The sequence below is a fragment of the Lampetra fluviatilis genome, chromosome 17 (assembly GCF_964198595.1).
Source record: "Lampetra fluviatilis chromosome 17, kcLamFluv1.1, whole genome shotgun sequence".
In the NCBI taxonomy this organism is placed as follows: Eukaryota; Metazoa; Chordata; class Hyperoartia; order Petromyzontiformes; family Petromyzontidae; genus Lampetra; species Lampetra fluviatilis.
The window spans coordinates 2,210,642-2,282,730 of NC_136291.1; the positions used below are offsets into that span (position 1 = coordinate 2,210,642).

At 51.7% G+C, this 72,089-nt stretch overlaps 1 protein-coding gene across 2 annotated transcripts; it reads left to right on the plus strand.

Moving 5' to 3' along the window:
• The first annotated feature begins 5,676 nt into the window (after positions 1-5,676).
• LOC144936822 (cerebellin-1-like) lies at positions 5,677-34,893 on the plus strand. Of its 2 annotated transcripts, XM_078863986.1 has the most exons (5): positions 5,677-5,727; positions 6,710-6,886; positions 18,256-19,521; positions 32,196-32,315; positions 34,408-34,893. In XM_078863986.1, exons 3-5 carry the CDS (start codon positions 19,183-19,185, stop codon positions 34,603-34,605), a joined length of 657 nt encoding a protein of 218 aa, XP_078720112.1. In that variant the 5' UTR covers positions 5,677-5,727; positions 6,710-6,886; positions 18,256-19,182; the 3' UTR covers positions 34,606-34,893. The 2 variants fall into 2 exon arrangements, with proteins under 2 accessions (XP_078720112.1, XP_078720111.1); XM_078863985.1 differs by lacking the exon at positions 5,677-5,727 and having other exon boundaries at positions 6,664-6,886.
• Positions 34,894-72,089: the final 37,196 nt, after the last annotated feature.

The following is a 72,089-nucleotide window of genomic DNA, read 5'->3' on the forward strand; positions in this document are numbered from 1 at the left end:
TCAGACCATGGTCGTTTGCGTGTACTTTGTGTGGTTAATACAGTACTTGATGCCTTGGACATTTTATCAATTTGGTGTTTTCACATCTCAAAACCTCCCAGTTGTATTGCCAGAAAGGGTACAACATAGTCTGCTTGTTCATACCCCCCCCCCCCTATTATTATTAATGCATTGCGTAAAAACAACTTGGGATGCTGCCACGGCGGTGCTAAGGTCAGCTAAGGTCATCTCAGGTCATCTCAGGTCAGCACACCGGCCTTTGCAGGTGCCCCTCGCTTAGCAACACTTTGCCCCAGCAGTCTGTTGGAGGCTAAGGGTAAAACGTATTCTTATTGTTCCATAAGCTGTTGCTTTTTGTTGTTGGTTGTTGTTGTTGTTGTCGTTTTCAGATTCGCGACTTCGAGCGAATGACTCGGAGGGTGGGTGTGGAGATGGGGGATGTCTGGGGAGGAGGTGCCAGACAAGAAGCTGCTGCTGCTGGTCGAGAGACGCTGCGATGAGACGCGTACTTGGTGTGTTTGTGTGTGTGCGGGAGGTCAGAACCCAATGGTGTGGGGTTTAGCGGGGAGTTACAGGGGGTGGAGTGATGGGGGGCAGGGGCTGGTACAGGAAATGGTGGGGGGGGGGGGGCTGTGTGTGCTACTGTCAGTTCTCCCGAACTCAGGTTTTTTGTGTGAGCAGCAATCATGTTTTTGGTGTGTATGTTGAACTTATTCTTGCCCACCGTATGTAGCCGCCCACCCAATCACCCACCACCCACCCACCCATCACCCACCTAACCGTGTTAATAGGAGGTGCGGGAGAAGGACGACAAACGAAACACAAAAAGCAGTGTTCACTCTCGCCGTGTGTGTGTGTGTGGCGGTGAACGCGCTGCTCGGCGAATCCGGCGACCCGAGTTCGATTCCTTCCCACGAACAACAACAGAATCGAATATTTGGACCGGTCCCGGGCCTCCCCGTGGTCGATTCAGCCCTGAAACTTGCGCATGGTGCAGTGTGTGAAAATCAGCATTGGGGAGACAAAGGCGGCCGGGTACAGTGCCGGTCACCCACCCACCCCCCTCGTGTTCCGTGTTGGCTTTTGCAGGTGCTACTCGCTAAAGAACACTTGCCCCAACAGTCTGCTAAGACTCCAGGGCGGTGAGGGGGGGGTCATCTTTGTGTTCATAGCTGTGAAGATGCAACGTCAGATTGTGATTGACACCAGGCTACGTGCACGTTAAGGGCACGTGAAGTGTCAAACGCCCGCTGGGACAGACCCAGAAGGTGCAATCGGTCGACTGACTGAGAGAACTGTCCGATGCACCGCCTGTGCCAACTCGCTGTGTTTTAGCCACCAGGCCCATCCACACACAAAACTCCCCACCTCAACGCCGCATGCCTATCCGTTGTATGACTTTGAATTAATGGATCGCAACCCGCTCGCTGTAAATGGTAGCACCGATAGGCCGACGCTCCGACCACGCAGTTCAGACTGACAACTTAAATTTCGATTTAAAGCTTTCGTGACTGCAGGGATTCATCTTCTTGGTTCTTTCGGTAAAGTCACGTAGAAGGGAAGTAATAAAATAATAAAAATGACAACTTAGTTGGTGATTAAACCGTTCTATACAGATTGTTAGGCGGTACATTTGCCATACCCTTTTTTCAAAAGCGAATGTTGGTGGGCAGGTGGGTCTTTTAGACCGGTAGGCAGTCGTGTGTGGGCAGTTGGAGGCAGTCGCCCTCCAGCAACAACGGAAGGGCAGAGGATCAACGCTCACAACAACGAGCGCAGCGCCGGGCGGGCTAAAATAGTAGGTGGAACAGCTGGTGCATCTATCAGTCATCTCAGGCAGCCAACCGTGCTGGGTCTGTCCCGAGACCTCCTGTCAGCGAGCCATCGACACTTCACGTGGCGTCAAAGTGCACCTAGCCTGGCACAGGCGCCGTGGTGATGTCACGGTCACTTTGCGGCGAACGACGGCTGTGTTGGTATCGGTGTGTGTATGAGACCACTTTGATTTAACCAGATTTACACCTGGCCACAAGTTATGGGGTGCGTCTTCACGAATCATCTTATAACGCGGAGATCACGGTATTTATTTAATTAATGGGAGATAGCTTCGTGGATACACTGGTGCTGTGTTGTTCTCAACGTACGCAGGGCTTGCCGTTGTTGTAAGTACAATAAGTTGTAACCGCACGTGCTTGAATAAAACGTCACGTCTGCACGTTGTCCCCGAACTGTCGTCATCACTGCTGCGCGTTGTATCCCCTCTCGCTTGAGCGGTGGGTGTTCTCCGGGTTCTCTCGATTTCTTCCCACGTGGAACTCACTGGCCAAGCGTCCCAAATGGAGCGGCACCCCCTCTCGACGCACCCTAATCTCACACCCAACCTCCTGTGTACAATTTAAAATAAGAAATGAAGTTGAGGGTGCGTCTTATACTCCAAACATCGCGAGACAAAGGCTGCCGGGCGTGGTGCTGGCCACCCACCCCTTCGTGTGCCGTGCCGGCCTTCATAGGTGCTACTCGCGAACAGCACTTGCCCCAACAGTCTGTTAAGGCTATACGGGGGGGGGGATCTTTGTCTTTGGTGTAGCAGCGCGCTGCGCTACGACCCCTCTCACGGCATCAACACCGGTGACGGCGATTATCTGAACCGGTCCTGGGCTTCCCCTAGGTTGACTGAGCCTCAAATGAACACTTGGCACGGTCTCTGTGCGAGTCTACGCCACCGGTGAGACAAAGGCGGTCGGGCATGGGTGGTGTTAGCCACCCACCCACCCCCTCGTGTGCCGTAGCGGCCTCAGCAGTCGCTCGCTGTTTCAAAAACAAATTCTCGGCAGTCTCCATCATTAATCGATTTGGTAAATTTAATTATTTCTCGCCCGAAAGGACAATCTGTGTAGGTGGAGCGAGTTGACGGGGAGAAGTGTGGGGGGAGGGGGGGGCGCTGGAGATGAGGGAGGCGGGGCTGGGGGGGTTGTAACGATGGAACACTTTCTGCCTAATATCACCACGCCGAGTACAATGCGCAAATACGTTTAGCAGCAAAGGTCAGCCGCGCGTGTGATCAATACAGAGTAATAGTGTTCATAGCGCGGTCTGTGTGTATGTGTGTGTCATAGAGAGACACACACACACACGCGAAGACAAAGACTCCCCGTACAGTCTTAAATACTTTCGGGGCAAGTGCTGTTAGCGACTGGCATCTGTGAAGGTCGGCACGGCACACGAGGGGGTGGGTGCCCAGCATCACGCCCGGCCGCCTTTGTCTCCGGAGTGGCGATGTTTACGCAACGCATCCAGGCACACATTTTAGGCTGAGTCGACCTAGGTGAGGCCCAGGACCGGTTCATATAATCACAACAAAAGACAACGATCCCATACATAGCCTTGAACAGACTGTTGGGGTAAGTGCTGTAAAGAAAGAAACCGATGAAAGCTAACGATGCGTATTTACTGTGAGCATATGCAGACATTCCTGTGCACGTACGTACGTACACGCGCATGCCGCAAGTGAATTCTGCTTCATATTCTGTACATAGACAGTGAGTACTGGGGGGTGGGTCCTTATTAAACATTTATGTTGGACCTTAAAATTGTTTTCATCAGGACCCCGGTAGCGACCCTCATATAATATCGTTTCGATGAGGCTAACATATCACGGTCATGCATAGTACGACCACAACAAAGAGCCCCAATCGTGAAACGTCGTTCGCTACGTAGGGACCACCCTCTTGTATCACAACAACAACAACAACCGCCGTTCGCCACAGCGCCTGTGCCAGGCTAGGTGCGCCCTGAGGCCACGCGTTGAATGCTCACAGCTGGCTGGAGTCACCGGCGGTAGTTGTCGCACAGGTTCGCGGTTCGGATCTCGCAGCCGCCCTGGTTAACACCGCGGCGCGGTATTGAACCCGCGTTCATCAGAACGCCGATGTGTGGTTTACACATGCCGGCACCTTGATGACACACAATCTGCCACTCAAAGTGCCATCATCATCACCACCACATTAATACTCAATATGAAATAAGAGAAATGTATAGTATAGTGAGGAGAAAAAAAAACCTTAAATATATCAATATAGCAGGTCAAAATTTGTCAATTTAGAAAATTGCACCGAAAATTACTCAGTTGGAACTGTATAGAGCATGCATCAATTATCGCCCCCTACTACTGGCAAATTAAAGCCCCCCCCCCCCACCCCGGTCAACCTTGTGAATGATACTCATCGTTGTCTCACGCGTTCTCACCTGCTTCCTCAAAATATACTTGAGACCCGAATTCACCCACACACCAACTCACGCAGCTACTCAATCGCTCATTCACCAACTCACTCAGCCACTTATTAACTCACTCAGAGAACTCACTCACCCACTCATCTCATTTACCCATTCACCCTCTCACTCGTTCATCCATTCACCCTCTCAGTCTTTCGCCCATTCACCCACCCTTTCACCCACTCACCCACTCACCCATTCACCAACTCACTCAGCCACTCACTCGCTCACTCAGAGAACTCACTCACCCACTCATCTCATTTACCCATTCACCCTCTCACTCGTTCATCCATTCACCCTCTCAGTCTTTCGCCCATTCACCCACTCACCCATTCACCAACTCACTCAGCCACTCACTCGCTCACTCAGGGATCCCACTCATTCAGAAACCTCACCCACTCAACTCGGTCACCCATTCACCGACCCGCCCACTGACTCACTCACTCACTCACCCAGGTGACTCTTGCGAGTTAGACTATACCCGGGGCCTTTCGCAGATCTCATCTGGCCACGCAAAGTCGACTTGGAATCCCTTTGACAGCAGCAACAATAATGCAGAGCGCGCGTGTGCACGCTTCGTTGCCGGACACCAGGTGGCGCTGCAGTGTCGCTATGAGCGGCGGTCTCTCCCCGGAGATTCACCCCCCAACCCCTCCACGCCCCCTCCGCCTCCTCCTCCCCCTCCCCTCCCCCTCCCCCTCCCCCTCCCCTCCCCCTCTCCTCCCCTCCCGCTCATCCTCACGCCTCTTGAAACCAGCCCCATCCCTACCCCTCCCCTCTTGTGGGACGCGCTACTACACCCAACGGACGGATATCAGCATCATCCATGGTCTATCCACAGCTGGACGAATTCAATGTGTACAGACAAATGCGGCGGGGAGTGGTGCTGGCTACGCTACACCGCCACCATCACCCTTGTTAGGCCGTGCCGGTCTTATCTTGACGTCTGTGAAAACAATTGCTTTATAGCTCATCGGATTCCTCCAGTGTAAACACATATTCTGATTTTGGTCTAATAGGTGCTCGCTAACAGCACTGCCCCCGGTAGCCGATGAAGGATGTGGGAGGCGATCTTCGTCTTTGTGTGCGTGTGTGGAAATTAGATTTGCATCATCATCATCATCAGCAGTAGCAGTAGCAGCAGCCATGGTCAATCCACAGCTGGATGACGGTTTTCCACTCCTCGCGATCCTGAGATATCAACAATCCAGCCAGCACGCGAGCTGATTTAATAGCTCCGTCTCCACGGACACGGTCCTTTGGGGACTCATTAAGTGAGGGGCGGGGCAGGGCAGACAATGAAGACAGGGGTTGGGGGCGGGGGATGGGGGGGGGGGCACGTGGCGGGGCTGGGCAGACAATGGGGGGTGAGGACGCATGGGTAGGTGAATGCTGGGTGAGTGACTTGGATGGATGGATTCGCGTGGCTCGGGCGCGTGAGCGGCTCTGCGTGTGGTGGGTTTGTTCGTCGCTTCGGCGTGCGGTTTGATTCAGAGGGAGTTTGACAGGCGGATGGCCGTGCGGATTGGTCGATGTTTAGGAGGTTGGGTTGGTGTGTTCGTGGTTGGATGGGTGTGGGGGGGGTGTTTAATTGGGTAGGGGGTTGGTCCTGTAGTTGGACGGATGGTTGAGTTACTCGATGGGTGGTTCGTTGAATGGGTGATTCGTCGCCTATGTGGCTAGTGAGTGGGGTGGTTAGTTGGGTGGGCGGTTAGTTGGGTGGGTGTTTAGTTAGTTGGTTAATTGGGTGGTTAGTTGGGTGGGCGTTTAGTGGGGTGGGTTTTTAGTTGGGTGGTTAGTTGGGTGGGTGGTTAGTTGGGTGGGTGGTTAGTTGGGTGTGTAGTTAGTGGGGTGGGAATTTAGCTAGGCGGGCGGTTAGTTGAGTGAGTGGTTCATTTGCTATGCGGCTTGATAGGTGAGTGATTAGTTGGGTGGATGGTGAGGTGGGTGGATGGTGAGGTGTGTGGATGGTGAGGTAGGTGGATGGTGAGGTATGTGTGGGGTTATGGGGAGCAGTTAGCGCGCTGTGGTACGAACCTGACGACCCGGGTTTCGATTCCCGCTCACGGCCAACACCATGGACGATTATTCGAACCGTTTCTGAGCCTCCGCTAGGTCGACTCAGCATCAAATGCGTACCTGGCGCGGTGTGCAAACATCGTCACTGGGGAGACAAAGGCGGCCGGGCGTGGTGTTGGCCACCTACCCCCTCGTGTGCCGTGCCGGCCTTCATAGGTGCTCGCGAACAGCACTTGCCACCGCAGTCTGTCAAAGCCACGAGGGGGATCTTTATCTTTGGGGTTAGCCCAAGAGGGCGTTCCACAGAATGACGGTCGAATCGCGTTGCATCCTCCTCCTTCCTCCTCCTCCTCCGCCATCCCTGTCCCCTCCTCACCCCCCCCCCTCCCTCGCTTTCTCGGACACGGGAGAGGTACAGACGCTTCTCTCGGCTTTGCCCTCCTCGCCTGCTGCTGCCGATGCCGCTGCCGCCGACGACGCTGCGATAGCTGCCTGACGCGGAGTCGTACAGAAAGTCACCGACACCTGCCCGGCTTCCCTGACGATGCCACCGTCCGAGCAGAATCGGCCCGCCTCACCCTCCTCACCCCTGTCGGTGAGCAGCGATTTCCGTCCGCTACTCACCACCCACACCACACTCATCTCACCGTTGCCATCTCAGATTCGCTGCCCCGGTCATCACCCGCCCAGCCACCTCACGCGATCCACTCACCGCTGCTGCTCTGCTCACCCAAAGTCGGCATCCGCTCATACGGTTCATCGGTAGTCACGGCTATGTGCCCATCACTACTCACTCGCTCACCACTACTCACCACTACTCACTCGCTCACCACTACTCACTCGCTCACCACTACTCACCACTACTCACTCGCTCACCACTACTCACTCGCTCACCACTACTCACCACTACTCACTCGCTCACCACTACTCACTCGCTCACCACTACTCACCACTACTCACTCGCTCACCACTACTCACTCGCTCACCACTACTCACCACTACTCACTCGCTCACTACTACTCACTCGCTCACCACTACTCACCACTACTCACTCGCTCACTACTACTCACTCGCTCACCACTACTCTCCACTCACCACTACTCTCTACTCACCACTACTCACCACTACTCACTACTCACCACTACTCACCACTACTCACTCGCTCACCACTACTCACTCGCTCACCACTACTCTCCACTCACCACTACTCTCTACTCACCACTACTCACCACTACTCTCTACTCACCACTACTCACCACTCACCACTACTCACCACTCACCACTACTCACCACTACTCACCACTCACCACTACTCACCACTCATCACTACTCTCCACTCACCACTCACCACTACTCACCACTACTCACCACTACTCACCACTCACCACTCACCACTACTCACTCGCTCACCACTACTCATTCGCTCACCACTGCTCTCCACTCACCACTACTCTCTACTCACCACTACTCACCACTACTCACTACTTACCACTACTCACCACTACTCACTACTTACCACTACTCTCCACTCACAACTACTGACCACTCACCACTACTCACCACTCACCACTACTCACCACTACTCACTCGCTCACCTCTACTCTCCACTCACCACTACTCTCTACTCACCACTACTCACCACTACTCACTACTTACCACTACTCTCCACTCACAACTACTGACCACTCACCACTACTCACCACTCACCACTACTCACCACTACTCACTCGCTCAACACTACTCTCCACTCACCACTACTCTCTACTCACCACTACTCACTGCTAACCACTACTCACCACTACTCTCTATTCACCACTACTCTCTACTCACCACTTCTCACCACTCACCACTACTCACCACTACTCTCCACTCACCACTACTGACCACTGACCACTACTGACCACTCAAAACTACTCACCACTACTCACCACTCATCACTACTCTCCACTCACCACTCACCACTCACCACTACTCACCACCACTCACCACTACTCACCACTACTCTCCACTCACCACTACTCACCACTCACCACTATTCACCACTACGCTCTACTCACCACAACTCACCACTACTCTCCACTCACCACTACTCACCACTCACCACTATTCACCACTCACCACTACTCACCACTACTCTCCACTCACCACTACTCACCACTCACCACTACTCACCACTACTCTCCACTCACCACTACTCACCACTCACCACTATTCACCACTACTCTCTACTCACCATTCTCCACTCAACCGCTCCTCTCAAATCCCACGCCCTCGTGCACTCGACCAGGGCACACGCGTTGGTAATTGTCCATTGCCACGCACGTGACCCTGTGTGCTGTCATGTTCTCGACTTCTGCCGTTGCGACCACGCACGGATGAGCTTTAGTTCGCAGTCTTCATCTTGACGACGATGCTGCTGCTGGCGATGCTAGCAGTCTCATTACCATGGTGGTGGTGGTGGTGGTTCATCTTTCTGATGATGATTGTGATCGCGATTATCGTGATGGTCGTTGTGGTTGCGATAATGGTGGTGGTTATTAGTCACGATAATTGTAGTTATCATGGTGATAGTGGTGGTGGTGGTGGTGATGATGCTGTTAGCAATAGTGGTGGGGATAGTGGTGGTGGTGGTAGTTATGATGATGCTGGTAGTGATGGCGGCAGTGCTTACCATGATGATGGTAGTGGTGGTGATAGCGGTGGTGGTGGTAACGATGGTAATTGTGATGAGGATCGTGGTGGTGGTGGTGGTGGTGATGATGGTGATAGTGGTGGTGGTCATAGTGGTGATTATTATCATTATGACGACGATGATAGTGGTGGTGGTCGTAGACTGCAAAGACCCAAACGAACGTGGCCGTGCCACGGGTACGAATTCATCCGCAGTTTGCCTGCCAATCCCAGTGGGATCGGTTCGCCCGTATGAGCTGTTGCGCTGTTGTGCGGCTGGGGATAGCAGCGGCAGTGGTGGTAGAAGCGCTGATTAATTACACATTGATGAGATGCGGGCATCCGAGGATGCGCGCGTGTTGGAAAGCGTGTTCCAGAAATGCATGCGGGTTGTTGTATTTCCCCCTTTCCCCAAAAACATTGATGTTGTTGTTGTCGTCAGAAACGACTCGAACCGATTAGAGTCCAAACATCTTCCAGTGTTTTGTTATTATATATATGTAAAGTTCGCACTCGTTATGAAGGTGGCACTCGTTATCAAGTTGCTTGCCGCGAATGAACTACGGTGCCTCGCTGATTTCGCTCAAGGAGCGTCAGCCACCGCGCCGGTGGCAGCAACGCGAAGCCATCGGACAAAGACGGCCACCGCTTTCAGGTGGGCTTCTGCGGCCGTCTGGAACGCTCTTTCCTTCCGGTATTAGGAAACAACTGGGAGCTGTCCAACCGTGAAATCGTCATCTAGATTGGAAACTCATTTCGTTGCAACTGGCCTTTTGTGTTTAGTTTAACACGTAGGCTTTCGCGATCGATATCATTCACAATAGAGGTGTTTTGGGTTAGATCGCGTAAATATATAAATTTGTCGTTAAACCCGCCACCACGCGACACAGCCAACTAGCAAGGGTTGTCACGTAACAGAACGTGGCCAATTCGTCACTAGTACAGCACACCGGTGTGTTGGAGAGCCAAGCCACAACATTTACAATCCGAGTACGACGTTGTGTTTAGTTTTTCGTGTTTAGTTCGTTGTCCTTCCCCTGCACCTCCGATCACGACGGCTGGACGCGTACGGTGCGAATGAAGTTGTACATGCGTGCGGTTTCCGAGGGACAGCCAACACGAGTCGGGCAGTAGCGGTGCCTCTGCATTGCGCGCACATTGTGAGCAACAGCGCATCTCGTGATATGGCAGTTACGCTTGTGTGTGTGTTCTCGTAGGTTGACTCAGCCTCAAATGAGTAGCAGGTGCGCTGTGCAAACATCGCCACTGGGGAGACAAAGGCGGCCGGGCGTGGTGCTGGCAACCCACCTCCTTGTGTGCCGTGCCGGCCTTCATAGCTATTCGCTCACAGCACTTGTCCCAACAGTCTGCTAAGCCTATGCGGGGGATCTTTGCCTATGTTTCTTATTGCGAGGAATGGACCCCAGAGAAAGAGTTCGATTCCCGCTCACAGCCCGAAGTCGATGACGAATATCTGAACCGATCTTGGCTCTCACCTAGCTCGACTCGGCCTCAAATGAGTACTCGGTGTGGTGTGTGAATATGATAATTGGGGAAACACAGGCGGGCGGGAAGTGTCTCCGTCTGTCTCAGAAACACACGGAAACGCGGCGACCCGATGGATAACACACAACCACACGGACGCACACGGAGACAAAAAATCCTCCTATGTATAGCCTTCACAAACTGTTCGGGCAAGTGCTGTGAGTGAGCACCTATGAAGGCCGGGACGGCACACGTGGTGGTGATTAGCCAGCACCACGCCAGGCCGCCTTTGTCTCTCACGTGGGGATCTTTTCCACATCGTACCAGGTAATAATTTGAAGGCGATTCGCCCAGGACCGGTTCAGATAATCGTCACCGGTCTTTGGCCGTGAGCCGGAATCAAACTCGGGTCGACGTATTCGTAGCGACACCACCGCACCCACACACGCGCAGTTGCACACGGACAAAGACAAACACCCGCCTCATAGAATTCACATACTGTTCGGGTAAGTGTTGTTAGCGAACGCCGATGAAGGGAAACACGTGACTATCACCTCGCCAGGCCGCCTTTGTCTCCCCAGTGGTGATATGGAAACAACTACACACCGCACCAGGTATTGCTTTGAGGTTGAGTCAACCTAGGGGTAACCAAGCGTTGGTTCAGATATCGATCGCCACGAAATGTAAAGGCGTGGTCTGGAATCACACAACACAGCCGACACGTGGTCTCACACAGCTGACACGTGGTCTCACCCAGCTGACACGTGACGTCACACAGCTGACACGTGACGTCACACAGCTGACACGCGGTCTCACACATCTGACACGCGGTCTCACACAGCTGACACGTGACATCACACAGCTGACACGCGGTCTCACACAGCTGACACGTGGTCTCACACAGCTGACACGCGGTCTCGCACAGCTGACACGTGACGTCACAGCTGACACTCGGTCTCACACAGCTGACACGTGGACTCACACAGCTGACAAGTGGTCTCACACAGCTGACACGTGACGTCACACAGCTGACACGTGGTCTCACACAGCTGACCGCCACTACCCGCTCGCCACTAATCATTCGCCGTTCATTTTCGCGCGGATTCGGCGCGGCCACTCAATAATTTAACGAGAAGTGAATGCTCTGCCCCGAATCCGTGCCTCCTGCATCGCCAAATGACAGGGATACACCCTCGTGCCTATCCACACACACACATGCGCGAGTTTTATTTATTTCGTGTTACACACAGCCCAACAAATAGGTGAATAGCGCGACCGGCGCAATGCGAACATGAAATAAGCGAGCGGTGTGGAGTGGTCGGTGTAGAGTGGTTGGTGTAGAGTGGTTGGTGTAGGGTGGTTAGTGTAGGGTGGTTAGTGTAGGGTGGTTAGTGTAGGGTGGTTAGTGTAGGGTGGTGGTGTAGAGTGGTTGGTGTAGAGTGGTTAGTGTAGAGCGGTTGGTGTAGAGTGGTTAGTGTAGGGTGGTTAGTGTAGGGTGGTGGTGTAGGGTGGTTAGTGTAGGGTGGTTAGTGTAGGGTGGTGGTGTAGGGTGGTTAGTGTAGGGTGGTTAGTGTAGGGTGGTGGTGTAGAGTGGGGAGTGTAGGGTGGTTAGTGTAGGGTGGTTAGTGTAGGGTGGTTAGTGTAGGGTGGTTAGTGTAGGGTGGGTAGTGTAGGGTGGTGGTGTAGAGTGGGGAGTGTAGAGTGGTTAGTGTAGGGTGGTTAGTGTAGGGTGGTTAGTGTAGGGTGGTTAGTGTAGGGTGGTTAGTGTAGGGTGACTTTACCGAAAGAACCAAAGAATAGTGTAGGGTAGTTGGTAAAGTTCAAATCTTGTATGGCGAAGGAGTGGGGCGGGGGGGGGCCGGGGTTGACTCAGCCCATCATCTCGACGGGGTGTGTACAAATGGTACCACGTTGTGAAGAAGTCAGCATTGGTTGTCCGATGCGACCCAGCTGTAGGAATGTGGAATTTCCACGACTGGTCCAATCAAGGCTGTAAACATGCCATGAGCACCAACACATCAATGCTTGTTTGAGCAAGATCATGCGACACGGGGTCGGAACAGGGGACACGGCACGGGGGGGATAGGGCACAAGGGGGGGAGGGGAGGGGACACGACAAGGGGGGGCGTGGAGGGGCACGTATGTCACCAGCACCACCTCGTGTCGAGTTCCGCTCTTGACGCGCGCGGTTCTCCGCAGGGATTCTTTGCGCTCTGTTCCAGTTGGAGGCCGGGAGGGGGGATGAGACTAATAGACCCGAACAGGCCACGTGCATAGCCACCGCCACCACCGTCACCGCCACGAACAGCACCCGGCCAGACGGGGATGTCGATTGCGGACAAACGTAAATCGGAGATGGAGCGATCCGATCAAGTTCATGCGCGGCAACGAAATGAACGGATGGACGGATAGTGGCATCGCAGGACCGTGAGAAGGTGATGGCGGGGATAGGCCTTCACCCAGCAGTGGATAGACCACGGCACATGCTGCGGCTGATGATGGTGGTGGTGGTGAGTTACGTGGGGAGCGGTAGTGCAACGGTTATCACGCTGCTGCTACGAACCCGGCGACCCAAGTTCGATTCCCGCTCATGGTAACCACCAGTGTGACGATTACCTGAATTGTTCGTGGGCCACATCTCGGTCGACTCAGCCTCAAATGAGTACTCGGTGCGGTTCGTAAACATGGCCACTGGGGAGACAAAGGCGGCCGGACGGGCGTGTTGCTGGCCACACATGCCCCTCCGTGCGCCGTGCCGGTCTTCATAGCTGCCACTCGTGAACAGCACTTGCCCCAACAGTCTGTTTGAGGCTGCACCACTGCTGTATGAACGACTACCCCCCGAGTCGCCGCCGCCGCCGCTGACATCTCTCAACTCCCGGCTTCTGCGATGTAACGATCCACCTCGCACGGAGTGCACGAGCCGGTTTCGTCGCTCCGTCTCCGCGGTGGAGGTGCCTTTCCAACGCCGTCGTTCCATCGCCGTCACTGTGAATCGCGCACTCGAGTTGCATCCACGAAATGAACCTCCGGCTCGCCGCAATAAAAAAAAATAAAAAGGATCCTCATAAAAAATGCCAAGTTTGGAGTTCCGAACAAGGAGGACAGCGGGTAGGGTTGTCTGCTCGGTGCTCAAGGTCTCAAGAGCACACACGGGTACACGTGTTGGTACGCACGTCTGTTTGTGTGTGTGTGCGTCTGGGGAGCGGTGGCGCGGCGGTTAGCGCACTGCGGTACGAACGGGGCGAGCCGAGTTCGATTCCCGCTCACGCCCCAAATAACAGCGGTTCTGGGCCTTCAGTAGGTTGCTTTAGCCTCAAAAGAGTACCTGGTTCGGTGTGTAAACATCGCCACTGGGGAGACAAAGGCGGCCGGGCATGGTGCTGGCCTCCCACCCCCTCGTAAGTCCTGCCGGCCTTCATTGGGGCTACTTGTTAACAGCACTTGCCCCAAATGTATTTTAAGGCTATACGGGGGGTCTTTGTCTTTGTGTGTCGTGAGCGGTGGTGCGGTGGTTAGCGCACGACGTTACGAATACAACGACGGCCGATTCCCGCTCAAGGCTAACATCAGTGACGGAAGTTTGAACGGGTCCCCGCGCTTCCCGAAGGTCGGCTCAGCCTGAAATAAGTTCCGTGTGCTGTGGTGATCGTCAACAAAGGGGAGGGGGGAGGGAGAGACAGAAGCGGCCGGGCGCAGCGTTACTGACCACACCACACTTCCTCTTGCGCTGGTGACGAACTTAATAGGTGCTCGCTAACAGCACTTGCCCCAACAGTCTATGCAGGCTACACTGGGTCGGGGTTATCCTTGTCATTGTCTTTGTACGTGCAAAATAACAACACTGCAGCAATATAATATTCGCGCAGTCCGAGCGAGTGCCCAGCTCCCGTGCGGATACCAGATGTGGATTATATTATTACATCGCTCGAGAGATTGCGAGGGATCAATGATGACTCGGATCATCATTGATCCCGAGGCGTCTCACAGCCCTTCAACATCTCAATAGCGCAGATGAGTGGCAGCAGTCGCGATGCGGCACGTGTCGTCTGGCACGTGGCCTACAAGCGGGCGTTCATTTGCCAGTAGGGGGCGATTATTGCTGCTGTGTGTGTGTTAGAGAGCTGTGGTGTAGCGGTTAGCGCGCTACGCTACGAACCTGGCGTCCCGTGTTCGATTCCCGCTCACGGTCCTGGGCCTCCTCTATGTCAACTCAGCCTCAAATCAGTGCCTGGTGTGGTGCGTCAAAACATCGCCGCTAGGGAGATAATTGCGGCTGGGCGTAGTGCCGGCCACCCACCCCCTCGTGTGTCGTTCTGGCCTTCGTAGGTGCTCGCTAACAGCTATACGGGGGATCTTTGTCTTTGTATATCATCTCAATTGTGCGATACATATTTTTTCGCATTTTGGCAAATGTGAATGCAGCCCCCGGCACACAATGCCGATCAAAAATAAAAACAGGCGGTATAACTTACGGTTAATGCAACAACACCGCCGCAGTAATTGATCGAGGCGTCCGCTGGATTCGAACCCGGAGAACTTCTGTAGACAAGCGACGAACGCGCCACCGCGGAACCGCGGCCTCGGGGCGGGGGGCCAGGCCGCCATCCAGCAGTGGATTGACCATGGCCAACGACTGTGCGTGGTAAACGACCGCGCTCGGAGCAGAGTCTTGGCAGATCGGGGGGGGGGGGGGTCTAGGCGGGCCGATTGAGTCGGGCAAAAATGTTGCCCATTAACAGCGTGGGCAGTTGCCGTCGGGTTTCGTCGAGTGGAACAACAGAGGATGGATGAGCAGTGCGCAAAGAGGGACGGAGAGGGGCGCGCTGGAAATTGCACTGAGAGGCAGGGAGAGGAGCGGCGTGGTTGAGGTGCCGGGTGGGTGGGTGAGGAACCACGTGGGTGAGAGAACATACGAGGCGGGTTTGAGACATCGTCGATTGGACCTTTAGAGAAACAAAAGAAAGTGAGCGGGCCGGACGCGTCGCTTGACACGGCACCAGCGTCCGCGTTTAACCGGGGTGAGACGCTCAAGAGGTCAGCAGTCGAGTCTCATTTGCAGCAGTGACCCCGAGGTCACTGAACATGACGACAAACACCAGGAAAAGTACCGCAGGGTCGAATAAAGGTCGAGAATAAACGTGGCACGTCTTCTTGGTTCTTTCGGTGAAGTCACGTAGAAGGGAAGTAATAAAAAAATAAAAATAAAACGTAATAAAATTATTCTCACGACGTTTCGGCCACAACGCAAGCAGCCGTCCTCAGGTGAAGAATTCTTCTTCACCGAAACGTCGTGAGAATGATTTTATTATGTTTTATTTTTATTTTTATTATTTTATTACTTCCCTTCTACGTGACTTTACCGAAAGAACCTAGAAGATGAATCCCTGCAGTCACGAAAGCTTTAAATCGAAATTTAAACGTGGCATGTGCGGGCACACCGAAGGGCCATGCTGGCGGGGCCGTCCTCCACGGAGATGATGGAGCGAGCGGTTGGTGAACGGCAGTATCGGGCGACCGCGAGGGATGGCGACGGTTCGTGTCGTCCTTCATCCAACAGTGGATCGATCGTGGCTGGGCAGTGTTGGCCACGGTGCTGCTGCTGCTGCACGTGGCTGCCTGCGATCCAGCGCCGCTGTGGAGGCAGCAGCGAGCGAGGGGTTGGTGGTTCACCGCGCACGCAGATGCTGTGTGACACTCCCTTCACCCGTGAGTGGACTTCGAGGTGGTGGCACACCCCTGGCTCGCCACGACAAGGCAGTACAGCAAGTGGGCGTGATCGTCATCTGTTTCCATCTGAACTGGGGATAGAGCGTTGCACCGTCGCGCAAGGCGTGGGGTTTTCTCCGGGCGCTCCTGTTTCCTCCTCCCACGTGGACAATGATAACAAATACGATTCGTCGTTGATTAGCTTGCTGATATCGTCAAGGAGCGTAAAACCATCATGCAGCAGCAGCAGCAGCTTGATCTTGGCTCGGCCATCGAACAAAGGCGGTGGCCTCCGCATCATCGCACGGCGCTTTCAGGTTCGCTTCTGCGGCCGTCTGGAACGCTCTTCCCTCCGATATCAGGAGACTACTGGGCGCGATGCACTTTCAAATCTGGAATTAAAACACATTTATTTAGAACTGCTCTTTGTGTTTTAGTTTGATGTCCTTCGCCCGATTCGCACTGTCGGCTACGTCCGGTGCGACAGAAGTTACGCGAACATACGTAAAAGCAAGCTACATTTCCAGACGTTGTCAATGATCACGACGATGACGCGAAGGAAGAACGGGGCAGCGATGCGACAACACTGCGCGAACGGCCGAGTCACATCCAAAAAAAACGAACGAACGAATGAGGGAGTCTAAGAACGACTCGAGCGAGCATCTTCATAGAATGCACGACTATTTCCGATCGATTCCTCTCCGGGGCCGCGTGGCTCTCGTTGCCAAGCAAATCCCAGGCCGTCCAATTACGGCTCCCGCTCAGCCGGTGCTTTGTGAACACCGCCTGTGCGTCCACATGGAGGCGCCTAGAAAGCCTGCATCGTAAAAGACAATGAGTGATGTTGGTGGTGTACTACCCAGTTCCTTCAAACGCTCATCTCTCTTTCTTTGTTGTTATTTATTGCTGTTGTTGTTGGGGGTGGTGGTGTTCGAAATTGAACCCAGCTGATGATAACACATTACGACAATGGGTGTCTGTGTGTGAGACTGGGTATCTGTGTGAGCCTTCGGGTCTCTGTGTCCGTTGGTGTTTCTGTGTGGGTCCGTGAAAGTCTGCGTTTTTGCGTGAGTCTCTGTGAGTCTGTGGGTCACTGTGTGAGTCTGTGGGTCCCTGTGTGATTCTGTGATTTTGTGTGACTCTGTGGGTCCCTGTGTGAGTCGGTGGGTCCCTGTGTGAGTCTGTGATTTTGTGTGACTCTGTGGGCCCCTGTGTGAGTCGGTGGATACGTGGTGAGTATCTAAGGGCAGGTGATGGGAGACCGTCAGGCCAGATCTTAGAGGTCACCGTCTCTCTACTGTGCAGCGGCTGCATGATCTGGCGGAAGGCAGAGCGCGTTGGCAATGAGCCGTGGAGGTACCATCAGCAGCTTTTGACCACGATTCTTTAGAACGACTTGTCGTGTTTAGTTTGTTGTCCATCCCCCGCACATCCCGATCGACACGGTTGGCTACGTAAGGTTTCGAAAGTAAAGTTCGACACGCATACATACATATATACATACATACATCTTGATCTCGACCTTGAACCTGGTCAGTGCTGGGGAGCGGTGGCGTAGTGGTTAGCGCGCTGCACTTTGGACCCAGCGGCTCGAGTTCGTTTCCATGCTCACGGCCACGGCCAGTGACCATTAACTGAACCGGTCGTGCGCCTCCCCTAGGTCGACTCTGCCTCAAATGTGTAAACATCGTCACTGGGGAGACAAAGGCGGCCGGGCGTGGTACTGGCGACCCCCCCACCCCCCCCTCTCGTGTGCGGTTTCGGTCTTCAGAGGTGTGCTGCTCCTTAACAGACTGTTGGCACTTGTCTCAACAGTCTGTTGAGGCTATAGGGGGGGAACTTTGTTTTTGTCTTTATTGGTCAGTGCTCCCGACTGCCAAGGAGGAGACCGTGAGATCAACGAGTGGTCGCCAGGTTAAACCGGCCGACCCATCATCTTCGCGGGGCAGATACAATTGGTACCAGGTTGTAAGGAGTTCAACGGTGGTTTGACCTATGTGGGCGGATCAGTCCAACTCTCATCATCATCATCACCACCGCCACATTCACCATCATCGCCATTCTCTATATTCTGTTGTCTGATGCTTGTTTCACCCGCAGCGCTTCGGCATCTGTTAACGGGAGCAGAGGAACGGAAAGAAGACGTTGCACCACCAACAACAACAACCAACGGAACAACCACCATCACGACCGACAACAACAACCACCGTCACACGGAGACGGCCACAACTGCCACCATCACCATCAATATTAACACACAACCACTAGTAACACCAACAACCACCATCACCACCAACAACCACCATCACCACCAACAACCACCATCACCACCAACAACCACCATCACCACCAACAACCACCATCACCACCAACAACCACCATCACCACCAACAACCACCATCACCACCAACAACCACCATCACCACCAACAACCACCATCACCACCAACAACCACCATCACCACCAACAACCACCATCACCACCAACAACCACCATCACCACCAACAACCACCATCACCACCAACAACCACCATCACCACCAACAACCACCATCACCACCAACAACCACCATCACCACCAACAACCACCATCACCACCAACAACCACCATCACCACCAACAACCACCATCACCACCAACAACCACCATCACCACCAACAACCACCATCACCACCAACAACCACCATCACCACCAACAACCACCATCACCTACGGAATATCCATCACCACCACCACCAAAAATAATCAACACCAACGAAAGCAAACAAGCAACAACCACCACCATCAACGAAGCAACAACCACCACCAATATAAATGATCAGCACTACAAGTGCAAGAACAAGCAAGGAAAGAACCACATCAACCACCACCACCACCAACTGAACAACCACAACCACCTCCACCAGCAAAGACAACAACAACAGCCACCACCACCCAAGGAAAGGAGCCCACAACCGCATCCACAGCCCCCGTGGGTCCTCTCTCCCCGCGCGCGCGAGCGAGCCAGCGAGCCAGCGAGCCAGCAGCCATGGGCGTCCTGGGACGTAGCGCTCAGGCTCACCAAGGCTCGTCCAGGGGGGGAGGAGCCGTGCCCACTGCTGCCATGCTGCTGCCCCTGGTGCTGGCCCTGGCACTGCCCCTGCCGGGCCCCGGCTGGGCCCAGAACGAGACGGAGCCGATCGTGCTCGAGGGCAAGTGCCTCGTGGTGTGCGACTCCAACCCCACGGCGGATCCGGCAAGCGGCGCGTCCTCACTGGGGTTCACGGTGCGCTCGGGCACCGCCAAAGTGGCGTTTTCCGTGGTGCGGAGCACCAACCACGAGCCATCCGAGATGAGCAACCGCTCCATGATCATATACTTTGATCAGGTGAGAGGATGGCGGGTGGGGGAGGGGGGATGGAGGGATTTTGATGAGAGATGATTGGAAAGAGATTGATTGAGAGATAGAATGAAGGAGGAGAGAGAAGGAGAGCGAGGGAATGGATGGAAGGATGGGAGGCTTTTTGGAGATTTTTCAGTCTTATATTGAGACGCATAGACTTACATAGAGACGCATAGACTTACATACAGACACATAGACTCATGTAGAGACGCATGGACTTACGTATAGACTTATATAGAAACCCACATAATAACGGAGAAATGCTTAAGAGTTACACAGCCTACTTGGCTTGTGCGGTGACGAGTTGTTAACTACCTCGCCTGGTATACAGGAAGTCGTGGGTTCGATCCCGAGCCTGACGCCTGCTCTATATTCGGAGTTCGCATGCCTCTCTCTCCCCGTGGTCGCCTGCAATTTTCTCCAGGTCCTCCGGGTTTTCCTCTCCATATTTAGAAAGGTGCGTTTAGAGTGTTTGGCTGCTGTACATTTACACGTGATAATCCACTTCTTTGAGCTGTCATTTGCCTGACCTTGTAAAATGTAAACATATATTTTAGTCTAAGTTTAGGTCACTACCTCGTCGTGCGTCGTTTCGGTCTGAATAGGCGCTCGCTAACCACACTTGCTCCAACAGTCCGTTAAAAAGCTACACGGGGGAGCTTCGTATTTTTATTTGTTTTTGGCAACGTAGAAATACACGCCTAACTCTACATGTCCACACGTATCGACGTGTTATCACCATGCGATGAAATAGATGCTTAGATGTATTATTTAGAGCAAAGTATTAGACTCATCCATCCAGGAGATGGATCGTGCATGATAATAATCTACAGGGCCCAAGTAGTCATCATTGACAGCCATTTGTCAGTCTTGGACATTTTCTTTTCTTCTCTTTACCATATTTCAGTATTGGCTGGTCAGTGCAGTCCAGGCTGTGAAGGGGGAATGATGGTGAAGGTGGTGAGGGTGGTGAGGGGTGATAGAGTGGGGAGCGGTAGTGTAGTGGTTAGCGCGCTGCGCTATGAATTTGGCGACTCGATTTTGATTCCCGCTTAAGGCCAACACCAGTGACGATTATCTGAACAGGTCCTGGGCCTCCCCTAAGTCGACTCAGCCTCAAATTAGTACCTGGTGCGATGTGTAAACATCGCCACTAGGGAGACAAAGGCGGACGGGCGTGGTGTTGGCCACCCACCCCCTCGTGTGTCGTGCCGGCCTTCATAGGTGCTTCCAAACTGCACTTGCCCCTACAGTCTGTGAAGGATATACGGGGGATCTTTGCCCTTGTTCTAGCCAGGACTGCCTGCGGTCACGAATTGATTAAAACAAACGACAGAACGATTAGTGTGGGTTGTGAGAAGTTAATTGACCATCTTGGCTGATGGGATGTAAAAAAAAAACTAGCATGTTATTTTTGTTGTTGTACTGTACTGAACTTCTGTGTTCCCACTTCAATGTTCTTCGCTCTGAGGCAAAGCCCTAACTGGCTGGTTTCGGCATGCGGTGTCTCATCAGTCTCGAGTTTCCTTTCATTGAAAGCAATGCTGCTGACATGACGCACTCCCCAGCAGACCCTGTCACTGGGGTTGGTGGATCACGCACAGACGGTTGTGAAACTCCCGTTTCCCGTGCGCGTCGAGGCGGAGCCGTTCCCTGGCTCGCCAGGAGACATCAGTACAGCAACGATACGTGAACCCCACCCGTTCCGTATGCACGGGGATCGAGTGTTTCTCCCTCGCACACGCAATCGGTTTTCTCCGGGTGCTCCGGTTTCCTCCGCAGTTGAATAATAAACACAACTCTTCATTGATTGGCAAAAAAAAACACCTTCAAACTAAGAAGACCGCAGAGCTCGGGAAATTGTACGTTTTGTTGATCTTCCTCACCGTACGTAGCCAACCGTGCGTATAGCAGGCGCGGGGGGAAGTCAGCAAACTAAACACAAAAAGCAGTTCTAAAGAAATTAGTTTTCAATCTAGATTTAAAAGTGCGTAGCTCACAGCAGCTTCCTAATATCGTAAGGAAGAGCGTTCCAGACGGCCGCAGAAGCACGTTTGAAACCGCGCGATGCTGAGCCAAAAGCCGCTGCAATTGTTGGTAGCAACGGCACCTCATCGCCTAGTGACTGCTGCTGCTGCAACAGTAGCTGCTGCTGCTGCAACAGTAGCTGCTGCTGCTGCAACAGTAGCTGCTGCTGCTGCAACAGTAGCTGCTGCTGCTGCAACAGTAGCTGCTGCTGCTGCAACAGTAGCTGCTGCTGCTGCAACAGTAGCTGCTGCTGCTGCTGCAACAGTAGCTGCTGCTGCCTTCCCTCTCCTCGTCTGTGGTCCCTTCACCCTGGTGCCTCCGAGTCGTCCTCCCATCGCTCCGCCCGCCTACGAGAGCGAGAGAGCGGGCGTCCGCGCGTCGGCAACGACACCGCGCCTACGACGTTGCCGCTCGTACGATCAGCTCGGCCGGCTTGTCGAGGGCTCACGCGCGAGACAAACCAAAACCTGCGGAGGGCACCGAGAGCCGTTTGGCACGCAGACTCCCGCAGACCCTCGTGGGGGGGATAGCTTGGCAAAGACGCGCAAACAGCGGAACGCGATGAACATTTGACGCGTTCCCAGTTACATCTGCACATCCGTTATTATCGCGCGGATCCTTTCCAGGCCGGGATGTAGTGGGGGGTGGGAGCGTGGCGGGTGTCCGGGGGTAACTGGGGGGTGACGAGGGGAGGGAGAGAGCAGATTGAGCTGCGCAAATGGGGTCATTGATCCAGAGCCCACAACTAAACTCCAGAGGGCCCCACGAAAATAAGCAAATTAATTTCTAACATTTAATTTTCTGTTCGTGTATGTAAAAGTAGGACTCTCGGTTCACATTATCGCGTGGTAATAGTAACTCTCCGACAGCACTTTCCCCCGACGGGCTGCATGCCTACACGGGGGAGCTTTGTCTTTGTGGATGTGTAACACATCACAATCAGCATATGCATTTATGCTGGAGGAAACCGAGGAGCTGCGAAAGCTCTTGTTCGCAGATGTCCATCAGCAGCGCGGAGAGACAAAGTCGTGCGAGCGCATGGATGCTGCTGCTGCTGCTGCGGCCGAGTGTGGAATGGTTAGACGCAGCGACAACAGAGAGGCCGCCTGTACCATTGCGTTCTCACGGCGCGGAAATTTCAACGACGGCCATGTTTCTGACACTTCCCCCTAACCCGCATTCGTCCTCTCGCGAGCTAGCACCACGCCCGGCCGCCTTTGTCTCCCCGGCGTTGATGTTTACGCACCGCGGGAGGTACATTACTTATTTAAAAGCCCGAGCCGCGTGATCCTAAGCCGTAAATCCCGAATCGGTTCATCGGTCAAACCGCCGCCGACAATCAGCCGCGCGTGGAATCGACCTCACACGTGTGTCCCCCCCCCCCCCCACGGGCATCATAACGCAGCGTGCGCTAACCGCTGCGCCACCGCTCCTCTCCGTTTTTAGTCTGAGAGGCACAGACGCGCGCGTCGTCGCGGTGCTAAGTGGATTGACTCCGGGGTGCCTTGGCCTTAATTGGATTTTTTTTTTATCGCGGTTGTATTTTTTTTTGGGGGGGGGGTGGTGGGTGAGATGGCAGTGGGGGGGGGGGTACTGCACGTGGTTGTTCCACTGGCGAACATTCGGAATTGTGCAGCGTGGACCTCAGTCGTTGGTACTCGAGGAGAAATTGGCCGTGACCTTTGCTCACCAATGGACAATGCCCCCCCCCCCCGCTCCCCCCGCTCCCCCCCCTCCCCACCCCTTCCATCCCCACTCACCCCTTTCGTATACAGCGCCCTTTAATTCGAGCGTGGCAACAATCCCTTTGTGCCGCGGTTGTGTCTCCGTTTTTAATTACAGAATGACGACCCTGGAGACCACAATCGCGTAGTAACAATTACCATTATTTAAATAGACATTTAAGGTTATTTGTGTATGTATATATGTAATTACGAGGTTAATTAAAACTAATTGGCGCGATGCGGAACGGCAATGCCCTTGAATCCGGCCACCCGAGTTATATTTCTCACCCGCGGGTGCGTGCAACATCAGCGGCGAATATTTGACGAAGTCTCGTGCCTCTGCTGGGTCGATTCAGCGTTGAGCGAGTAGTCGTACCTGTGGTGTGCTGTGGGAAGAAAAAAAAATCACCAACCGGGAAGACAAAGGCGGCCGCGCGAGGTGCTCAGCACACCGCGATAACCTGCCGATCTCGTCAAGAAGCGTAAACCATCAAGCCAATTCCGGTCATCATCGCAGCGGCTTCTGGCTAACCATCGAACGAAGACGTTCACCGCATCGCGCGCTTTCAGATGCACTTCTGTGGCCGTCTGGAACGTTCTTCCTTCTGAGATCAGGAAGCCAATGGAGCTATGCACTTTTAAACATAGAATAGAAACGAATTTCTTGAGAACTGCTTTTTGCGTTTAGTTTGTTGTCCTTCCCCTGTACCTCCGATAAGCACGGTTGGTTACGTACGGTGCAAAGGAAGATCAACGTACATGCATACCACCCCCTGTGTGCCGTGTTGGTTATCCTACGGGCTGCGTTAACATCACTTGTTCCAACAGTCTGTTAAGGCTATACGGGGGATCTTTGTCTTTGTTTTGCACTACTGCTGCCAACGCCGTCTACCCGTGGACACACGGCACGGTAAGGGGAGTCGAGGGAGTCGAGGATGCGATGCGGGGAGGGAAAGAGAAGGGAAGGGGAGAGGGAAGAGAGAAGAAGGCAAAATGGGAAATGGGAGTCGAGACGTGAAGGATGGAGAAGGAGTGGAGAAACTGGAGCACGGGGAATCAGGGGACACGAGGAGAGGGAGGAGGGAGAGGCTGCGTCAGAGCCCCCAAGCTGCTGCCGCTGTTGCGAGGAGGAACGGCGTCTGTTTTCACAGTGGGCGGGGAGAGGGGTAAGGGGAGGGGTTCAGAGTGGGGGTGGCCACGCATATAGGTCACGTGGTTTACGGGAGGCTTGAACTGATTTCGACAGAAAGCTTTGGGGTGCAATATAACTCTTGTGTCTCTGCCAATTATTTGGTGTAATGACTGAAGTGGTGAGTAATTAACTGTAAGATATCCTCGACGAATGTTAAAACACACGTCAACATTATAACCACCATCATCATCATCATCACAAATATAATCATCAACATTAATATTTGTATTATAAAACATCCACATTAAAACCATTACCATCATCACCGTCGTCATCATCAACATCACCGCCATCAACATCACCATCAGTCGGTCACCAGCAATGATTAACACGTCATCACAAACATCAGTCCTTGAGAGATGCTGGGAGTGTCGATGAACGGAGTAACGACACTTCGCTGCACGTGGCCAGCCCTGTCAAACTGTCATCAACTCTGAATAACAATCCTCGCTCACCACACCGCGCCGCGCCGTGCGGTGACAGGGAGGCAGGGCTATGTTGGGTTCCACGGCCGGTTCACTCATCGCTTGCCACTCATGTCAGCTGGGGCCCGGATGCGAATATCAAGGCGCCGGGTTTATAGCGCAGTGCGGAAGCCAATGCTCCCCAGGAACTTAATAAAGCGCGCAAACATTTATAATCTCCTCCACGCAATCTCCTACCTCTCTTGACTTAAAACTTTCGTGACTGCAGGAATTCATATTCTTTTCTCTCCGCCTGATGAAGACCGCTTGTGTTGCGATCGAAACGTCGTGGGTTTTTTGCTTTTATTTTAAATGTAATTGTATTTTTTTTTCTATCTACGTGACTTGACCGAAATAACCAAGAATATGAACTCCCTACCTCTCCTCTCTCATCACTCTCTTCTAACCTCCACACACTCCCCTGCCTCTCATCTCACTCCACTCCCCTCCACGCACTCTCCTGCTTTTCCCCTTTCATCTCACTCTCGTCCCCTCCACGTACTCTCATGCCTCTCACCTCTCATCTCACTCCACTCCCCTCCACACACTCTCCTGCTTCTCCCCTCTCATCTCACTCCACTCCCCTCCACGCACTCTCCTGCCACTCACCTCTCATCTCACTCTACTCCCATCCACACCCTCCCCTGCCTCCCTCATCATCTCTCTCGAATTTCCCTGCACGTGACACAATGCTAATCGTGATTGTGGAACACACAACTGTATATATTTTTTTATTTAAACAAAAATCGCCCACATTCTCCCTCGAGCGGTGCCTAAGATTAGAGGTGGTGATGAAGCATAGAGGGGGGGGAGGAGGTGAGAGTGGAGATGGTTGGAGGGTGAACAGAGTGATTCATCAATAACCTTTTCAATGCACGTTTACATGTTCATGTTTTGCGCATGTTTAACACACGTTTACATTTTCATTTTTTACGCATGTTTATGCCAGGACAGGGTTTCTGAGTCTCATGGCTCTTCTTCAGGAGGGTCATGCCAAGTTATTTTTAGTAGGGGGGTGTGTGGGGGAGGGGAGGGCATAATTGCTGCTACGTTGTAATTCCAATGGACGAATTTACTGTGCAATTAAAAATTCACCCACGAAAACTCGATCCCATGTGAGCTCGTCCGCTCTCGCGAGCTCAGCAGGCTGCAGGCTTTGAGCCTGCACGAGAGCTTGGACGGGCACCCGTCGTGCACGACAGTGTTGCTCGTTCAGGCTGCTGCTGCTGCTGTGCTACGCTGCGCACGTCAAATGCAACAGCTGCTCTGCAATCTGTGCTCCCCGCGCTGCGCGAAGCAGCCACAGTCCAGCAGCACGCTGGAGCATTGCCGAAAACTACCACCGGAATCGCTCGCGGTGTGCAACTTGCGAGGCATTCATCCAGCAGTGGATTGACAACGGAGCTGTGTACGTGCACGATGCGTTCATCAGAATAGGAATGTCTGCTATGTGCTGATCGCTGGGATAAGTGACACGGACAATTCTAGATTTGAAGCTTTCGTGACTGCAAGGATTCATACTCTTAGTTCTTTCGGTGAAGTCACGTAGGTAAAAAATGAAATTAAAATTAATAATTAATAATTAATATTGTTTTATTTTTATTTATTATAATTTAATTTTTTACCTACGTGACTTTACCAAAATAACTAAGAGTATGACACGGACAAGTCACGGTCAGTGGAGGAGGGGGGCGATACTCAGCGCCGATTCGAATCTGGGTTGTTTAAATGATAACAGGTTAATACGAACGGGGCTTTCCCAGGTCGAATGTCTCTCGTAAATGAATGCGCCGATTTGGCGCGCGCGCGAACGCACAAACGGCACGGCCGCCTAAGGTGGTGACACTTTTTTTTAACATCGTGTCTCAGTTAAATGTAAAGACGCAGAGACCTTGCAATTGGTTTGCACGTGTCACTACTGTCGAAAGGGGAACCTGTTAAAAAGTAAACAATAGATGTGTTGTTTAGTTTCAAACATTTATATTTGTACGACAAAGTGCTAACGGGTTTGTAACGGGTTCGTGATTTCATGCGGTTACCGTTGATGCACATGAAAGGATGTTAACGACCCTAATTTGAAGGTGGTAAGGGGTCTCAGCAAGGTGGACTAGAGGAGCGACAGCCGAGAAGGAACGACCTCCCACACCGAGCGGAGGTGGACTAAAATATTTTACTTTAGTTTAACCAAAAACACCTCTATCATGTAAGATATTTTAACAGAAGTTCGTCGGTGTTGGAGCGGACAAGCGCCACGGTGGCGAGATGGTAACTACGTCGCCTGGTATACAGGAGGTCGTGGGTTTAATCACGACAATAAAATAAATGAAACTCAACAGAGACGCACAGAAATAGAGAGAGAGAGCGAGAGAGATTCTCGTAATCGTGGTAACTTCCTCTGTACATTTCCGCCACTGCCTACCCCACAGCTTTGTCTTGAATCCACTCAAATGGACACATCATATTTCATCGGCTCATTCCAGCTGGAACCGAATGCCCGCGTCGATATGTAACTGGGCACGAGACTCATCTATCGGTGCGCATGGTGATGACAGCAGCAGCAGCAATGTGGTTCACGAGCTCGATGCCAATGTCGAGGTCTTGTTGCTGCTCGCCACGACGAGAGGGCTTCAGAACGGCAAGAGTTCGTGGAGTGTCGCTGTTTCTCCTCCTGCTCCTCCGTTGAAGTGAGCGCAGACCACAGCGGGTTTACTACACGGAACCGAGTTTGGGGTTGCATGGACCCTCAATCGGTACTCTCGTGATGTATCTCACTGTGTCTCTGTGGATGTATACGTGTCCCTATGAGTCTATGTGCGTCTCTAAGGTTATCAACTGTCTCTGCGTGTCGCTGTGGGTTTACTCTACGGTCGAAAGTTCGAGCGTTTGCATGGCCACAATGGCGCCACTGCGGTTTGTATTTGAAGCATCATCTCTGTGTCTCTGTGGATGTCTATGTATCTCTGCGAGTCGATGTGGATGTCTGTGTGTCTCTCAGGGTATATATTGTCTCGCCGTGTCTTTCCGTGGGTTTCCTCTACGGCGCATAGTTCCGGAGGAAGCACGGGGCCACACTCGCACGACTGACCCGTGACTTGCGTATTTATTTTCTCACTTTACGCACGATATGTCGTGCGCGTCGGCCTGGCTGGTGGTGTCGCCGTGCGGTTGGCGATCACAGCAACGGAATCTTCGAGTGGGAGGAGAAGTGAAACTGTGAACGCCAGGAGGATGCGCGATGCTGTTCTGCGTCTCGAGTGAAGGGTTCCATTCGGGAGTTCCACGTTGTTAGACGCTGCTCTAACAGCAGTCAGCGTTCCTCCCGATGTGGGTGAGATTCTCGGATGGCGACAGCAGCAGCCGCAGCAGCAGCAGCAGAGCGACCCAAGGAGCGGGATCGGTAGTTGAGTCGAGTGCACAGCGCAATGCGCTAACCGCTACGCTACCACCGCCACCCAAGACGAGGATCTCCCGTTTCGCCTTTGACAGCCTTTCGGAGCAAGCGCCGATAACGAGTCGCACCTATTCAGGGGCCGGCACATCACACGAGTGGGTGGGTGGCCAGAAATCACTCGCGGCCGCCTGTGTCTCCCTAGTGGCGATGATGATTTTACACCGCACCAGGCCAGGTATACTCATTAGAGGTTGAGTCCACCTAGGAGAGGGGGGGGGAGATCGGGACTCGAGTCGAGATGACGGTTGATGAAAGGCGACGTGGTGGTCACGGTTGGACCGAGAACGTGTCCCTGGCAGTGTGCAAGTTTCCGTGGAGCACTGTGTGTGTGGGTGGGTGGTGGATGGAGGGGCATCGTTCACCTTCAAAATAAGACAAAGGTCCCCCGTAGAGGCTTAACAGGCTGCTGGGGAAAGTGCTGTTCGCGAGCACCTCGGTAAGGGTCGGCACAGCACACGAGAGGGATGCGTGGCCACCACCACGCCCGCCCGGCCGCCTTTGTCTCCCGAGCGGCGATGTTTACACACCGCACCAGGTACTCATTTGAGGCTGAGTCGACCTAGGGGAGGTCCAGGACCGTTTCAGATAATTGTCACTGGTGTTGACCGTGAGCGGGAATCGAACTTGGGTCGCCAAGTTTGTAGCGTTGCGCACTAACCGCTACGCTACCCCTCCCCATCCACTCTACTCACTATCCACACATACAGACACAGACACAAACCACTATATATATACAGACAAAAACCACTACACACACAGACACAAACCACGATACACACAGACACAAACCACTATACACACGGACACAGACACAAACCACTACAAACACAAACACAGACACAACCCACTATACACACACAGACAAACCCAAACCACTATACACACACAGACAAACCCAAACCACTATACACACACAAACCACTATACACACACACACAAACCACTCTACACACACAAACCACTCTACACACACAAACCACTCTACACACACAAACCACTCTACACACACAGACACAAACCACTACACACACAGACACAAACACAAACCACAATACACACACAGAGACACAAACCACTACACACACAGACACACACAGACACACAGACACAAACACAAACCACTACACACAGACACACACAGACACACACACAGACACACGCTACCGACGTCACCATCAACAAACTTAGTTTGTGTCCCCAGCTAATTACCGACGCAGAAGGGAGTCATAAAGAACGGGGATAACAGCGCCCCCCACACACCCCGTTCCTCTCCCATCCCACCTCCCGCACCCCCCCCACACACACGCCATTAATTTAGTTAATACTATGTCGAGGCCATTTATTTTCACTAATTAGTGCTTGTTAGGTAGAAATAATTGCGTGTGTCGGTGTGATTGTGCCGCACCGCCCCCTTTGTGTTTAATGTAATTGTATTATATTATTATTACTCCTCCCCTCTCTCGCTCGTGTTGTCGCGTGGGCTGCGCGTACCGAGTTTCATTGTTCACGCTGAATTGGTGAAGGTGTAACCACCTCGTCGCCGTGTGTGTGCGTGTGTGTGCGCGTATCTGCGTGTGTGTGTACGTGTATGCGTGTGTGTGCGTGCGAGTGATCACGGGACAGACTTCGGTGCCATGGTTTTATCGAGATGACTGGCAGATGCACCACTCACTCACCCAATATCTCACCCACTAACTCACTCACACACTCACCCACTGACTCAAACATCCACTAACTCACTCACCCACTCACCTACTCACTCAAACACCTACTAACTCACTCAACTACTCACCTACTTATTCAAACACCCACTAACTCACACCCCCACTAACTCACACACCCACTAACTCACACACCCATTCACCTACTCACCCAAACACCTACTAACTCACTCACTCACACACTCACCCACTCACCAAAACACTTACTAACTCACTGAACCACTCACCTACTTACTCAAACACCCACTAACTCACTCACACCCACACCCACTAACTCACTCAACCACTCACCTACTCACTCAAACACCCACTAACTCGCTCAAACACCCACTAACTCACTGAACCACTCACCTACTCACCCAAACACCCACTAACTCACTCACCCACTCAACCACTCACCCACTCACTCACACACTCACCCACTCACCTACTCACCCAAACACCCACTAACTCACTCACACTCACCTACTCACTCAACCACCCACTAACTCACTCACTCACCCACTAACTCACCCACTAACTCACTCACCACACGCTGTATGTCACCTCTGCTCTCCCTGCTTCTTGGCTCACACTGCTCAACTCTGCAACCCTCTCTCCCATCATCAGCATCATTGTCACCTCCGCTCCATGAGTCTCATCGATTGCAACTTTGACCGTGCCGTTTGTCGCTGGCCGCTTCACGTCTCTGTCCTTTGAGCATGTCATCTCGGCAAGGGCAGTAACACAAAGTGGCAACTAGAATAGGTATAACCCGTAAAAACAAAGTTTTTCACTATAAATCCTTTATATGCGTGGCGGCTAGAGTCCTCTCGTCCTCTGGCTTGAGATGGCTGCCACCTATGGGTCAGATGATTGCATTGCACCATTAAGCAATTGGTAATTAAATATAATATTTTTGTCCTAAAAAGTGTAAAATTCTGGAAAAAAATTTTCACGAACATTATTTGTCACGCACAACGAGTCTGTGTGGAAATTGTCAGCTCGATTGGATCACGGAAAGTGGGTTAAAAAACGACCGAAAGATTTGCACGGTCCTAAGCAAGCAAGCGAACTTAATATAAAGGATTTAAAAATGACAAAAGACGCACGAAGCACTTCCCATTTTTTGCCAACGTGACCCGGCTATTTGGTTGCGTCGAGACGTTGACCGTGCAACGGAAGATCCGGTGGTTCATCTCGATAAACGATGCATCCTAAAGTATTTTTTTCATCATTTTGTTTTACAAACGCGCGAATCCGGCGAAGTTAAGCCACGTGCAATGTTCCGAGTTGTGTTTTTTTGCGAGTAATGCCGTGGACTTGCCAGCTGTATGAACTACGCATAAACCTCCCAACGCTGTGGTTTATATTTGACATTGTCGTGATGGACAGGATATTTATAGATGTGGTTTTGAGGGTAAGCGCGTGTGCGGTAGTGTAGCGGTTAGCGCGCTGCGCTGTCAACCCCGGCCACCCGAGTTCGACTCCACAGCCACAGACAGCAGTGACGAATATCTGAATTTTTATGGGCCGTCCTGTAGGTCAACTCAGCCTCGAATGAGTACCTAGTGCTGTGTGTAAACATCGCCACTGGGGAGACAAAGGCGGCCGGGCGTGGTGCTGGCCACCCACCCCCACGTGTGCCGTGCCGGCCTTCATAGGTGTTCGATAACAGCACTTGCTCCAACACTCTGTTAAGGCTATGGGGGGGGTGTGGGGGGTGGGATCGTTATCTTTAACCCGGCGATTTGTGTTCAACTCCCGGCTACTCAGTGCACCGTCCGTAACCAACCGATTAGCACGCGTGGCTACGTACGGTGCGAAAGAAGTTCAGCATACCTACACAGTGCCTCCCTCCCCTAGGTCGACTCGACCTCAAAATCAGTACCTGATGATGAAGGTGACGATATTGATGATGTAAACGTTAATGACGACGACGACGACGACCACGCTGGTGGTGACGATGATTGATGATGATGATGATGCTGTCGTTGATTACCGTGACGTCGACCATGACAATGACGATGTTCATGACGATGACGATGTTGTTATTGATGACGATGTTGGTCTGCACTTCGTGCCCTCCGCTATGCACAGACGCTGGTGAACGTGGGGAACAACTTCGACGTGGAATCGAGCACCTTCATCGCTCCTCGCAAGGGCGTCTACAGCTTCAGTTTCCACGTGGTCAAGGTGTACAACAGACAGACCATTCAGGTGAGGGGAGGGGGTGCGGGGGGGCTGGGTCATTGGGGGTGGGGGTGGGGGGACAAAGCAGAGTTGTTTTATTGGTGGACACCCCCATTGAATTGAGAATCTGCGGTTCTCTGTGTGAGTCTATGGGTCTCTATGTGAGTCTATGGGTCTCTATGTGGGTCTATGGGTCTCTATGTGAGTCTATGGGTCTCTACGCGAGTCTCTGGGTCTCTATGTGAGTATATGGGTCATTTATGTGAGTCGATGGGTCTCTGTGTGAGTATATGGGTCTCTATGTGAGTCTATTGGTCTCTGTATGAGTCTATGGGTCTATTATGTGAGTCTATAGGTCTCTATGTGAGTCTATGGATCTATTATGTGAGTATATGGGTCTCTGTGTGAGTCTGGGGGTCTATTGTGTAAGTCTATGGGTCTATATACGAGTCTATGGGTCTATTATTTGATGCTGTGTCTTTGTGTGAGTGTATGGGTCTATGATTGAGTCTATGAGTCTCTATGTGAGTCTATGGGTCTATGGTTTTAGTCTATGGGTATCTTATTTGAGTCTATGGGTCTCTTATATGAGTCTATTGGTCTCTTATGTGTGCCTATGGGTATTTATTTGTGTCTGTTTTGTTTCCATCTAACTATGGGTTTCAGCGTGAGGTTACGTGACTATATTGGTCTCTGAGTTCATGGGTCTCTGAGTTCATGGACATCTGTGTGAGTACTATTTATATCCCTATGGAAGTGTATCGCCCTCGATGCGACTGTGGGTCTCCATGTGGTTATTATGCATTGCTCTCTGTGGGTCTCTGTCAGGCTCTATCGGTCGTCGTGTGAGCCTGTGACAAGCAAAACTAGAGCGCCGTACATTATTGTGTTATCATTGCATAATCCTTACGTAAGTGCCATGCAATCTACACATGCACGTGTCATTTACGACGAGGAGGAGGAGGTTACTGAATCACTGGCAAGCGATCGTGAATTACATTTACGAGCACTCGATAGAACAAATTGCGCCCCGGAGCGACGCTCAGAGGCTTAACCGCTGATCCAGTCGACATTACGATGTACGTCTTCCCCATAGCCATGCACGTTGGGCTCACATCGCATCACCCTCCCCCGTCTCGTCGCATCGCGGAGGCTCGGCAGGTACTGAGCCTGGTGTGGGAGTCCAGGAGGGGCGGGGGGGGGGGAGGTTAACCCCCCTCCTCCCCACCACTTAGTCACAGAATTATATTCCTGTGCAAATTAGCATTGAGGTGGCGATCATTTCCTGAGTCATTACGCGGAAATTCCACGTTTCTATGGCGGCAGACGAGTGAATCCGTAAAGCAACCGCTGTTTTGGACTTTTCTACGAAATTGTACCAATTTGACCAACAATCCCCCCTCTACCCCCTGAAAAGATGATGAGCTGAAGCAACATCTCCAACCAGGATTTGAACTCGCACCCTTTTGACAAAGTTGTGGGCCCGCTCCCTCTGCCACTGATTCTCTTCTCAGCACAAATGTGCATCAATGTTGGGGTTTGGATACGCATACATTTTAACGTCTGACCTCTCCATCACCGGCCAGGTGGCTTAGCGGTCGAGCGAGACGCTCGCAATCGGCAGTGAAATATCCTGGGGCGGCGATTGACTCAGCCTATCATCCTTCCGAGGTCGATAAAATTAGTAACAATAAAAAAAAAACTTCGAGTCTTGAGAATCGGGTGTATGAGCCTCCCGTAGGTGACGTAACTAATCGAAAACGTGAAACTCCTAGTGGCTTTCTAAACTCAATATATATTTTTAATTTTATCAGGTAAGGCCCACTTAGCTATTTAGCTCTTTTTCAGAAACGACCTGGCCACAGATGACAGCGCAATTAAGTGGCTTATCACGTGGAAATATCTCGCAGCCAAATACTCCGAACGAAATTTCTAAATGTGCATGGAAAACCCATAGGGGGGAAAAAGAAAACGGGCGCGACCACGTGTAGAGGGACAGAGCCCGCAAACTCCAAACACGCAGCAGGCGTACAGGGTCGAGAATCGAACCCACGAACCTCCCGTACACCAGGCGAGGTAGTTAACATCTCATCGCCACCGTGGCGCCCTTCGGCCGCAGGTGAGCCTGATGCTCAACAGCTGGGCCGTGATCTCCGCCTTCGCGGGCGACCAGGACGTGACGCGAGAAGCGGCCAGCAACGGGGTGCTGCTGCTCATGGAGAAGGGGGACCGCGTGAACCTCAAGCTGGAGCGTGGGAACCTCATGGGCGGGTGGAAGTACTCCACCTTCTCGGGATTCATGGTGTTCCCCTTCTAATCGACGAGAGGTCGCTTCACTACTCGACCCCGCCCCTGGAGAGGTCGCTCACCACTCGATCGCCCCTTCTACCCTCAACACCACCACTGCCCCCCCCCCCCATTACCCCACTCGTCGCCTCCTCGTCCTTCTCGTCTTTCACCATACTTCACCATCATCTGCTAGTTCCTACCGCCACCTTCCTATCGCCTCCTCTTGTTTACCCAAACCCCACCTGACCCACCACCCGCCCGAGCCCTGCGCGTGGGAGCTCCGAAAGCAGAGGGGGTGGTGGAGGCGTGGGGGAGACGGGGGAGGGGGCCAGGAGAGTTGTGGGGGGGGGGTCTCTATTGGAGGACGGTGGTGGGGGGGGAGCAAGGGTGGATCCAGCGGCGTTGCGATGAGGATTGGCGATGGCTGTGGGACTGAGTCGAGTCGCATTGTGTTCGCAGATTTGTGAATGGTTTCAACACGCGCACGCACACACACACGTACACACACACGTACACACATACATACACACGTACAGACACGTGCGTAAGTACGCACAACAAGAATGACAACGATGACAACAGCAGCAGCAGCAACAACAGCCGCCCGTTCGTCACTGAGTGGTGGGGGGTGTCATCATCGCGCCGCCCGTGCCAGGCTAGGTGCGCTTGCGGACCACGTGAAGTGGCAGCCGCGTGAGTACACGCTCATGAATGTACACAGATCTGCGTGCGCGCGTGTGTGTGCGTACTCCCATAGACAGACACGCGTGTACAATGATGGACATATTGTCATAGGTGTTGCCTAAAACACCACATATACAGTCACACAAAATAAACTGTCGTAGACACACACACACGGACACGTGTGTGTATGTTCCAACACACACACACACGGGTATACATTGATTCGTACGAATATGCTTGCATGCAAATGCATATACAGTAGAAAATATATTTACACGATGCACAAAAGACAAAATTCCCCGTAAAGCCTGAACAGACTGTCCGGGCAAGTGCTGATAGCGAGTAGCACTTATGAACGCCGGCATGACACACGAGGGGGTGGGTGGCCAACACCACGCCGGGCCACCTTTGTCTCCCGTGTGGTGACGTTTACACGCCACACCAGGTACTCATTTGAGGCTGAGTCGACTTAGGGGATGCCCATGACCGGATCAGATAATCGTCACCGGTGTTGTTGGCCGTTAGCTGGAATCGAACTCGGCATAGCTGGGTTCGTAGCGCAGCGCGCTCACCGCTACATTCACACTACGTGCACACACACAGATTGCACGTGTCCTCATCACACTCACCCACGGAGGGAAGGTAATTCCTCGTTTCCATCGCACGGCAAATTCCGACTTCGGCTCAAATTAATCATTCGCGTCATAGTAAGGGGTTTATAAATAACACATTACATAAGCAGACACTAATATCGCCATCTCACCGGTCCCGCCTCTCGACGCAGAGGCAAATATCAAAGCGTTTCTTACCCATCCCATCAGCCAGCCAAACGGCCTTATTGGGAGTGCGTCATTTCAGCAGCATTCATTTCAAGACGAGATTACAAAACAAAACAAAACTCTTCACCGGTTTCAACACGCGGTGTCTCATCAGCAGCAGCAGCAGCAGCGGTCAGACTCGCTTGCTTAAATCGATGCTGGTGACCTGCCAGACGTTGATAGGCAAGCACGCGCTGTCGCTTTACGGTATGGGGCTTCGACGGAAAGTGACTCTGTCGCATTGTATAGTTAGACGCAATCACCTGCATCGTTGAGTTTGAAACAACTCATTATATTTGGATGCTTGCGTCCTTCTTATAGGGCACAAGGCTATGGCGTGCGTATTGTCAGCTGTAGATTCACAACAGGGGGGGGGGGTTGCTGTGTGTTTCCACATTGAGTAATTTGCGAGTAATTTATTTTCACATTTGGACAATTTGAACAAAAGGGACACAAGACAAAGATCCCCCTGTTGAGCCTTAACGGACTGTTGGGGCAAGTGCTGTCACCGAGCACATATGAAGGCCGGAACTGTGGCACACGACGGGGTGGGTTGCCAGCCCGCACGTACGCACACACGCACTCACACGCACACTTACTCACACACGCACTCACGCACACTTACCCACACATGCACACGCGCACACACGCACACTCACACGCATGCCACAGTATTTTCAAATCAACTCCATGCCCATCAGTTGCCTCCAATCCTCTCCCTGCACGCGCGAACGGCGAGATATATGTATTTAATTATTTTTGCTATGATTACATTGCATTTTTTCTTAAATTATGAACAGGAGGGGTGGGTGATTGCGAGCGAAGAAAAAAAGAACAAAAGCAATTGCTGTCGTTTTTGGATGTAATTAATTACGATTATCGTCGCGAATGTGTTTTTTTTGTTTTGGGTTGTTCCTCCGCCGACGAGAAGACTGTTGATGATTCATCGCTGCTCTCTTTCTGAGCGGGAACTCTGCTCGAAGACGAAAATTTCGGACCAAGTTGTCTTGAAGGCGCGCACGGCGAAGACGTGGCGACAGACGTGTTTGCGCGCGCGCGCGCGCACACGCGTGTGTGTGTGTGCAAGAGACTGAAACACAAATTGGGAATATATATACACACACACACACACGCGCGCTGGTACTCGTATGCACATGGATTAAATACATTTTAAAAAGCACATATACATGCCATACTCACACACGACCAGATAAAGACACCCCCAACTGTATAGCCTCATATATGCTTTGGGGTCAAGTGCTGTTAGCGAATTGCAGCACATGAGTGGGAGTGTGGGTGGACAGCACCACGCCCGATCGCCTTTGTCTCCCCGACTCCTTCCCCCCCACACCAGTGCTGACGTTTATATGCCACACCAGGTGCTCGTTTTAACTCGACCCTGCAGAGGCCTCGGGACCGGTTCAAACATTCGTTCCTGTTGTTGGTCGTGTGCTGCGAACTGAACCCGAGGTCTCCAGCTTCGTAGAGCAGTGAGGCTAATCACTACGCTACCACTCCACACACACACAAAAAAACACAAAGACAAAGATCCCCCGTAAAGCCTCACTTTACTTTTGGGGCAAGTGCTGTTAGGGAGCACCTATGAAGGCCGGAACGGCACACGAGGGGGTGGGTGGCCAGCACCACGGCCGAAAACACACGCAAAGACAGACACACAGACACACATACAAGCTGAACGCAAGCGCGTTATGGAACATAAGTATTTCCATAATGTGAGTAGCTATGAATAACTAACCATAGGCGTCCCATTGTAGTGAGGCTATGTCAATAGGATGCTATGCCGTATCTGTACACTGATGCTTGCGTCTCCTTAATCAGCCCCCATTCCCCGCGCGCGCGCGTGTCGTGAAAGCTTCGTCTCCTCGTTGTACCTTCCTACCCGCAAGGGTTCTCACGCATATTCACACGGAGAAACAAAGGTACCTCGCGGAGCCGGCCCAAAGGGTACGTCGGCGATTCTGGGCGATCGCCCCAGGCCCTGCGCTTTGGGGGGGGGGGGCACACGGTGTGGGAGTTGCCCTCGGCTACGCACCCCACCCCGATCGACGGCCCTGACCCCCCGTGCGGCCCTCCAACAGGCTGCTGGGACAAATGCTGTTCGCGAATAGCAGCTATGTATGCAGGCACGAGAGACACACACACACGAATGGGGGGGGGCGGGTGTGGGCGCAACCACGTCCCGGCCGCCTTTGTCTCTCCCCTACTGCTCATGTTAATCACGCGGAGCAACCGGTAACTAATTTACGGCTGAGTCGACCCTAGAGGTGTGACTCGGATTTTCCGCGTTCGTAGCGAGGTGGGCTAAACACGGCACCACCGCTCCCTTACAACGTCATGCAGTTTATATATACACCAATACAAAAAGACAAAGATCCCCCGTATAGCCCTTAAGAGACCGTTGGGGGCAAGTGCTATTAGCGAGCACCTATGAAGACCGGCACGGCACACGAGGGGTTGAGGTGGCCAACACCACGCCCGGCCGCCTTTGTCTCTCCAGTGGCGATGTTTGCACATCGCACCAGGTCCTCATTTGAGGACACAGACACACAGACACACATGCAATCTATTACGCTCATCGCTCAGTGATCTGTGCAGTGCTTAACACTGGAGGTGACATTCAGCCGTGCCCTGCTGACGATGAAACCCAAGGGGTGGGGGGGGGGTGCAACAAAACGCATCGAAATAATCGAATAAAATCGACGTATTAAGCTCGCAGAGCGCGCGTGCGTAATAATCAATAACTTTAAATTCATTTGCGACTCGCGAAAGTCTTCATCCAGCAGTAGAGCGATCGTGGCGCATGGGGATGATTCCGACCATGACCGTTGTTGTTGTTGCTGTTGTTGCGTGATCCCCGCAGCCGCCAAACGCCACTGCATTCGCCAAAACGTTGAAAAGGAATCGATTACTAATTGTTCAATTAAAATTGAAAATTTTTGGGGTCGCATCGGGCAAGTTAAATTATGGTTATGTCGTAAACCCTCTACCACCCGACACAGCTAATTCATGAAGTTGTCACGTGGTGAACAAACTTGGCCAATGCTTAACAATCTGGTAGTCCGACGTTTCGCTGGCAGATACATCCAGCATCATCAGTGACAGCCTATGCGTTCAAAAAAAAACATGAATACCGAATATGTAATCGATTATTGAAGGGAATTTTGTTTCCTTTGATCGCGATAGGTGTCCTCGCTGCACGGGGAGTACACGATTTAATCTCCCCGAATGAAACGCCGATGATGAGCCATTCAAAGTGTCGTGTTGTTCAAGATGTCCCAGCATCGCAGAACCAGCGGCGAGCGCGATATTCGCATTTTAAATTAACAAATTAAAAACAAAGGCAATCCCATAACTAATGAGGGCTGTCCGTCCCAGCCAGTCCTCGGAGTTTTTTTCGTTTGTTGTGAAACATATTCAGCGCGGTTTGCCAACTCCACTGCTGGATGAGTTTTCAAGCTTCCTAAATGGTTACTTTACGCACGCAAAACAAAAATAAAGACTCTAAAGTTGTGTCCTAGTTGTAAGTGACCGCCGCCTCCTCCCTTCTGCACCTGAGCGACTGCTTGTGTCACCAGTAGAGTCACCGTCTGCGGAACTTGTTGGGTAACCGAAACAAAAACACGACAATGGGTCCCACTAGCGTGGAAGAGGAAACTCCACCCGCGCAGTTCCAAGTGGCCGACTGTGCAGCAGCGAGCATCTGTGACCGTGCCGATGACTCCCAAGAAGAACGGAACCGGGCCACGGCTGTCTGCGTCTTCATCCCTGCTGCTTTCAGTCGGTCAAACGTGCTTCACTTTTATTTGTCGGTGACCTCCTAACTCAAGACAAGACTGACCGCTATGCAGTTCTTCAGCATCTGTTAGTGGTGAATATTTGTATCCGCATGCTGCGCCTCGGCGTGTTCTTTGACACTTCAAGGAGACACACTCAAGCATCGATCTGCTCGGCTAATTTGTAGCGACTCCTTCGTTCGTAAGTACAACAATAGTCTCTTATAGTCGTGTTTTTCTTTTCTTTGGAGGGGGTGCATGTGGATTAATCAACATATGAACACAGCGAACAGCTGTGTAACAAATACAAAGGATCCCCCCTATAACCTTCAACAGATTGGTTGTGCAAGTGTTGTTAGCGAGCTCCGACAGACCGGCTGCCTTTGTCTCACCGCAGCTGATGTTTACGCACCAGGTACACATTTAAGGCTGAGTCTCCCTAGTGGGAGGGTCCAGGACTGGCTCAAATCGTCACCACTCCTATGAACCGTGAGCGGCAATCGAACACGGGTTCGTAGCGCAGTGCGCTAACCACCGCACCACCGCTCCCCACACCGCTATATACACGGATACACAACACAAAACGCGACAAGGGATGAACAGGCAACGGCTGAGCGTTGTTGTGTGCGAGTGTGTGCAACTGCTACGGCGTGGTGCACATCTCAGCCAATGGACATTTCTTTCAACTAGGTCGGCATCATCCAGTGGACGTTCTTCTGCAACTCGGTGCGAGCAGTTGCGTAACCGGTTGCTTACCCGACGTGGATCTTCTGTTCATAAATCGCACGAGTAAGGGTTAGGGTTCGACGTCCTCCAAAGAGTGTAGGCCTTGTTCACACCTGAGCGATCGCTCGCATTCAACTCGGTTGCAAGCAACTGAATCGCTTCATATGTACGTGGATGTTTCCAGTTGCGGCCAGTTGCGCAACCGGTTGCCCGCGGTCGGCGGAGACCTGCAACCGGCGGTATGTTCAACGATTTGTAGCGACGCGTTTCGTCACGTGCAACATTTGCGCAACTATGCTTCGGTTGTTAGACTCCTGCTAAAACGGCGCTGTCTTGAGTTTCTGTTTTCGAGGGAACGTCTCGCACGGGTGCGGTCAGGGCGGGTCGCGGACGCAATTCAGTCGCGGCGCCATTTCGAACGGCGATTCGGGTTGCGCAACCGCGCGCTCAGAGGTGGACAAAGCGGTTTGCGATTTCGTCGCGCGCAACTTAATCGATCGTGTCCGGACCCCGTGTGGGGAGGGGGGCGGTGGGGTGGACTTCTAGGGGTGGGCGGGGGTAGAGAGAGGGGGTGGATATCGACCACGTGGCTGCAGCATCTCTTTATAAAGCGTGCTCTCTCTCTCGCTTCTCCCTGTGCGGGTAGAATCATTTCAATAAGTACGCTCGCTTTATTCATTCCACGCCGCGGTTATTTACACCAAGGTAAACTGTTACCCCCGAGGGCTGGGTGAGGGGTATGCGAGTTCAGGGGTGGGGGCTCTGGGGATAGTGGGTGAAAGTGGAACACAGTTGAATACAGCAACGGGAGTGGTGGTGATTCACTTAAGCCGCGTGCTAAGTTTGCGTAGCCAATTTTAAGGTGGCCCATTGGTGATTTGCGAGTAAACGCCACGTGATGATCTCGCCACATTTATGTCGCTAGCATCGATTCAATTCGAAGCGGCCGGGTCGGGTGGTAGAGGGTCTTGACGAGGCAGCATTTCGGACAAATCATTACGCGTGGTGTTTGCCGTGGCTGATCAAAGCAGCGTGGACTCGATGTTCTTGACATAACGACCGGGGGATGTAACCCGCGCATTGATTTATCTATTATCGATGTAAACACGAACGGTGTATGTGTGTGTGGCACTCGATGATAGCTCGCGATGTTGGCGCCCGGCTATGTGTGGACAGTCAGAGGGCAAATGCTGTTGTTGTACGCTACTTCTATGCTGCCACGGCAATTGCTCCCAGACTCCCATTAACCGGCCACTGTCCAGCGTGGTGAAGTATGGTAAAAATAACCTCCCCCCCTCCCACAGCATTGAAAGGGGGTGAGTGGGAGGCACTCATCCAGCAGTGGATTGACACACGAGGCTGCACACGCACATGGGGACATCACGCCGAGAGCGGAATTGTAAAATAATCACAAAGGAAAGCATCGTCTGATACATAATTATTTAAGTAATGATTATGATAAAAAAAAATAATGACCGATAAATAATCCTTGCCTCGCGTTCCCTGGCAAATGGGGACATCACTACCGTTTAAATAATCTACGTGATATAAATAATAATTACGATTTAAATAATAATTGCGGGAAAAAAATCTACGCCTCGAGTTTCCCGGCTGTGGCTCCTGTCCACCACCCACCCCATCGGTAACTTCATTATCGTAGTGTGTCGCTGGGTAACTGGCTACGCGGAATTCCCAGTGTCACAAATGAACATTGAGTTGAAGTGAAACGGCGGAAGAAGACGTTCGGAAGACGTCTAATCATAATACTGTAGTAATAATAATGATGATGATAGATGGCGATACGGAAGAAGTTGGTTTGACGAATACAGGAGGCTGACCGCTGCTCATGTAACACATTCCTGCGGAGGGAGCTGATAGGAATGTTGGGTTGCTCGGTCAATGGCCTGCAGGGTCAACGGCGGCGTGGTGTATTCCGCAAATATGCCCGACTGTGAGGGCGGGCACAAGCCGGCGTGAGTAGGTTAAACGTTGAGTTTTATAAGGGCACCACGGGGTGACCAGCCCCTTCCCACACAGCCCCACCCTCCCCACCCAGCCCCTCCCCACCCTCCCCACCCAGCCCCTCCCCACCCTCCCCTCCCCACCCAGCCCCTCCCCACCCTCCCCTCTCCACCCAGCCCCACCCTCCCCACCCAGCCCCTCCACACCCAGCCCCTCCCTCTCCACCAAGCCCCTCCCTCCCCACCCAGCCCCTCCCTGCACGACGGACGGACACAATAATCCCCTGTGGGCTGGTGTAACCAGGAAGTTCCGAGTTGTGCTCCTGTTAATGTCCTTATTTCGCCATGCTATTATATAAATCCCAGAAAAAACGATGTAAATAAAACCATCACTATATATATTATAAATGTATAGAGCAGAGCAGGTGTACTGCTCCGAGCACAAGAAGCATTTTGAGAAGAGAGCATGGCCATGATGACAGCTGTTTCATTGTCCCTTGCAGAGAAACGGGCTCTCCCTTCGAAATAATTACAATTAAACGTAATGAAATACATCTGCCGTGTTCTCCGGAATATGAGACGCGGTGTTACCCCCTCTCCTTATTTTGTTCAAGGAGAATCTGCTGGTGCGTCTCGTAATCCGGCACGTGTGTGTGTGTGTGTGAGATCACAGTTGTATAACTTTATTGACACCGGACACAAGTTGTGGGGGTGTGTCTTACTTCCCGGCAGGCAAAGTGGGACCTGCTGCTCGAACGAGCGGCTGGCAATCGAAAAAGGTTGAGAGAGTGGTTGTGGGTTGACTCGGCCCATCATTCCCCTGGATGGTTGGGTGGATAAAATAAAGTATCACTATATGGGGGAAGCCAAACAGCGGCTGTGTTATTGAGTGACTGACCCACCTCCGCTATTCTCACCCCGTCATAGGAATGTGGAATTTCCACCACTGGCTCTGCGGGGCTTGTGAACAGGAGATACGCACCACGTGCCCTCATTGTTCGCGGGGGATCGTTACAAAATTAATTGACGTGACTCGTTTTTTTTGTGTGTCCCCGAAGAGTCTTATATTATATCCGGAGAATGCGGTAATTGTCGTAACCCCCACCCTCTACCCCCCATTGCCACGAGAAGGGTGCAGAAATGCATGGAAACTCGCCAGGCGTGATGAACCGCGAAGCAAAAGTTGTGGTCTGCAGTGTTCTCACAGCGTAATTCGAGATGATGACGATGATGATGACGATGCCGCGATGCGTGTGTGAGACTCAGAGAGAGAGAGAGAAACGAAGGTGTGAATCAAATAAAGTCATCGTGTAACTAATACCCTGCGCGACTTGAGGAATTCCCGTCGGGATGTTGTTGTTGGTGGTGGTGTTATTCGTGTTGTTGCAATTGTGTTGCCACTAATACCCTGGGTAATTAGTGAATATCTCATCGTTTGGTCAGAGAGTGTGTGTGTGTGGTGTTGCGAGTGTCAGGCACATCGGGGAGCGGTGGTGCAGTGGTGAGCGCGCTCTGCTGCGAACCCGCCGACCAGAGTTCGTTTCCCACTCGCGGCGAACGCCAGTGACGATTATCTGAACCGGTCCTGGGCATTACACGTAGGTCGACTCGGCCTCGAATGAATGCCTAGTGCGGTGTGTAAACATCGCCACTGGGGAGACAAATACGGCCGGGCGTGGTGCTGGCCACCCACCCCCCTCGTGCGCCGTTCCGGCCTTCATAGGTGCTCGCTAACAGCACTTGCCCCAACAGTCTGTTAAGGCATCATGCGCGTGTGGGGATTGTATTGGTGTCCAATATATCTATCTGAACCACAATCAGCATCACCACCACGACAAGCATCACAAGTGTCTCAACCACAACCACCACTACCAAGCACCATTTCCATCATCACCACCACCACCAACTACCATTTTCATCATCACCACCACCACCAACGACCATTACCATCACCACCATCACAACTATCTCTGCACCACTACTACCACAACCAACCACCACCATCACCATCCCCCCGCACACCTTTCAACAACTCCCTTCCCCTAACCTGACACACAGCGCAATGCATCGCTCTGCGCCTCTATTGAACAGCACACCGGTTCAACATCGAATTCGCAGTAGCCTCTTCATCACCATCATGAGCAGCAGCCATGATCAATCCACTGCTGGATGAAGGCCTCCCCAAGCAGTCGTTTGCGCTCAAACGTAACAGGAGTGCTTAAGTAGTCACGCATTGGCCCGTTTTGTTCACGTGATAACCCTTACTAATTGGCTGTGTCGGGTGGAGGTGGGTGCACGACACAAATACATTTGCGCGATCTCTAACCCCTCCCCAAACAAAAAAAAAACTCATCGTGAATATGCTCTATTCTTCACGCGGCTCCAGCAATCACGACTCTCATGGTGAGACACTGGATGTCAAAACCTGAGTTTGTCTTGTACTGAACCAATGCTGCTGAAATTGCGCACTCATGCCGCGCGACTGATGGAATGTATGAAAATAATGTTTGTTTCGTTTGTATGTTGACGGATGGGAGATGTATTGTCTGGTGATAGTGGGCGGCAGGGTGGCGCAGTGGCAACGCTTGAGTCTCACAGCAAAGAAGGGCCTAGGTTCGATCCCCACTTGGTGTTGAGTGAAGTCTCCACCCTTATTCACCCTATCTCTCAAGCTTCTCTATTTGCGTCCCGTGAAGAAGGCGGAGGTTGGGATGGGGTTGGGATGGGGGTGGGGGTCATTGCCCGAAACGTCGCCTATTACATCTTGCCTTGTAAGGCCACGCACACCGAGTTGTTGTAGACAACATACATTGACGCGGAACGTGTTGAGTTGTTGTTGTTGTTGTTGACTGCAGCGAGGGCCGGATTAAGATTGTGCAGGCCCCTGGACCACAGGTCCTGTGAGGCCCCCAGGAATATTTTCTAAAGGAAAACAAAGTAAAAGAAAATTTTAATTTATTTTTACGAGGCTGACAACAAATACAATTCACCATTCACAACCGAAATAACTTTTCACTTCATCTCTGGAGGCCCTCCAGCTGGCGAAGGGCCCCCTGGCTGCAGCCTCTAAAGCCCCCAAAGCTCCCACGCCTTGATCCGGCCCTGATTGCAGCAACAGCATCGTCAACATAACCAGCTGCCAACGCGGCTCATTCGACGCGCGCGTGACTCTCCAACCCCATGGACGACCACCGAATCGACCTGCATTCGTATTGTGCCAGCCGCTTACTTGCTACACGCTGGCATCATCGCATAGGCTCTTGAAACCACCACCATCGTCATCATCGTAAAATCAACCACGATCTCTCCACCGCCCGACGAAGGCATTGTACCCGTTGGTCCAACACAAGATCCGTTCCGCGATGTTGACGCTCGCACCGCGGGCACGGAGCCACGCGAACCCGTGGCGCCGTCAGCCGTCTCCTCTTCGCGGCACGGCGAGGTGACTTTAACGACAGCAGCAAAAACACGACAGCGACGGTGGAGCAATTAATTAATTAACGACCTCGCCGCGTTAATTGGATTGTCTGAGTTGTTCGCTTCTGCGCGTCCAATTAAGACGCGACAGAGAGACGTTGCTTCCGATGGCGGTGGGGGGAGGGATTATGATGTGGGGGGGGTGATTATGGGGGGGAGTGGGGGGGTGATGCGTTCTACCTCCCCCAACTCCACCTTCCTCAACAGCTTTCCACACACCCCCCAGACCCTCCCCTCGCTTGCCCCCTTCTCGCCCCCCCCTCCCCACCCCCTCCGGGCCCGCTATCCCTGGGGAGCTGAGAAGGCACTAATGGTTGCATTAATCACGAGTCGACTATGGGCCAAGTGAGACGGGCGGTGTCACAGCGGCTGACACATGGCACACTCGTGGCTCTGGCTGTGTGAGTGTGTTGTGTCCATCTCGCCCTAATTGTATTCCCATTGCGCCTCTGCTGCTGCTACTGCTGCGCGGAGGCTTCGTCGTCGTTGTTGCTGTTGCTGCTGTTATTTCGTGCCGTTGTTGACGTTGTTTGCCGTTGTCTCATTAAGACGAAGGGATTTGCGTTCGCAGCGACCAGTGCACCACCTTGTGCGATGGGACGACCGCGGGTGGGGCGATGCAGAAGCTACTGCTGCACTGGACACGAAGGAGTCGTTAGCGGATCAGTGCAGAGGACACGAGCGACACACATCACGAAGCACACCATTGGATTTGTTCGCGTGTCTGCAACTCAACGTACACAAACATGACACATCCCGTCAGCCGCACGGCCGACTTTCTGTGGAGTAAGCAATTTCAGCAGAAAAAAATAAATACATAATAAACCTCTGGACACGGTTTCGACATTTAGTGTCCCGTGAAGTCCAGAGTAGTTTGTTGATAGCTCAGCAGCAGATCGACTGGCTCGCTTGAAGCATTGCTTGTGAACTGCTGGATGCTAATAGGCGAGCACCCCAACCCCCTTCGCCCGCATGTGAAATATGAGTCGCAGTTGGACGCAAACGCTTGATGATACGCAGCACGCGATATATTCATGAGCCCAGAGAAAACCCACCGTGCATCGAACGAGGGGGGTCATCCTCGGTCGTCATCACCTGGCCACGTGGCAGCAGCACGTCCGCCACAGCCGCGAGTGGCTGCTGGGCACGCGTCCGCGCACTAACCAGAGTCCGTCCTGCTTGGCTTGCGAGATTTGACGAGATCTGGCGACTTGCCGATGCGGGTGTCCATTGGTGTTGAACAATTGGTTTGGGGTTGCAATTGATGTTTCTGTCTCGCGTTGTATCGTTTGTCAATGTCGATCTCGTCTCGTTTGTATTGTTTTGAAGGCGCTATTGGCCCACGCTTAACGTCAGAATAACCACGCACCCCCTTCCCATGTGTTTTGAAAGCAAAATATGTGGGGGGGGGGGGCATATTATAATCCGATATCTGTGTGGCTGTGTTTGTGTGACCGACCAGACTTATATACGTTAATTAACGCCGGACACGCGGGTTTATATATGTATCCATTTATTTATTTATGGGGTGCTGGGGGGGGGGGGTGCGTCTTACTTTCTGGATAGCCTTATAATCCGGACAAGGCTGTTATAATTACAGCGATATGGGAAGCGACTAAATGTTATCCTGTACCGCGAATCGGGTTGACCCGTGGCACAGGTGGACGCCTTTTAATTAATCTCCTAATAGAAACGGGGGGGGGGGTGTGGGGGGGAGCGTAGGATTGGAGGAGATCGGTGAAAGCAAATCATTAAGTGTCATTCGTGATTAACAAAAATTAGCCCAGCACGAGGTTTCTATAGCTCAGCCAGAAAATGTAATTAGTGGCAATTTATTAACAGAGGCTTGCACGATTTTTTTTTAAATAACAAAAATTACCGTTTTGTTTCAATCTCGCAAACTGAAGTAACCGCCTCGTTTTTTTAAACCTCTCTTGGTGGACCGATTAATCGATTTCCCCTCTCCCAAAGCCGCCGACTTCACGCGCGTGTGACATCACAAAGCCACGCTTATTAATATTCATGCGGCCATTCAAATTCACCCTCTCAGCCTTTCGTATCAGCATACTTTTTGCATGATACCGTGCAAGCCGTACAGGTTGCGGCCCTGCGATCTCTCGCCGACGCCACTAGAGGCGAGCTTTAGAGCGTGACGCATTTGTCCAGCTCTTCCCACAACGTCCAGCAGACGTTGTGGGAAGAATCAAGTCGAAAGTAGATGGCATCTGCATTGAAAGTCCGGCGAAGCGAGCTCGCCCATTACACCCTCAATGGCTTTGGAGACACAGGGACGCTGGGGGTGGGGGGTGGGATGGGAACACGAGGCAACGTTCATGGGACATTGGTGACACTGAGACAAGAGAGACACACGGACACAGGGACATGGGGACACAGAAGGACCCGGTGACGTAAGAAGACGGATCACATGGACATCGGGACATTAATGGAACGGGGGTGGGTGGGGGCAGTGCAATTGAGATGCAGGGAACTCGGAGACACGGGGACACTCCGTGCCTGTTTCGCCATCGCCTCATTACATGGCCCTGGCCTTGATCATTGTGCAATTTGGCCTCACGATTTGCACTCCTGGCTCCATCTCGTATTGCTCACACTTCCCTGCACTGCACCCAGCCACAACTTCCCCCCCACTCACCACCTCCCAAGCCGACCCACCCCCTCCCCACCACCTCCCTCTACTCTCTAACCCCACTCCACCCCACTACCCCCTTCCTTCCCTGGCCTCATCACCACGTGTCGTCGCTCGCTCGGGGCTGATTAAGATTCGTGACAATAACGCGCCATTCCTTCCGATATTAGGAAGTCACTTGAGCTCTGCACTTTTAAATTGTCGAGATTGGAAACTAGTTTCTTTAGAAACCGCTTTTTTTGCGTGTGTTTTAGTTTGTTCCTCCGGCATCTCCGATGAGCATGGTTGACTTCGTACGGCGCAAAGGAAGTTGAACGTGCACACATACAGACCACGTGTCAAGAGACGACGCATCGATTTCAAATCGATTATTTAGACTCACGATATTTGCATACGGAATCTGGCGAGCAATGATCGATTATTTTCCCTCTCTCTAATTCCTTCTGGCCTTGTTCATCCCTCCCCCCTCACCCCGCGACTATATAATTACTCGTCACAGACACCTCTGAGACACACTTAAGCGGTTGTGCTTTCGCTAAGTTGTCCCCACCTGAAGAAGGACGCTTGTGTTGCGCCCGAAACTTCGTGATTTAATTTATTTAATTTTTTTTTCCTACGTGACTTTACCGAAAAAAACAAAGAGTATGAATCCTTGTCGCCACGAAAACTTCAAATCTATAATTCGTCACCCCAACGTCCAGCACACGGCCACTCACACTCTGGGTCACCTCCTGTAATCTCTGTGTGAGTCTGTGGGTCTCGATGTGAGTCTACGCTAATCTACGGCTCTCTGCGCTAGTCTTGCTACAGTTTGCGAATATAGCATAGGCCATTATCAATCCGCTGCTGGATGAAGGCCCGCCCAAGCCGTAGCATTCACGCGACCTCATTCCGTCGCTCCATCTCTGCGAGTGTACCGTCCCCTTCATCGCAGACAAAGTTAAACATTCACAGTGGATATACGGATAGCCAGCTGTAATTTAATCCACACCGCTCATCCCTCCATGCTTTGATTCCCCCCCCACCCCATTCGTCTTCCTCCCTCGACTCCACTTGACTCCACTCCCTCCCGTCCCTCTCTCTCTCACCTCCCTTCATTCCCTACCCTTCACCCCCCTTTCTTACCTGCCCTCCCTCACCTATACTCTCTCCGTCCTCCGTTCTTTCCCTTCCACTCCCTCCCTCACCTCCCTTGAATATGCCCCCACCCCTCCTCTCCCTCCCCCTCCCTCCCTCTCTCTCTGGACACGTGTCTCTCCTCTCCTTGCTCTCCACCCCCCGGTGTGGCAGGGGTGATATTGGTTTTATTGGAGGGTGTTTGTCGGGGGGGTTGGGGGTTGTGGGAGCGGGTGGAGGGTGGGTCTAGGGGTGGGGGAGGTGTGGATTGTGGGGTGAGTGGGGGAGGGGTGGCGGTCGTTGTTGTTAGGGGTCGGTCAGGTCGCGCGGTGATTTATCTCTGGGCGTTAGACCGCATTGCAAGGTATGCATCCATAACAATAACAACTGCCGCAAGCCGCCAAAGACAGGCCGTTAAGGGAGCCTCCGGTTTTTTGTTGTTGCAAGGATTAGGGCGAATAAAGGAATTGTCGCCAAAGGTACGCGCGCGCTCGGCACGTGCCAATCAACGGACGAATACAGCCGCGTCGAATTGGAAAGGGACCCACTGACTCTCCTCGCAAGTCCCCATCGAAAATGAGCTTTCATTGCCCAATGTACGCGGTGAGTTGGTCGTCCTTCCGCCCGCACCTTCGATGAGCACGGTTAGAATTTCAACATGCATACAAAATAACAAAATAACAGAGATCCCCCGAACAGAACTGTTGAGGCAAGTGCTGTTAGCGAGCATCTATGAAGGCCGGCACTGCACACGAGGGGGTGGGTGACCAACACCACGCCCGGCCGACTTTGTCTCTCCAGTAGCGATATTTACACATCGCACCTAAAAGTAAAATATTATCATCCATTAATAACGCGACAATTATTAAACATTAAATCATGACCTGGCCACAAATGATAGCTCAACGAAGTGGCTCCACGGTGGTGAGATGTTAACTACCTCGCCTAGGAAACAGCAAGATTGTCTATACTCTTGGTTCTTTCAATAAAGTCACGTAGGTAAAGAAAATATAAATAAAAGATGAAAAATAAATTAATTAAATCACGACGTTTCGATTGCAACACAAGCAATCGTCATCAGGTGTGTCCCGTTGTCTGTTAAGAGCTATAACAGATACGTGGAATCCCTCCCCATAGAGGTGGTTCATGAACCTACGTGACTTTACCGAAAGAACCAAGAGTATGGATCCTTGCAGTCACGAAAACTTCTAATCTAGAAAGCAAGGTCGCCTGTTCGAGCCCGACTAACGCCTGTATATTTGGAGTTCGCGTGTCTTTCTCCCTGTGGTTGCGTGGCATTTTCTATCTCCAGGTCCATCGGTTATTCCCTCCACAATTTAGAATCAACACGCGTTTAGAGTATTTGGCTGCTATAGATTTCCACGTGATTAGCCGCTTTGTTGAGCTCTCATCTGTGGCGAGGTTGCTGCTGAAAAAGAGCTACACAACTCAGTTGGCCTTACCTGGTAAATAAGAAATTGTTTAGTTTAAAAATAATGCGTACTCACCTTTGCCCGCAGTGAAAGCAGTTACTCTGCCCACTACCATTAAGAAACACGGTGATTTTTTGACAGGTTCACCAACAACAACAACAACAACAAAAACCGTCATTCGCAACGAAGTGAATTTTAACGTAACCACAGTCCTGGTGCCAAGCTAGGTGCACCTTGAAGCCACGTCAAGTTCAAGGAGTATTGTTTGCAGGAAGCCACGCGACAGACACTGAGGTTGTTAGAGGTTGACTGACTGAGATGATTGGCAGATACACCTCCTATGCGCCCCGCTGTACCAAGTTGCGTTTAATTCGCTTGGCACTCCGCTTGTTGTTGTGAGCATCGCTACCCCCCCCCCCCCGCAAATCCTCACCCCTCCCGCCTTGGCCCTCGTGCGTGTCCCACAGAACCACCACCGCCCTCCCCCGTGCCGCCGTAATTTTAAACATGATCGCAAGACAAGGAGTAGGGGTCCCATTGGACGAATCCGTGCCCACACCCCCCAATCAGCGGTAGAACTAACTCTCTTGCTCTACCCCCTCTGGCACCCTCTGATCCTGGATTAAATCTCCGCGAGGGGCGATCTACAGGGATGCCTGGCGGGCAAGGCCCGCTTCGTGTTTTTAACAAGGTGGGGGGAGGGGCATGGTGGATTCATAGACAGCGAATGTTGCCCGGGGGCAATTGGATGTGTGTGCGGGTGGTGGGGTGAGAGGTTCGTGTGTGTGTGTGTGTTTCTTGTGGTGTTGGGGAGCGGTAGTGTAGCGGTTAGCGCGCCGCGCTACGACCCCGGCGACACCGAGTTCGATTCCCGCTCACGGCCAACACCAGTGACTATTATCTGAAAACGGTCCTGAGCTTCCCATAGGTCGACTCAGCCTGAAATGAGTACCTGGTGCGATGTGTAAAAATCGCCAGTCGGGAGACAAAGGCGGTGGGGCGTGGTGTTGGCTACCCACCCCCCTCGTGTGCTGTGCCGCCCTTCACAGGTGCTCGCGAACAGCACTTGCCCCAACGGTATGTTCATGCTATACGGAGGATATTTTAGACTTTGTGTACATATGCATATAGGCCTAGGTAAATTTTATTTTTTTAAACGGTCTATCCAGATTGGATTGTGTGGAGAGCTCATAGATCATTGGAATATTTGGACAAAATCCCATCAGTGAGCTCCCCTGGCACGCAACGAAGCGTTGGCTGGGTCATGTAGCACGCATGCCCAGCCACCGCATGCCCAGCCACCGCATGCCCAGCCACGGCATGCCCAACCACGGCATGCCCAGCCACCGCATGCCCAGCCACCGCATGCCCAGCCACGGCATGCCCAGCCACCGCATGCCCAGCCACCGCATGCCCAGCCACCGCATGCCCAGCCACCGCATGCCCAGCCACGGCATGCCTAGCCACCGCATGCCCAGCCACCGCATGCCCAGCCACCGCATGCCCAGCCACCGCATGCCCAAGCCGCTTTTGTGTTTGGCCGGATAGAGGGGGGCTAAACGGGCGCGACACGGGCTAGAGAAGAGACGTAGCTGATTTAACTTACCGATGACTGGAGCCAGCGGTGTCATGATCAGGAGGCTCATGATGGACGCTACTGGGCAGTTTGAAATATCGGAGGGTGGAGGAGGGACGCTCGCAACTACGAGCGGAACGCTGGACAACTAAAATACAGAACATTGGCGCAGTGTGGAGCACGGGAAGTGCATCTTACATTCATCTCTCTCTCGCACCTCCAATTAACACGGTTGGCTACGTGCGGGGCGTGTAAGTGTGCGGGGAGCGGTGACACGGTGGTTTTAACACAGCGAGCTACAAACCCAACGAACCCGAGTTCGTTGTCACATCCACAGCTGACATCAGTGATAACCTTAACCGGTCCGGGGACGGGTCACCCTTAGGTTGACTCAGCCCTGAACAAACAAAACAATATCGGTCCATTATTTTGAACACCCGTCACGGGCGACGCAAAGGCCCCGGTCTTCTTGGCCACACAGTCACCTCGTGCGCCCTTCCGACCTTGAACAGGTGCTCGCTTAACAGCGCTTATCGCCGCAATGGAAGGGAACTGCATTTGCTCTCTACCCTATACCCGCAAACGGGACTCATCTGCGAGACTGGATCGCGAGGTCAAGTCGTCATCCTCGCAGCAGTAGCAGCAGCATTAGCGGCTTTTGCTCGGCCGTCCAACAAAGTCGGAGGTCACCGCGTAACGCGGCACTTTCGGTTCCGCTTCTGCGGCCGTCTGGAACGTTCTTCCCTCCCGATATACGGAAGCCACTGGAGCTGTGCACTTTTACATCATCTTCATTGACACACTCATTTCTTTAAAACGGCGTTTTTGTGTTTAGTTTGTTTGTCCTTCGACCGCACCTCCGTTTAGCACAGTTGGGCACGTACGGTGCGACAGAAGTTCAACATACATACAGCCATACATTGTGTTTCCACCCCCCCCCCCCACCGTGTCTGGCGAGGGCTATCGATTTAGTTGTTTTTCCCCGAGCATCCACGTGGTGCCGGCGCTTGTTAAGGAAGGACTCAACAAAGGCTTTGGCGTTCTCAGTCAGTTAGACTCCGAGCCCGCGGGGAGGGAACTTCGCGTTGTCAATTAACGGGGGTGACTTTTGGAGCCTTTGGCTGTCGAGCAAGGTGCGCACACGTTCCGCAACAAGCTTCCAAGCCAGCCCATTAAGCGAGAAGGCAAAATATAACGAGCGGACCATAGACACCCCCACCCTCCCTCCCTTCGCACGGCTGTTCGTCCACATTAAATATAAATAATAATGAAAAGCAACGTTTTAAATATATGTTTTTCTTGTACGCGTGCCATCAGTCACGCGGCCTTCTGGGAATGCGCAATTTTTTGCAGCAATTGATTGGTGGAATGCAGGCATGGCCAGAATTTTGATGACAGTTCAGCAGCCTTAGTTGATACTCTTATGTTTTTTCGGTAAAGTCACGTAGGTAAAAAATAAAATAAAAATTAATAAAAGTAAAATAAAAATAAAAAATCACGACGTTTCGGAGGCAACACAAGCTTCCGTCTTCAGGTGGAAGCGTCACAGCACGATTGTTGTATCAAGTAACTTGATACAACAATCGTGCTGTGACGGTTCCACCGTGCTGTGGCGGTTCCACCTGAAGACGGAAGCTTGTGTTGCCTCCGAAACGTCGTGATTTTTATTTTTATTTTACTTTTATAAATTTTTATTGTATTTTTTTACCTACGTGACTTTACCTAAAAAAACTAAGAGTATGAATCCTTGCAGTCACGAAAGCTTCAAATCTAGAAGCCTTAGTTGAAGCAAGCGAGCACGCTTCAACTCCTGACGAGGCGCTGAGTGTTGAAACCGAAAGAGAGTTTGCTTGTGCTGCACCAATGCTGCTGAAACGATGCGCTTCCCAGAAGGCCGTGCTGCGGTTGATGGGATGTGTAAATTAACATGGTTATTTTTTACGTGGAGGGAGATATATTAAGTAGATATTTCGTCTGTTTATTGAGTGTGTTACTTATATTCAAAGACAAAGGTAAATGTTCCCCGTATAAACTGTATATGATGTGGGGGCAAGTGTTTTTTTGGCGAACTCGTCAATAACACTGCGTGTGTATGGCTGTAATAGGAAAAATACCATAGGCGACGTTTCGGGCAATGTCCCTTCTTAATAGCACGTGAACAAAATGCCTCTATTATGTGCCATGAAGAAGGGGCATTACATGAACCGTCGCCTATGATATTTGTTTTGTTCTTATTAGGCCACAATCTTATAGACGAATGTGTTGAGATTTGGTGTGTGTATGTCCACCATTGCCAACGCAGCAATATCACCAGCAGCAGTTTTAGCAACATGATTTGCTTAACCTATGAATGCATAGTCGAGTGACGGTTCGGGCAATGAACGTCGCGATGGAGGAACGCGGTTTGGTAATTAATAAGAGTGGTGTTTAATTAATTATTTACCACAGTGACGTCCCATTACCTTAAAAACAGCTGCGGCTCGGTAGGGGGAGGATGGGGAGAGGGTGGGGCATGATGGGGAGGGAGTGGGGATGATGGGAAGGGGGTGGGGCATGATGGGGAGAGGGTGGGGCATGATGGGGAGGGAGTGGGGATGATGGGAAGGGGGTGGGGGATGATGGGGAGGGGGTGAGGGATGATGGGGGAGGGGCGGAGGATGAAGGGGAGGGAGACGAAGGATGAAGGGGGGGGGGGGTGACAGTGATTTGGTGAGGTGGGCGTAGATTGTAGGCGGAACGGGGTGGCCATCCCTTGTCAGTAAATAATTGGAAATATTTGTTCGGGGATTGGGCGGAGGGGGATGAAGGCTGGGTGGGTGGTTGAGTGGTGGGGGGAGAGGCGGATGAAGGGGGGGGGAGAGGGGAGGGGTGGAGTGCTTTCCTTGGAAGTAAATCATTTCAAATCTGGGAAATAGATTCCGTCAAGAGAGATCAGGCCGTTGTTGGGGATTCAACCGAAATTGCCCCAGGGGGTATTCCAGGCTTGCCAAATCTAAGCAGCGGGCCACGCGCTGTAGGAATTACACGCACAGAGAATTTAAATACCCCAAATACTCAGACTTACAATCGCCCGCTGTTGTGCCGTGAGTCTGCGTCACTCTCCCAGGGCGAGGCACTCGGTCAACCGATGTCTTTATCAACCACCCTTGGCGACTTTTTAGTTGTTGTTGTTGTTATTGTTGTGGCGAGTGAAGTTTAAAAGTCGAACGGGAGTGTTGTTGCTGTTGGTGGCGAGGTAAAGTGTGGGGATGTCCCGCGTCTGTTACAATGCAACTCATGGTTTTGGTGATGCTGCTGCGTTGGCAGCTGTGGTTCAGAAACACAAATAACAACATCAAAATTCAACATACGTGTCAATAACATCGTGGCTTTAATAGGAAATAAATATGTAACATGGCACGTTGCGAGTAATGGTCCTTCGTCATGTGCTTGTGAAGTGTTAATGGCAAATGTTTAATTTATCTATGGATATAAATTATTAGCAACGCACGCGTGCTTTGGATATGTCCATCTATCGGTCCCAGCCAGCCGGAGAAACAGCTTTGAAATATAACATGTGTTAAACAGTCCTACACATTCGCGAAAACGAGCTTCATAGCTCAATGGATTCTTCCAGAACGAAAAAAAAACCAAGAGAACGATTTCTGATTCTCTACGATTTTACTGTGGGGCCAAAATCAATGCCCGAGAGCACCGAATCACGCGCCACTCCGCCCGATCTCGTTCGGCAGATCTCGGAATCTCAGCAGGCGTAGAGCCTGCGTCGTGATGAGAGACGGGAGCTCGAGGCTGCTACGGACGAGGTTCACAGCAAGCAACGGGTTTAATTGTATTACGTTAAAATTGTTTTTGTATTGACCATGTAAGGCCCACTGAGCTATTTTCAGAAGCGATCTGGCTATCACAAACGATAGCTCAACCAAGTGGCTCATCGTCACGTGGAAACCGATAGCAACCCAAATACCCTAAACGCGTGATGTTGATTTTAAATGTGGAATGGAAAAACCGGAGGACCCAGAGGAACAAATCCACTCAACCGCGGGGAGAGCGAGGCACGCAAACTCGAAATATACAGCAGCAGGGTCGGGATCGAACCCACGACCTCCTGTATACCAGGCGAGGGAGTTTACATCTCGCCATCGTGACGCCCCTACACAAATTCTTTGTTGTGGTCTGCTGCGTACCCAGCCTTTAACAACACTCACTGGCAGAGCGTATTGGTGCAGTATGCTCGAAACACCCCCACGGCACAGGGGGAGGGGGGTGGGGGAGGCCCTCTCTCATCCAGCAGTGGATTGAGCAATGCTGCTGATGGTGGCCGTGATGATGAAACAACCACCGAATCGGCTCCCCATTAAGAAAACATATTATCTGTTTTGGGTATGATCAACGCCATCACTGGGAGATATAAAGGCGGCCGTGCGTGGTTGCAACTACTACCCTTCCCCCAAACGTAGGGGGCGGGTGCAGCGACGGGGGCCCTAACCTGCCCCCACCCTCGCTCCTCCGGCCCCTCTCCTTGAGATCCCGAAAATTGGTATTTTACTGGCATTAAATAAAGAAAATCTATAGAATGGGGCCATTATTTAAAAGGCTTGAAATGTAGAGACCGGCCCTCCCTCCCCCCCTTGGGAAGTTTCTCATCCGCCTTCTGACCCCCCTCCCCCTCTCGCTATACCCCCCCACCCCCCCAATGACCCCCCCCCCCACTACCTCCCACTCCTCTCCATCCCCTCTCCACGCGCTCCTCTCACCGCTCCGACGGCAACTCGAGCCGTGCTTTCGCCAACGTTCTGCCGGTTTCAGCGCGCGGCGGCGCGAGCCAAGAGGATGAAGTAGCGACACAATTAATAAGCCGTGGGGGGGGGGGGGTAACGGGGGGGATGGAGTAGCTGGGGGTGGGGGGAGGCAAAACCCCGGTGATTGTGTGAATTGGGCCGCTCGCTGACTCGACGATTGTCAGTCACTCAGAGGGATTTTTTCGGAAAATATTTTTTTTGGTGGTGGTGGTTGTTGTTGTTGTAAACTTGCATTTCGCTGTGTAACGAATTGCGTTCACTCACTTCATGAATTGGTCGCGCGGCGGATGGCGCAGTGGTTGGCGAGCCACACATTGCGCTGTCGTCCGTTAAAAACAAAACAAAAAACCCAGTCACACCTGAGTTCGATTCCCGGCCACGGCTAACATCCGATGCTTTTAGATGTCTAAAGAGGGTTAGGTTCAGGACAAAGACTCACATTGATACATGCGGTACTGTGTGCATACTCACGGGACCTGTACACGCAGATAGAGAGAGAACGGTAGAGACTCACACAGAGACACACCGACTCGCACAGAATCTCACTTACATCTCGCCTCGCAGAGTCTTACACTGAGACCCTATACCCATAGACTCACACAGACACACACCGACTCGCACAGAATCAAGCTTACATTTTGATTCGCAGAGACTCACACAGAGACCCCTAGACTCATAGACTCACACAGACACACACCGACTCGCACAGAATCAAGCTTACATTTTGATTCGCAGAGACTCACACAGAGACCCCTAGACTCATAGACTCACACAGAGACACACCGACTCGCACATAATCTCACATCTTGACTCGCAGAGACTCACGCTGATACCTCTAGACTCAGATACCCATAGGCTCGCACAGAAACGCATAGATGTGTCCTCAGAAGATCCCACCATCTGGTCGTAGGTATTCTCTTCGTGGAGACAACCCCAGTGCCACGGCTCTTGACTATCCACCGCGCTTTCAGATGCGCTCCTGCGGCCGTCTGGAACGCTCTTTCCTTCCGCTATTAGGAAGCCACTGAAAGTGTGCACTTTTACATCATCGAGATTGAAAACTCATATTTTTAGAACCGCTTTTTCTGTTTAGTTTATTGTCCTTCCCCGGCACTTCCGGTGAGCACGTTCGGCTACGTACGGTGCGAAAAAAGTTACCTATAGAGCACGGTTAGCTACAGAAGTTCAACACGCGCACGCACAAGTGCGCACACACGCATTCTCATCAATGATGGATCTTCACCAATGTTGGGCAAAGTGACAGCGAAAAAAACAACATTCGAAACTGACGGTGCGAGGGAATCGCCTTGCGACCGAATCTTAATCACGGGGGGGGGGGGGGGGCAGAGGGGGCAGGGGGAACTACCGTAGGGGCACTTTGATGATGTCGAAGCATTGCATTATGGAGCGGCCGTCGCATGGCCGCATCGCCCTTTGAACTTGAGCGGCCGCGTGTCCTCACGCGCGGCCTCGTGTTAACAAGGCTCCGTGAGTCATTGCCAAGGCCACGCGAGTCTGGCGACCGGCGTGTTGTGTTTGAGGCTTTATTGAATATAACGCCATCAGCAGCAGCAGCAATCTGCATGCTGGATGGTCAATCCAGTGCTGTCCATAGTGGGGGGGGGGGGGGGGGCCTTGGGAAAAATCAAACTGTGCGTGCCCCCACACCGCGACACCTTTAAACTATCTGACATCGTGACGGGGTGCGGGGCTCGGGGCGGTTTCCCCGTGTAACTCTATGAATCTCTGTATAACTCTATGAATCTCTGTGCAACTCTATGAATCTCTGTGTAGCTCTATGAATGTCTGTGTAACTCTATGAATGTCTGTGTAACTCTATGAATCTCTGTGTAGCTCTATTAATGTCTGTGTAACTCTATGAATCTCTGTGTAACTCTATGAATGTCTGTGTAACTCTATGAATCTCTGTGTAACTCTATGAATGTCTGTGTAACTCTATGAATCTCTGTGTAGCTCTATGAATCTCTGTGCAACTCTATGAATCTCTGTGTAACTCTATGAATCTCTGTGCAACTCTATGAATCTCTGTGTAACTCTATGAATCTCTGTGTAACTCTATGAATGCCTGTGCAACTCTATGAATCTCTGTGTAACTCTATGAATCTCTGTGTAGCTCTATGAATCTCTGTGCAACTCTATGAATCTCTGTGTAACTCTATGAATCTCTGTGCAACTCTATGAATCTCTGTGTAACTCTATGAATGCCTGTGTAACTCTATGAATCTCTGTGTAACTCTATGAATGTCTGTGTAACTCTATGAATGTCTGTGTAACTATATGAATATCTGTCTAACTCTATGAATATCTGTGTAACTCTATGAATGTCTGTGTAACTCTATGAATATCTGTGTAACTCTATGAATGTCTGTGTAACTCTATGAATATCTGTGTAACTCTATGAATATCTGTCTAACTCTATGAATCTCTGTGTAACTCTATGAATATCTGTGTAGCTCGATTAATTTCTGTGTAACGCTGCGGTGTTTACACGTAACTCTACGCATATCTGTGTAACTCTATGGATATCCGTGAAACTCTGGGGCTCTCTATTGAACTTTATGTAACTGCAATATCCATTAACTGCCACCGCTGGCGACCGTCCTGGGCTGTGACCGTCTTCGTAACAGAGTTGCTAAGCTCAATGCTGGGACCTCACCGGCTGAGCAAATAATTATTGTCTTCTAGAGCGAGCGATGTCATGGATATCCGGATGGAAGTGAAAACAGATCTCCAAATCCACTTCTCAATTGGAATAATTTCCGCCGCGTAAACGTCTCAGCCAAAAAAAAAGAAAAATTACGACCAAAAATTGAATCCGATCTCCACTCAAGCAACGCCGGGAAATTGACCTTAATCCATTTAACCTTCTTCGTACAATTTTTTATTCATCCGACGAGCGGTAAATGGTCAGCAGTTGCTTTTTTACCATCAAAATCAGCCAGGGCTTTAAAAAAAACATCCTCGGAGTTTCCCCCACGGGCTCACCACTTTGTTCCGCTGCGTTCCATCTTACTTTGACGGCGATGTCACCTTCCCGGTGAGCCCAATCCTGCATTGCGTCACGGCGATTTGGAACTCAAAGCGGCGCTGTTGGGCTCATCACATCCCCATGTACAGCCCTGAGCCAGCGACGAGAACTCCGGACTCGTATGGCGGCGAGGAAGGATGGGGGTGTGAGTCTCTCTATAAGGCAAGCTATGGGTGAATGTCCTCACAGAGGTACTCACTTTATCGCCCCCCCCCCCCCCGGAAGGATGATACGCTGAGTTAACCCCCAACCTATCTTGGATATTTAAACTGCCGATTGCGATCCGCTCACTGTCTATAAACGAAACAAAACTATTTCTTATTTTAACAAGTGAGGCCCACCGAGCTATAAAACTCTTGTTCGAAAATGGCCTGGCTCTTAAAAATGATAGCTAAACGAAGTGCCTTTTCACGTGGACATTTATAGCAGTCACATACGCATGCGGATTCTACATGCGGAGGGAAAACCCGGAGGACCCGGAGAGAGACGCGCAAACTCCAAATATACAGGCGTCAGGGACGGGATCGAACCCACGACTACCTGCGTACCAGGCGAGGTAGTTGACATCTCACGAACTACCTCAGGCGAGCATTGCCGCGAGGTCTCCCTGCTTGCCGCATTACAGACAAAGCGCCACCACGTGGGACCCCGTGAGCTCAATCTTCTGACTAAATGCACGTAACACTTAAATATATAAACGTAGAGATCAGGAGCGGTGTTGATCGAAGGCGCTACTCGCGAGACGTGGTGCCGCTAACAGGGTGGTGTTGGTGGGGATGATCGATCAATGAAATCATTCAATCGTTCGATCGATTCATGTAGGACTCTATGATGCAGCACGCTGGGAGGCGGTGGAGACTGTGGAAAGAGTGTTTGTATATCTGGGTGTGCGTGTCGGGGGAGCGGTAACGTAGCAGTTAGAGCGCTGTGCTACGAACCTGGGGACCCGAGTTCGAATCCCGCTCATGGCCAATACCAGTGACGATTATCTGAACGAGTGTTGGGCCTCTACTAAGGTCGGCTCAGCCTCCTCAAATGAGTACCTGGTGTGGCGTGTAAACATCACCACTGGGGAGACAAAGGCGGCCGGGCGTGGTTTTGGCCACCCACCTCCTCGTGTGCCGTGCCGGCCTTCATAGGTGCTCGCTAACAGCTCTTGCCCCAACAGTCTGTTCAGACTATACGGGGGATCTTTGCCTTTGTAGGGGGAGTGCAGCAGTTAGGGCACTGCGCTACGAACCCGGCGACCCGAGTTCGATTCCCGCTCATCGCTACCAACACCACTGAGGATTATCTGAACCAGTCATAGGCCAGAATCTGCTTCAGTCGTGCTGATTTTTTTTCTTTCAAATTGACACACCAGAGCTCGCGTTTCTCACCGTGGCAAGTGTGCGTGTGTGCGCGCGTGTTGGTCTGTGTGTGTGGGAGCAGTAGTGTCCTGGGCCTCTCCTAGGTCGACTCAGGCTCAAATGGGTACCTGATGCGGTGTGTGAACATCACCACTCGGGAGACAAAGGCGGCCGGGCGTGATGCCTGCCTTCATAGCTGCTTGCCCCAACAGTCTGTTAAATGTTAGCGTCCACCTATGAAGGCCGGAACGACACAGAGGGGTGTGTAATGTGATCAGCACTACGCCCGGTCCGCCTTTGCCTCCCAAGTGCGGCTGTTTCAAACTTAGTTCTATCTACATATTCGCCAACCGATGTTGCCCGATGTTGATAATGAAGCTCCGAGTTCTATGGGCCAGACGATGATGCGCCGTACCGCTCACTCGATAGGCAGAGCCGTCCCTTGGCTTCGGCGAGAATAGGGGGGTGGGGCGAGAGCCCCGGGCGCCGCGCTTTAGGGGGCGGGGTGCCAAACAATGGGATGGGCCCCAGGTCCCCGCAGCCACTCACTAAAGGTAACCACTATCACAACGTGTAACCACGATGTCATAGTGGCGAATACAAGCGGGGTGTGTACGTGACCAGCGTGCTTCATGGACGTGGTTATTGGACCACAAGGTCGCGGTGATTTAAAGCTGTTGGTAACATCTCGAGTTTTTTTGTTGTTGCATCGATCACGTGGCTCCAAGGAGCGCAACGTCCAGCCTGGAGCCCGAGCGGGTCGCTGGGTTCGTAGCGCCGTGCGCTAACCACTCCACTGCAGATCCTCGTCCGCTCTCAAAGACAAAGATCCCCCGTATAGCCTTCATCGGCCTTTTGGGGAAAGTGCTGTTAACGAGTAGCACCTATGAAGGCAGGCACGGCCGCACGAGGTGGAAGAAGGGGCAGCATCACGCCCGGCCGCCTTTGTCTCCCCAGTGTCGATGTTTACACACCGCACCAGGTACCCATTTGAGTAGACACACACAATCTCAACAACAACCGCCATTCGCCACTAAGTGGCGGTGACGTCACCACGACGCTTGTGCCACGTTAAGGCCACGTGTCGAACGCCCGCTGGCAGGATGTCATGGCACAGACCCACACGCACACTCACAATATTTCACACTCACTCAAACAAACACACACATACACGCACACAATCTCGCACACACTCACACGCGCGCGCTCGGGCGGCTCATAACGAAACGTGTTCCAGGAGGGATCGGCAATTAACTTACGGGAGGTCCTGACTTCCAAAAGTCGGCTGGGCTGCAGCCATAACGGAGACAATTAGGGAGCGGCCCCTCTGCAGTTCTTTGTTTTCATTACGCGGCTCGGCACGTTAAGTGCCGAGCCGCCTTAAGTGGCCGCCAGAACAATAAAGCACCAGGGAGCGCATTGCCATTGCCTTCCCCTCCTCCCGTCTCTATTTCTCCTCTCTCTCCTCTCCCCTCTCTCCCTCCTCTCTCGCCCTCCTCTTTTTTTACGATCAGAGGAAACAAGAAGATGCTCGGTGTAGTCGGCACTTTGCTTCGTTCATCATTTCGTTTTTTTATGCTTTGCTTTAAGTAACCCCCCCCCCTTTTTAAATGAAAGATTTCTCTCCCTTCTCTTTTTTTTGCGATCAGAGGAAAAAGGAAGATGCTCGGTGTAGTCGGCAATTTGCTTCGTTCATCATTTCGTTTTTTTTCAATGCTTTGCTTCATGTGCCCCTCCCCCCCCCTTTTAAATGAAAGATGTTACGAAAGATTTTACGCTCTACTCTCCTCCTTCTTACCCCTTTCCTTTCTCTCTCTCTACCCCCCTCCCTTCTCTCTCCTCTCTCTCTCGCGCGCGCGCTCTCCCTCTCTCGTTCCTTCGCCTCGCTCCTGGTTATTGTTCTGCATATTTAGTTCGCTGCGTTTTTTTATGACGCACGACATCAAACTCAGCCACCGGCACCATACCGTGAGCCCCCCCTCCCTCCCTCCCCGCGTCCCGTTACCCCCCCCCCCCACCACCACCACCTCTTTTACACGGGGGAGGAATAAAAGATAAATATTTCGAGATTGTATCGCTGTAATTTACGGGGGGACGGGGAGGCCCATTACCTCGGGCGAAGGAGCGAGTGAGCGGGGCGGGGTGGATAGGGGGGTGGGTAGGGGGGTGGGTAGGGGGGTGGGTAGGGGGGTGGGTGGAGAGGTGGGGGGAGGGGTCTAGGGGGATGGGGTGGGGGGCAAAACGCGGCGTACCTCGATATACGCCCGCCGCTGATGATCACTCGTCAGGTGTTGGCTGAGAGGCGGCTCAGCCAATGGGGGCGGGGCGAGCTCCCCGGCACCATAGGGGAATAAGATGCACGGCCACCCATTGCGGCAGCTACCTCTGATAATTAATCATTTTTAATGAGGCCACGGCTGATTAAACAGCGCTGTTGCTTCTGGAGGAGGGGGAGGAGCAGGAGGAGTCCTTCCGTATTTGCTTCCCAGTGGGACAATTCGTTTTTTTTGTTCCCGCATATTGCGAAGTGGTTTGTTGTTGTTGTTGTTGGTGGTGTTTTTCAGTTCGTGTTGTCCCGGTTTCGGCCCAGCAGCGAGCGACCTTCGCCGCTCGTTGTTGTTGCAGAGCTTCGCGGTTCCAATCCGACAGGCCGCCCCGGTTACTACTGCATCTGGAGTTTGCACGTCTCTCTCTCTCTCTCCCTATATTTAGAATCAACATGCGGTTTAGAGTACTGCATTTAGCTGCTACAAATGTCCACGTGATAAGCCACTTCGTTGAGTTATCAATTGTGGCCAGATCCCTTCTGAAAAAGAGCTGCATCGTTCAGTGGGCCTTACTTTGCATCAAACTAAATATAGTTTAAATATTTTAAAAGTGTTTTAACTGTTAAAATAAATACTCCGCGCCAGTGGACGGTTAAACATCCGTCATTCGAAAATATTAGGGCATCGTGTGCCATAAGTCTGGGTTCAAATTTGTCGAAATAATTACACCACAAATGACTGAATTGACACTACTAGCGAACTGCGTGGAACGCAGCCGCGTCGTCCCTCGTGATAGCCTTGCGCCATGAGAATGGAGTGACTACCAAATACGGGACACTATATTGTTATTAGAATTGTGATTAACTATTCTACCCACCTATTTCCTCCCAACTTCTCCCATCCACGCACCTACCCCCACCCACCCACCTTCTCCCACCCACCATCTGCTCTCACCCACCAACGACCCACCAATCTAATTTCGTCGTACATGGCGACCTACTCTTCACATCACCCCCCAGAGGTCGATAAAATATGTAGCATTGAGTGAGGAAGTCCACAGCAGTTACCCTTTGGAGAAGAATCGCCCCCCGTCATAGAAATGAGGAATTTCCACCACAGACTCAGGGCTGTAACGAGGAGATAAGGCAGCGCTTTAGCAATGCTCACTGGCACTATACATCGTTTTGTTTCTTGACCATGGTGACTTGAACAATGAAACGTTGCTGATGACCTCGGCAGGCCATGTATCAAGATGACGAAAAGATAACACTGGTCAACAATCTTTTTTCAGGGTGCTGATTCCAAATCTGATCTCAGATTTGCTCTATCACATCTAATTTTTATGCTATCGGCATACCCCGTTTTCATTGATTTTCCCGAAATTAACTCTGTCACTTATGATTGCAAGTTGTTGCGAGTCAGTGACTGCTTTAGTGTTAAAATATGGTGCTGTATTTTTAGGATAGTGTGTTTATAATATAATTTTATGTAGATATCCACATTTATTTAATATTTTTCTTCTGCAGTTTTTATTGAAAATGCAATATTTGATATTTCAAAAACCTGATGTGATAGACAAAAACTGATGCCAGATTTGGAATCAGCACCCCAAAATTACCTTAAAACCGCTGGAATACCTTATGCCAGAAAAAGTGTGTTGTATAATAGGTCTTACCCTGTCCGGCAAGAACACAGGCGGCGCTAGCATGTTCAAACACCGAATAGACGCCCATCATCACAAGGCATCAAGTCTGCATCAACCACGCATCATGCTTGCGGTAAAACGCACGCTTTGATAACAATGATGTACATGCATCTCCTTTGTAACTGATTTGCCTCCGCCGGAGACAGACTCTCTTGCGGCCTCGTCTCATCGGTGTTAGACCGGTGAGACAAAGCCACGCAAGGCCCTTTATGGCGTTTCAAGGACGATGCCTACATTACTGTCAACTTTGCTTTTGCATGTTTTACCAAAAGGCATCTGTAAAATTAAGAATAAACGCAAACTTGATGCCGTTGTGATAACGGGGTGTCAATTTGGTCTTTAAACATCTCAACAATCTCCTGTGTTCTTGGGAATAATTCTAGATTTGAAGCTTTCGTGACTGCAAGGATTCATATTCTTAGGTTTTTTCGGTAAAGTCACGTAGGAATTTTATTTATTTATTTATAAAAGTAAAATAAAAAATAAAATAAAAATCAAGACGTTTCGGAGGCAACACAAGCTTCCGTCTTCAGGTGGAACCGTGAGAGAAATTCCAAGAAACAGTTTTTGTATATATACTGGTTGAGGATGGGAGGAGCCAAGGTAGGCCCTGAAAATTATTTTTGTGAGGTTCGGTGCGGCTGAAGCACGCTGTTAGGATAACCAATTTGTGTTTCATTTACATCGCAATAAGGGCTGTAGACATGGGGGTGGGGAGAGGGAGCGGTGGGATTCAGAGTGGGTCACACAAAAGCCACGTGATTTACGGGATGCTTATGCTGATTTAGATAGAGATAGAGATCCATAGATGAGAGGAGAGAGATTCCGAGTGGGGGTGATCACAGAAAAGTCACGTGATTTACGAGTGGTTTCAGCTGATTCCAGATATATAGACGGATGGGCAATCACTCAATCGCTCTGCGAGTTGATTGAGGTTCTTACTCGGTCACCAATGACTGTAAACAACAACAAAAACAACCGCATTACATTTGGTCCTGTACTTAATTTTCATTATGAGCGGAACATAATCGCAAGTATTTTTTCATATTATTATTATTGTTAAGTTTGATTTTACTTAGCCGATCATCCCTTTAGGGTCGATAAAATAGGTGCTACTTTCAGTGTGGTGGGGGAGGGGGGGGGTCAAAAGCTGTTATCTTATTGGTAGAATCGACCGACCACCCCCATCCTCTCCCCCGCCATAGGAACGCGGAATTTACACCAATGGCTCTGCAGCGCTTGTAAACAGGACATGGGCACGATTCTCAGTGGTCAGTTGAGAAGCGAATCTCCGCGACTTTCGATTGTTCTTTGCAAACTTTTCGCAAGTTCAAGCATGCAGGCATGTAGGCATGCAGGCAGGCATGCAGGCACTGATGCATGCATCGGTAAACTCGCGTGTTCTTATCTTGAGTGCCAAGTTGACAAGTTGATTCAAACAACGAGAGAGCTATTCTGCGTCTGTGTGAGGGGTGGGGGTAATGCTAATTGAATGGGGGGGGGGGTTAAAAGAAAAACAATGTAAATGTTTGTTAGCTTCACGCTGTCACGCTCCTTAATGTTATTTACCGGGCGATGCAAAAACAAAACTCAAGTTGGGTCGGATATTAATGAATGATGACGGCAATAATTGCCTATTAACGAGTTGCTTAATTGTGACGAGCGCGTCTCACTGTGCGCCGTGTGGGGTGAACAAAACTTCCAGCGACCCCCTCCAGCCACCCCCCCCCTCAATGCCCCCTTTCTCCCCCCCCCCCCTAATTGCCCAACACAATTCCCCCTCCCAACGCCCTCCAACCGCCAGTCTCCCCAATGTGCTTAATATTTATTAAGAGACGATAAATCCGTTCGGAAATTTCGCGGGGGAAGCTCATACTCGCCCCACCCCACCCCCTCCCCTCGTGTTGCTAGAGAATAACCCGCGGAAGTGGCTATCGCAGAGCTAGCTGTGAGAGCCATTCTTTAAGTCGCCTCTGGTGGCATGCAGCACTACTTCCCCGCCTGCTCTGCCTCCGACAGTTAATGTTCGTCGCAGGGCAAGTCAGAGCGACGATCTTTAAGTCTTCTTGAGATCGATTTACTTGTCAAATTAAGTGCAGCAACCAACCGACAGGCACTGCTTTGTTTTACATGAGTGACGTGCATGCTGCTTTAAGTAACGCGGGCAAATTTTAACTGAATTGCAATCACTTGGGTCAAATTAGCGTTTTATTTATCGCGGATAATTGTATATTGGACACTTAAAGAAATATGCGCGATCAAACAAACTATGTTGAGGGTGATGTTACTGCTAATCTAATTCATATATATAGAGCGCCTACAGTAAACGGGCTTCATGACAGAGCTTGCAAAAAGGTGACAGGGTATGGATCGATGTCGTTTACAGGGGGGCACTGCAAGGATTGAGGATTCGTTTCGTTGGTTCTCCTCCCGCACCTCCGATTTGCACGCTTGGCTATGTACGGCGCGAAAGAAGTTCAACATACGTACATGCATACTACTCACACAGAGACCCATAGACCCACAAATGAGACCCCTTGTCTGTTGTCCTTCGCCCGCACCTCCGATTAGCACGGTTTGCTACGTACGGTACGAAAGAAGTTCGGCACACACACATACACACACACACACTTCGTCAATGCCAACACTGCGCGTGTGTGGCCTAAAAGGAAAACAAACAAACAAAAACATAACAGGCGACGTTTCGGGTAAAGGCCCTGCGTCGTTGCATTCACGTTCTCGCTATGCAGTGGCAGCTCTCGTACGTCTCTGACACACACACTCACCGCCCCCCCGCCCCCACGGCCCCCCCTCCCCCCCCTAGCCTCCAGCGCACCCTCCACCCCCAAGCCCTTCCACGCACAAGCACCCCCAGCCACTCGGCCAACAACTCATCGCGTTTGACTGGGATAGATGGGACAGACAACAGCTCCGCTACGGTGCGTGAGCAGCCGTGACCCCCCTTCGCCCCCCTCGACGAATTGACGGATTTGGGGGAGGGGGAGTAGGGGGGGGGCACGGCACACGCAGCGCGTTGTTGGTTCCTTGCGTTGGCTATCGATTTCGGCATTCGCTTCTCTTAGACGGCTTTATGGGTCTCTGGCGTGGGAGCCCGGGAAGGGGACCGTGTCACGGCCCATGAAATCACCGCCCCGACGTTTGCGTGGTTTTCCGTCGACGGTGGAGGCCGCGGCTGCGATCGCCCGCCGCCCCCCCCCCCTCTATTCAAAGGGGCGTGCGGGTCGATTGCGGTTTGTATGGTGGCCCTTTAATATGTCGGGGGGGGGGGGGGGGGGGGTGTTTGGAATACAGAGTGATCAATTTATGGATACCCCATCGAGTTTCAAATGCGCCTTCTCTACCCGGCCGTGTTTCTGCGGGTCGGGGTTCCGAAGCTGGGCGAGTGGGTCCGCGTCTCTTGTGGAACCGCTCGAGGTTTGTTGAGTTTGTCACGGAGGCGACGAAAGCATGGATGACGTTTGAAATCGTGGCGATCCATTTACGGATACCGCGCTGGTTAGTTACCAATGGCCCTCTCTGCTCTTCCCGAGTCTCTTTGTCGCTCGTCCATTTGTGACGACGACCTGGACGCACTTGTTTCGAGATGGTTTCTCTTATCTAAGGAGTCACTCGGAAAGTCTGAGACCCCACCCAACGCAACAGCCCCGAGTCTCCCGCGCATCTCCCTTATATACGGTCCGAGGCCACGCCCCCATTCCCGAACCTTCTCGCTGGTTCTAGACCGCTCGATCTACCGGCTGACTCCACCGCCCTCTTCCGTCACCTGGCCACGCTCCGATCTCTCAATCATTCCCGTAGCCACTAGTCCATTCGTACTGTAGGCTGACTCCCATGTTATTACCTCCCGTAGCCACCAGTCCACTCGTACTGCAGGCTGATTCCCCTGCCATTACCTCCCGTGGCCACTAGTCCATTTGTACTGCAGGCTGACTCCCCTGCCATTACCTCCCGTAGCCACCAGTCCATTCGTACTGCAGGCTGATTCCCCTGCCATTACCTCCCGTAGCCACCAGTCCACTCTCAACGTAGGCTGACTCTCCTGTCATTACCTCCTGTGGCCACTAGTCCACTCACAACGTAGGCTGACTGTCCTGTCATTACCTCCCGTGGACACTAGTCCACTCACAACGTAGGTTCACTCTACTGGCATTACACATTTAGGGATTCCGCTGATTATAACAAATGGCCCTCTGCCTCCTGTGTCTTTTGGTCGGGTTATTCCACGCGTTCCTTTAAACGCTCTCCCCTGCCTCTGCGGAGCCCTGCAAGCACGAATAATCGGGTGGCGGTGGCAGTGGTTACATACGTGGCAGCTGACCATTCAGCACAGCCGTGGAGGCAGCAGCGAGATGGGGGTTGGTGGGTCTCCGCACACACAGATGCTGCGTGAAACTCCCCCTTCCCGTTTCTGGGTCTCCAGGAGGAGGTGCCATACCTCTGGCTTGCCAGGAGAAGGCAGTACAGCAAGTGGGCTAATCGTCATCCCCCCACTCCGCCCCATCTGTACGGGGTTTGAGTATTTCTCCCTCGCACAAGGCGTGGGGATTCTCCGGGTGCTCCGATTTCCTCCTCTCCACGTCAATAATAACACTGGTCAACACACTTTTTCTGGCATAAGATATTCCAACGGTCTTAAGATCATTTTCGGGTGCTGATTCCAAATCTGGCATCAGTTTTTGTCTATCACATCAGGTTTTTTAGATATCACATATTGTATTTTCAATAAAACTGCAGAATAAAAATATTAAATAAATGTGGATATCTACATAAAATTATATTATAAACACACTATCCTAAAAATACAGCACCTTATTTTAACACTAAAGCAGTCACTGACTCGCAACCACTTGCAATCATGAGTGACAGAGTTAATTTCGGGTAAAATCAATGAAATGGGGTATGCCGATAGCATAAAAATGAGATGTGATAGAGCAAATCTGAGATCAGATTTGGAATCAGCACCCTGAAATTAGTCTAAAACAGCTGCAAAAGTCCAGGCCAGAATTTTTTTTTTGTTGACCAGTGTAATGAAAGTCGTAGACACAACTCATCGTCATAAATTGCCTGAATACATCTTGCAAAAATGCGCCAATGTGGGAGCAGCAGGACCCTCCTGAAAAGTAGCCACGCAACTCAGTGGGGCATTGCTGGATAAATAAGTAAGTTAAAGAGTTAATGAATGGTGTACACCACAATTAGTCAATCTTGCAGGCAGCGTGATGTGGGCTAAAGAGTGGCTACTCTTGCCTATTTACCCAAGCATCTGGCCGAATTCATCAAACAGCAGCGTGCTTCATTGTAAGGCCCACGGGCCCCTAGAGGCCTCTGGTGGCGTTAGGTGCTGCCCCGTGACGTGCGGCCTCCGACGGTACACAAACAGCGAGAACACCCCCATCACTATGAGACCTCCTTTACCAGTGGCAAAATATAGTAATAGGTTTGTACCCTTTCAACTGGTACAAATGATGCCTTGTAAAAAGTTGTCAGTTTCTGTACCAGTTGAAAGGGTAAAAACCTATTACTATTTTTTGCCACTGGTAAAGGAGGTCTCATAGTGTAAATGCTTACCCCGAGCTCTCAATACTCTGATAGTGCGCTGTCTTTGAGTTGTACGCCTTTTGGCGTCATCTGGTCCAACACCATGTGAGACTAGGCTCTAAGAAAAGCTGTCTCGTGTGTGGACCAATCAACTTCAAGGACAGTGCATATCATTATCATCTTCAGTTGTTTCTTTTGTTTGCATTTTGACTGCTTGTGTTGTGGTTATTGCAAACATGATGCCTTGTATAAAGGTGTCAGTTTTTGTACCAGTTGAAAGGGTAAAAACATATTACTGCAACACCCCCATCATCATCTTCACTAATTTTCGACGATCGGACACCATCGTGCTGCTGTCAAACCCCCTAATGGTTTCAAATGTGTGGCGGCCCTCACACACACTGATGATGTCCGATCGGCGAACATTAGTGAAGAACACGGCTCTATACCCCTCGCCTGAACTCCCTTCGAGCGTAGGCCGTTCCTTCAGCAGGTACCTGAACAAGCAGTTGCATAGCTGCGCCCGTACATATATAAATACTAGCCGCCCCC

What these genes read in the sequence shown, in the direction of transcription:
- LOC144936822 (XM_078863986.1), top strand. Translation starts at nt 19,183, where the DNA reads ATGGGCGTCCTGGGACGTAGCGCTCAGGCTCACCAAGGCTCGTCCAGG. An exon ending in TGATCATATACTTTGATCAG is followed by an intron (nt 19,522 to 32,195) that starts GTGAGAGGATGG and finishes CGCTATGCACAG; the next exon opens with ACGCTGGTGAACGTGGGGAA. An exon ending in ACAACAGACAGACCATTCAG is followed by an intron (nt 32,316 to 34,407) that starts GTGAGGGGAGGG and finishes CTTCGGCCGCAG; the next exon opens with GTGAGCCTGATGCTCAACAG.